General features: G+C 41.1%; 2 protein-coding genes across 2 annotated transcripts; both read left to right on the forward strand.

Moving 5' to 3' along the window:
• Window positions 1–16,673: 16,673 nt before the first annotated feature.
• LOC124276367 lies at window positions 16,674–18,152 on the forward strand. Its single transcript, XM_046712014.1, has 2 exons — window positions 16,674–16,680; window positions 16,855–18,152. The coding sequence occupies exons 1-2, from the start codon at window positions 16,674–16,676 to the stop codon at window positions 18,150–18,152; spliced, it is 1,305 nt and encodes a 434-aa protein (XP_046567970.1).
• A 519-nt stretch (window positions 18,153–18,671) lies between these two features.
• Window positions 18,672–19,712, forward strand: LOC124276368 (putative uncharacterized protein DDB_G0290521). Its single transcript, XM_046712015.1, has one exon. It carries the CDS (start codon window positions 18,672–18,674, stop codon window positions 19,710–19,712), a length of 1,041 nt encoding a protein of 346 aa, XP_046567971.1.
• The last annotated feature ends 47,971 nt before the right edge of the window (window positions 19,713–67,683 follow it).

The raw sequence follows: 67,683 nt of genomic DNA on the forward strand, positions 1-67,683 counted from the left end.
GACGTTCAGTATTCGTATATTGTTCTTGGATAATATGTCGAAATAAACGTTCAGGAATCAGTAACCGCTGGTCATTAACGACTTTTATCAGCCAAACGCATCCGTTTAAAACACCGGAATTGTGCCGTTCAAAGATCATATTTGCCGATTTCTGATAATATTTATCGTATCGCCAGAATATTCGTTGTCATACGCGTATCGGTCACGCAGAGAACCGGTTTTATGCGCGATTCCAGCCAAAAGCTTCAATCATTAGTTACCGTCATTGCGGTTCGTTCCACAAAGAGCGCAAAACATTCGAATTATCGGATTCAGCTTAGCATTCAGATATTGGTCACTTTGACAGTCAAATCATTGCCAGGATATACAACCAATGACGCAAAATTCGGAATTCATCGGTCCGTTCAAGATCTGGGAAGTTATTAATACTTTGATTAGTCGTCATCGCCAACGTCGTTCAGTTATCTGCTGATTAACACATAGATAAGCAAATCAATTAGTAGAAAGCTATCTCAGCAACAAAATATTCGGAATATCAATTTCGTTATCTGTGACAATTTTGGTTTAGAAAAAATAGCTATGACGCAAACATTCGAATTATCAATCCCTGCCGTCTAGTATTCAGATATTAACGACAAATCGTTTCGCCGTGATAGCAGCCAGTCCTTCAGATGCAAATGTTTTCGAATTCAGCCGTCTTCATTCAGACATTGGCCTCGAAGATTAGTCAACCGCCGAAATCACAAGATGCAAACACAGCCGTTCAGCATCTGTGACACTTTGGGATTGAAGCCAGTCCGTCGTTGTCAGGGTGAACGCCCTTATAGAAAGTCAACATTCATCTGTAAAATCTTAGCGATTCAGATAATATTAACACCTTTGATCAAAATAAAATCAATTTCGTTGTAAAGGAAATCCTTCATAGATGAAAACAGGCCTGAATCATCCTCCCGTCTTAGTATTCAGATTGTCAACACCTTTGATTAATGTTCAGCAAAGATCTGAAGAATTGAAGTCAAACCAATTTGTTAAAGCATTTGTTAACAAAAACATTTCGAACATCGATCCGATGCTGTGGTCGAAAAAATATTACTGCGATAACAAAGTTAAATTTCAATAGGGGAAATGAAACACCATAGAAGCAAACATAGCCGTTCAGTTATCTGTGACATTGGTTCATTTTGATTAGCCGCCAGGGGAAGGAAACGCTCAGTGGTGGATGCAAAACACTTGAACATCAATCCTCCCGTTCAGAATATTCTCTTTGATTAGCAAAACGGCTCAGTAGGCGTAATGATCGAAAGCCTTTGATTTCACAACGCTTTTCGTAGTTGTTAACATCACAGAAGTGTATCACTGCATCGGGTCATCATTGTTCACGTAGATCCGAACCCGTTTCATCAATAACGCTTCAACATAAGTTACTTCACCACGTGAAGTTAATAAACCGTGGTACGCAAAACATCGCCGTTCAGTATCAGACAATACACCTTTATCAGTCAAATCAATATGTAAGACTTCGCGATGCCAGTCGATTCGTTAACAACACAGAATACTGAATGGTCTTCACACAACATGTGTAGAAACATTGGGGTTGCCTTCAACCTCGATACGTCTTCTGCTATTAGTGCCCCGAACACGGTTCAACCGTTCTATTCAGACACTTTAAAACCAGGGGAAATAACCCGATATCTGCCAGATGCAAAACACGCGACCAGCAACCAAAGTCGTCTTGAATTCAGACACTTCGATTTGAGTACGATTAGCCACGAAAACAGTCTTCTGAAGAGTTAAAATCAATTTCACCGGGGAAACGAACTATATCTGATGATGAAAAGGAACATCGTTCAGCCGTCTTTGCGAATCTGTGATCAATGGTCATTCGATTTGTTTGATTATTCTGAGAAAACATCTTCAAAACAGCTGGACCACCCGAAACAGTATTCAGACAGCGACAGTCAAATCGGTTAGGTACCAGGGTCGACGATCGAAAGCTCGGCGCCTACTTTAAACACCACAATATCGAAACATCTTTATGCGACGAAGCCAAGCTTCATCATTATCACGCCACTGCGTTTAGTAACACAAGAGGCAAAACACTGAACATCGTTCAGCCGTTCCAGTTCAGATATTCTGATTAAAGTCAAATCAATTTCGCCAGGATATAATAAACCAATAGACGCAAAAATTCGAACATCGGTTCAGCGTCTTTAGCATCTGTAAGCGTCATCATCTTTGACAGTCAAACACTTGAGTTAGCGATCACGTAATTCATCGAATCGCTGTTCAGTTAATCTCCAATAATCATTAAGATGTTTCTAAACCGGGTTCAGTAGAGCTACTGAAATTCATCAATCGTCTTAAATTCAGACATTAACATCCTTGGTTAAAGAAAGACGCAAAACATCTGAACATCAATCTGCCGTCTTAGCATTCGTGATTATTAACACTTTGATTAATAAACCGTTTCAGAAATGAAACACTAATAAAGATGAAAACATCATCAACATCGTCTTAGTATTCAGACATTACCAATTTTGATTAGCCAAATCAAGAAATAGGGCACGCAGAAATATCCAGCCGTTCAGTTATTCAGATTAACACTTTGATCAGCCAAACTCAGAAAAGGAAACGCTCTAGCAGATGCAAAACATCTGAACATCATCTCCCGTGATATTAACGACTCGATTACCAAACCGCTTCAGCAGTTATCCATCGCCGTCTGTTACTGAATACGTCCAATTTCAGTAGCGACGCAAAATATCTGAACATCAATCCGCTTTCTGGTAACGGTATGATTAGCCGCGAAAGCCTACAGAAGCCAAACATTCGAACAAAATCCGAAGCCGTTCAGTTAATTCAGACTTCTTTGATACGCCAAATCAATTGTAGGAAATCTTCATAGATGCAAAAACACTCGAACACCGTTCTCCCGTTCAGTATATTCAGATCATTAACGACTTCGCGAAACCGGACCAGTAGGCGATCGACCGTTTTGACAATAACGCTTTTAATGATTCCTCAGGTCATCAATACTACGTAACCCGTTTCATATGACAACAATCTTCAAATCAGTTATCGCCCATGAAGTATATTACCGGCAGATGCAAAACACTGAACGAGTCACCGTCGTTCAGTTATCTGACATGCTGCCGACAAAGTCAAATGTAATCAGTATGGGTGACTCGTTTTACGCTTTAACATGCTCCGGTGCCAACATCGACAGGCGAGCATCAATTGAAATGGTTCATCGACAGTCAGTACGCATCTAAAGTTACTCGAACAATGCGGGTACAAACGTTCGAGATGAAAATCACCGGAATTCAATAAACGATTCAGACAATAACACTTCGATCAGCAAAATCGCCTTCACAGGAAACAACCATATTCAAACAGAACGGTAATCAGCCGCCCACTTCGATTATGCCAAGACGCAGATGCAAAAACATTCCGAACATCAATCACCTCGTTCAAGAGTTGGCAGATCACCGTTCTTCGATACCGATTCCATTCCGTACAGTATACGATTTCATACCAAACACTGAATATAGTTCACTGTTCGCCACGATCGCCGATTACCGTTCACCTTCAAAACAACTTCAGATTCGAACAGCTTCCAGTCCAGTCGTCTTAGCGTTCAGATACATCGACTTCGAATTGTCGTTCATTTGAACGGGGAATGAAACGATTGAAGAGATAAAAAGCCCATGAACATCGGTTCAGCCGTTCATGTTCAAAGACATCGACTTCAGATTACAAAATCAATTTCAGCCGTTATCCGTCAATTCACGTTCAAAGATTCAGGCTGATCAGCTAAAGTCAATTTCGTAATAGGGCATGGACAAACGATATTATAGACGCAGCCCGCATCAATCCAGCCGTTCTTATTCGCCGTCTCAAGATTAATAAAATCACTTTGCGTTCATTCATAAGATGGAATCATCGGGTCTGAAATGTTCAGCATCCGCCATCATCGACTTTGGGGATTAAAGGCGCCCATCATGTACGTTATCCGAAGAGAGCAAAACACCCGAACAGTCTGTGTCAAACCCAAAACATCTCATAGACGCAAAACATCTGAATCAATTCAGTCGTTCCCAGCATATTCACATCATCAATGACTTTCAGATTAGCAAACAAATACGTACCAGCCCATTTCGCCGCAAAACATTCGAACATCGGTTCAGCCGTTCAGTTCAGACATCGTTGTTATCCTCAAAGAGATACGCAAAACATCTGAACATCGTCCAGCCGTACAGCTTCGATTACTGCGATTCACTTGTACAGGATACAAACATCTTCATAGACGCAAAAATCTGATCGTTGTTCATTCGTTCAGCATCTCGACACACCAGACACAAACCGTAATTCGACAAACATCCAAGAAAGAGACGCCAAACATCCGAACATCGTCCGCCGTTCAGTATTCAGTATCGGTTACTTCAGATCAGCTAAAACCGTCAGCAAACATCTCAAAACACCAAAGCCGTTCAGTGCTGTGATCACAAACACTTCGGGATTGCCAAACAAAGTTTCGTTGGTAGTGAAATGTCTCTGACAGATTGCACAGCCGACGGTTCAACCGTCCGAACGCGTTAATTCTTCAAACGTTTCGAGAAAAGGTCTCAGCAGACGCAAAATGGACGCCGTTCAGCGTTCAGTATCATGCCTTGACAGTCAAACCAAAGCCTTCGGTGTATGCCCCAGACGTCGGTCAATGTCGTCTGCATCCGCATCACTTCATCTCGATCAAACAATATGTAATAAACATCTTCAGCAGATTTCCAAAAACACCCGAACATCAATCATTCAGCGTCAATAATTGGAATAGTTGCGAACAAAATGACGGGTTAGCGGCTAAAATGATATCTTCGCTGAAGAGGTAAAAACATCTGAACATCAATCATCTCGTCTTAGTATCTGGTATGTTATTCAGCCAAATCTTCTTCGTAGATGCAAAACATATCGAACATCAATACAGTTCAAGTATTCAGGGTATTAACAATTTTTTGATCAGCAAAGATGAATTTCTGCTGAAACATTTGATATAGATGCAAACATACCCGGAATTATCAACCAGCCGTCTTAGTTATCCAGATCAATCAATTCTTCACCGGGGAAACGAATCCATTACGATGCAAACATCCATCATCCAAACAGTTCCCGGAATCTGGTATCAACAATTTTGATTTGTTTCGCGATGAATTTCACAAACCATCTTCATAGATGCAAAGAAATCAATAATCCGCTATCTTAAAGTATCTGTATCATTAACATCAATAGCCAATTTCAGAAAAGGAACACTCCGAACATCAATCCAGTTGTTCGATTCAGATCATTAACACCCTTTGGGATTAAAGCCAAACTTCCAGTTAAGATTTAAAAACATTCCGAACATCAACCAGCCAACGTTCAGGATATTAACACTTCGCCAAATCGGTTCGAACAGCGGGAATGAACACTTCAGTCCAGCAGGATATTAACACTTTGGGATTACAGCCATCATCTCATAGATGCAAAACACTTTCGAACATCAATCCAGCCGTTCACATCTGTGACATCGACTTCAGATTAGCAAAACAGTAATAAGTGGCATTGAATGACCAGCAGACGTTCGAACATCAATCCAGCCGTTCAGTTATTCGACTGTTGCTATTCTCAGATTAAGAAAACCAATTAGCGGGCTGCGTTGTCTCATAGACGCAAAAATTGAACACAATTCAGCCGTTCATATCTGTGACATTAACATAGATTAAAGCAAACAAATACGTACAAACATCTCTGGCAGATGCAAAAACATCTGAACATCATCCAAAGCCGTCTTTAGCATTCAACATCATTACCGACTTTCAGATTAGCAAAACAACATGTAATAAAACATTTTGACGGTGATCAATCCAGCCGTCTTAGTATCTAGATACAACACTTTCAGATTAAGCAAACACAAAGAAACCCAAGAAAACATCTGAACCAAAGCCGTATCGATCAGATTGAAGTCATGTACAAACATCTTCGATGCAAAAATCATCTTTCGAACATCAACTACGTCTTAGCGTTCAGATTAATCGACTTCTGGGGATAAAACAATTTGGTACAGCGAAAAGAAACGTCTCCGAAGAGATGCAAAAACATCTGAACAATCATCACACTATTTCGATTAAAGTCAAACCAGTTTCACAGGACGACGGTGGCCGTCTTTAAATACTTCCAGACTACAACACTTGGGGATTAGTCAAAATCAATAGTAGCAGATTTGTGTCAATCTCGAACGATGAATTGAAAGCCTAGTATCTGTGCTAACACTTTGATTAAAGCCACTATATCATTCGGTATACAAACACCGCAGATGCAAACATTCGAACATCAATTCATCTGTCTTAGCATTCAGACATACCAGACAGTCAGCCTTCAACAAAAATCTTCGGCGCAAAACATCTTCGAACCAGCCGTTTAGCATTCAGATTATTTGACTTTGATCAGTTAAAACCGTTCTCAAACATCTCGTTCAGCCGTTCCGTTCAGATAATAACACTCTCAGATTGGGCAGTCCGGTTCCCCAGTAGCGGTATACAAAACATCTTCTTATAGACGCGTGCTGAACATCAATCCATTCGTTCAGTATCCGTGGTTGATTAACACTTTTTGATCAAGCAAGATGAATTATTAAAACATCCGTAGATGAAACATCGACCAGTTGTCGCGATATCAATCATTTTCATTTAAGCGTTAATTCAGAGCAGATGCATAAAACATTCGGCCAGTCAAACTTTAGTAACAACACTTTGATTAACAGATTATTCCAAATGAAGAGCAAACATAGGTGATTTCCAAAATCGATCTGAACAACCAGCCGTTCAGTATCCAAGACATCGACTATGATTAATGCCAGGAACAACTTCCAGACGCAAACATTCGAATCGTTTCAGGCCAGTTTGTTGACGGCAAAAACATTCGGAACTGTTTTCAGACGGTGACGATCATGATTAAATAAATCGTCTATGAAATGAAACGATTTCATAAGATGCAAAAAATCATTTCGTCATCCGAAAGTCGTTTCAGTTATCAGCAGATCATCAATCACTTTGATTCAACAGATGTTGCGGGTATAAAACTTTATAAACATTCGAACATCAATCCGCCGTCTTAGCATTCAGACATCAACACTTTTGGATTGTACAACCAATTGTATCGACGGCATACAAACTTCGCAGATTTTATCTGAACATCATCCAGCTGTCTAAGATCTAGATATTAACATCTTTGATATCAAATCTACTAGAAGATTCAACATCAATCAAGTTAGCATATCCAACATTAACATTTTGAATAGTGAGCTAATTTTACAGATGCAAACATTCCTGAACATCAATCCAGCTTAAGACTGTGACAAAGTGCTTTCATCAAATCATTTGCGCAAAGAATCTCCATAGACGCAGTATCTGAACAGTCAACTGTTGTCTTGTTGTTCAGACAATAACATTTTGCGTTTCAGTCAAACCGGTTCCAGCAAAGTTTCGAACATCTGAATCCGAAGCCAAATTCAGCATCACACTTTCGATAAATCAAGGTACAGTTGATATCTGAAACATGTCAACCTCTGAAGATATTCAGATCGACTTTGAATTAGTCAAAATCAATTTCAGTTATCTCATCATCGGTCCAGCCGTTAGCATCCAGAAGGTTGGATTACTTCGTGCTATTGAGTGAAAGCGAGCCATACGTCACATCAAAGTCATTATTCCAAAGTTATATATTACGTCCGTAACACCGAGTTCGAACGACGAGGAACCTATTACGTGTCAACCGTCAGTCAAAGCTCGATCAATTCCATCCTCATTATCTTCTGCAACGTTTTCATAAAGTTAACATGTCATTCATCTTCGTCCTCACAGGAAACATCAGCTGAACGATATCGATCCGTGCCGTTCAAAGATAGTATCGTAATGCCTTTGGTTTCAATAAACCAATTTCAGGCAAAGAGTCTTCATGCTGATTAAACACTGACCACGTTCCAGCACCAGATCGTCATCATTTTGTTTAACAAAATCAATTTCCAGCAGTTATCTTCATAAAGATGCAAAACATCTTTCGAACATCGATCCAGCTGTTCAAAGATTCAGATTACTCAGTCAAACACAGCAAAGCATCTCTACAGATGCAACATCTGAACCAGTTGTCTTATCCAGACATTGTTTCCAGTCAGCCAGCAAAGTTATCTTCATGATGCCGACACTTGAACATCATCCAGCCGTCTAAAGCATCCAGATCAATAACATTTTCGGGTTTCCAGCCAAAACCACCCAGCAGCATTCTTATACGCAAAACATTCAACATTGCCGCTATTCAGACATTAACACTTTGCCTGTCAAACCGGCGCAGCCATCTCCGAGCAGACGCAAAAACGATCTGAACATCAACGTCTTGATCTGTGCATTGGATTACCAGACCGGTGTCGGTGCGAAAGTCTCGATCGATCGATCGACGATATCGAATTCAAGTAGAAATGGGCTTTACGTGAATTCCATGATCGTCATCGCTTCTTTAACACCAGTTAACGCTCAATAAGAAAGCGGAAAACGATCTCTATATAGATCTGAACACTGGTTCAGCCGTCTAAAGATCCTATCATCAACGATCTTTGACAGCCGTTTCAGTCAGCTGATCTCATAGACGGAAAACATCCGAACGACAATCCACGCCTTCTGCATCTGTATTACCCGTGTCAGCGAAAGGAAACACTTGGCAGACGCAAAAACACTAAACATCTCGCATCTTCGATTTTACCCGACCAGTTCTCCCACGCGTTTAATGTCAGATCTCGGTTGGTCTTTCTCAATCACATGCTTCCATTCTTCAACCGCTTCGTCCACCGGTGCCATCGTAATAGTAACAACATCAATAACATAATTTAACGAAGCGTTCGAACAAACAAAAACATTTTACTGAATCATCCTCCACCGCCTTCCACTTAATATGCCAATATGACAACCAATCTTTTAAACAACCGTCAACGGAGGTGAAAGGCCAGCGCCCACGCCAAAGATGATCGCGTTTCAGATTGACCGTGATCAACCGACGAAGATTCACTATATCACATCACGAAGGTAAACAGATTTAATCCGAGACGCCAAAAGTCTTCGAATTTGCTCGACAAGTGCTGACCAAACCGGCGGCGATCAAGACTGGCCGACACACGTCAACCAATCATGCAGATGACCATGCCGACCACCGGATCGCCCGGTCCGAGACTCGACTACCAAATCACGCTACGGAATACGGCGAGCGCTGTCCTCGTTCATGGTTTACACGAAAAGATACTAAACACAACGTAGTCATTACGCCGGTTCCATATCAGAATAAGAATAACCTGTTTAATTGCCACCAGCTCCATTGCCAAGTTATGCGACTAGTTAGAGACGAACAATACTACGTAAATAAGGTCAGGAGAATCTTCAGCTCTTTGCGCTTGACAGAACGTGACAAAACAGAAAGGACAGATGAAATGCGAGCGTTCGTTATGAGATGTTGTCAGCCGTTACGCATAGATACTACTTTGTAAATTTATGAAAGTTGCTTTAAGAGGCCAATAACTTGAACTCGAGTGAAATTCCAGACTCGTTTCTTTATATTTCAGTTTCAGTTATCTATAGTAGGGCTTTACAAAATAATGTTCAGGACGCGACCGGGTTCCGAATTGCGTTCTTCACCCCGACGTCTCCAAAAGCTTACCTCATTCTTCTTCGCCGTTCTCTTCAGGGAAGCTTCGCGAATCTTCGCCCATCATCATCATCATCATCCTCCTCCTCGCTTAAGGTGTTCACCAGAAGCCGAAATCCACTCCAGACCATGACTCCAAAGTTTCTGCCGAAAGATCGATCGCGTACCAAATTCAGTCCGTGCGATGTGATATCATCGCGGGGATGATTCGTAAGACTGTTAATTTCGTGTCGTTTCTTCCAGATCACAAATAATACCATCATAGCTTAGATCGTCTCCCCATATGTTACATTACGTGGTCACATCTAACATTTAGTCTCTAACTAATCTTCATCGAAATCAATCAAACCCGCGTAGATGAATTGCGCACGCAGTCAAATTGTTTGAAAAGCACAACAACATGACGCATGTAATACCGCGCTTTGCGTAAAAGTTTACACGCCATTTTCTTCATCATTTATTAAATCGCCACTATCGTTACTTAATTTAATCATGTAGCAGCGTTCTTAAATCGTGTAGAATATTTTCAGTAAAATTGTTTAATTACGACAGGCGGTTATTTCACACCCCGCATTCAAACCCCTGACGGGGCATACAGATCCTCATTCTCCAGTATACTTCGTTTCGGTCAATAATAAAGATCAGGCCAAACAAATTATACATGTCACATACAGTCAAAGATGGTAAAACAAATCATCATTTTTCATTTCCAGCTCATCAACAGCATTCATCAACATAGTTACCCGGTATACCGTCAATGGTTTAAAGCACAGGGTGGTTTTGCACAATCAATACGTACGGTAGAGGTATCAGTTTTTCGGTTCGCACAATGACTCTCCATTGAATAGCAGTCATGGTGATCACGTACCAACAACATCAGCGTTATTTTGCACGTCATGCATAGATGTATGTTGCAACATATGATCTCCACAATAAGCTTTATAATCACAATTGTGTTCAAAGACAACGCGCTAGTGACGATAAAAGTCACAAACAAATCATTCAAAGAATAACGACGTCTACTACTGGTGAAAGACAACAGCTTTATCGTCGCTCGGGGACATGCATATTCTAGGTCATAACAAAAAGCTCGTTAATCTCTGGTCTTCAAAGAAGAAGAACATTGACAGCAGATCAACAGCCTTTACAAGAAATTGCGCTTTGAATGGTGTTCAGGCGAAGAGATAAACTCACGACCAGCAATACAGTAATAAGATTAATTGCAGTCACGCTCGCAGCAAAGTTTGCTGATCTGTTCTCTCATATTGAAAATATATCAGAGGGTAACTGTGCCTGTTCCGTCAGCGATGTCGGTCGGCTCAAAATCTATCACAACAACGAATATCATCAATGAATCTTCGCGCGAGAATTCTTCCCGGGTGTTTGCATGTTCAGCAGTTGGTAGATGCCATTTACCCCGACCAGCCAGTAAAGCGTACGTTGTTTGGCCGATGTTGGTTTAGTGGTTGCTCGTCCTTCGTGCTATCAATAATCTTCGATAAAGATAGCGGTCATTTCGATGTCGTTTTCATTATGTCACCGTAAGAAAACAAAAATCATGTTCATAAACACTAAAAAGATGCATAGCATCCGCCGCTTTCATATCAATACTATTTCGCAAAATCCTCTTTTCGATAATCGCATCGCATGCGATTGAGCGCAACAGAAATCGTTACCGATGTTCAGGTTCATCACATTGCCGCAACATTTGATAATAAAGTAAACAGCAATAATAAAACATCATGTTACCAGTTTCACCCGATCTGTGAGATCCCTTCAATACCATTGAAAATTATAACGAAAAAATCAGCTTCTCCTTCACAGCACCGCGACGTATCAGCTAAAGTAGTTAATGAATGATACAACAGTCTTCATCAACTTCAAAGAATACTATCAGCTGACTACGACAATATTATTGCAAAGTTATACTGCCGAGAAAATCACCAAAGTTCGCCATAACCATGTTTCATTAAATGTCCGAATGCCGATTCCGGACCTTCGTCGAAATTACCTTCAATCTTGTCAATAAAATGTTCCTTTTGGAAATATTAAATTCAAATATTTTAGACATTTAAACACTACCTTATCATTAAACGTCAGTTGACCTGACCTGTTATTACGCCGTTGGCGTAATGAACGGTGGTGAAAGGCGCATTTAGTCGTTCATATCTTCACCCACAAATTACGTCGCTGATTCGAATCGAGCATCAGCATTAACGCGCAGCCGTTGAAGTCGCGAACAAGTCAGAAGTTTCGACAAAAGCTTTCGATGTAGCACTTCCGTTGGAGCGTTCGCCTGGAGAGAGCCGTCGTCAAAACGCTTCAGTATTCCCGGGGACGTCGGTTTGCGCCGATGTTATTAAACGCCCAGGGAGACGGTCAGGAACGCTCAGTTCCACCAATCACCCGGTCGCTCTCGATTGGTGAATCAACCACCGTCTGAATCGACGCCAGTTGTGGAAGCCTGAAAACTCAATAGTGGCACCCAAAGTGCCTGTCGACTGCTGCAGCTCAGCAGCTGATGCACACTGCAGTCAACGTTGAGGTACCCGGGAATTCGGTTATCATGATCGTCGTTAGACTCGCCACCTATTGTTCATCAACGAGCGGAAGATGTAGGGCAAAAATCGCCCACGATGCGCGGGTATAACGCCTGTTTGGTATCAGTCCCATCTATGACGTTTTCGAAGTTACCCAGCCGCCGATAAACCGACCGGGTTCAGTTTGGTCAGTTTAATGATAAAGCGCCCAATGCAACAGAGTTATGCTCCGATAAACGCCAGACGCCCGTGTTTGTTCATGCTGATAACTATCCCGAAAGCCAGCCGCAAGAATGGTAAAGCGCATTGTCATGCACCGAGGAAATGAGGTGGTTACGCGACAGTCGCCTGGAGTAGTAATCCCAGTGAAACACGTCGGAAATCGGAAAGGCCTGGACCGCTGAAAAGAATTGCAGCCAGACGCCGCGGTAGTCGCAGCACAGGTAAAGCATCCTTCGTCAAATCATATTCTCGCCGCAGTCTACGAGGCGTTCTAAAGAGGTGCGGTTGAAAAATCAATCACGAATTTCTCGAGAACCGGTGAGCAGAACCGATCGTCAAGCCCAGCACCGTCTTCTGGCAGTGTTCGCTAAGCACAGAAAGGTTCGCCAGCAACCGTTGAAGTCTCGGAGCATACACAGCAGATCAACAGCGTTATCGTTATCGGGTTGTAATCGGCCCCGAGAACGATAACCCGGCTTCAGGGACCATCAGCTTCACGGAGTAGATTGGGTCGCCGGGGGCGGAAACCGCACAATTCCACCGCACGGTAAAATGACGTGGCATCAAGGGTCTCGTCTTCTGCCGACGCGAAAAAATAAGCTCCATCGCCACGCCTTCGCATGCCGGGCGCTTCACCTCTCCGTCACCTAAAGCTGTCGTAATAAAGCTTCTAACGACAAAGAGCCCCGCATTTCGCCGTTTCTTTGCCATCGAATACAAAGAAATTCAGACGTTTCCTTAAACTCTTCCTCGTCAGCCCGCTCTGCCAACATGCAGAGCCGAGAAAAGCGCCAGCGGGGATGCAACATCTGCCCCGTCATCAGGCGCGTGACGCATCCCAGCAGCAACAGTCCGATAACGTCAACATGCTTCGCATCACGGTCAACATCTGGATTCATCGGTGATGGTTTACGTTACTGAGGACGTTTACGGTATCGCCGATCGGCAAAATTCAACTATGAATTCAGGTCTTTCAGCGACGCAGGAGTTTTTATTCGCGGTATTGAGAAAGATCACGCCCAGTCAGCATGTCACCATCGGCGAACGAAGCCGCCGGCTCCGCCTAACTGAAACAGGGAGGCATCGTACCACGCGGGTTCAGCCTAACGTCAGCAGAGAAGGCGCGGAGAGCCTCATCATCATCATTCTTTCAACATTTCTCCCGCGCCAGTAACGCCCCGGTATCGCGTAGAGCAGTAACCGCCGGGTTATCGAGCCGTCAACGAGTAGCGCGACCGTGCATCGGTACGGGGACCGGATGCCGCGCTTAAAGGGCAATGAGGCATCTTTTATCTGACGTCATCATGCACGCCTTCCTGCCCTGAAGTAGCATTCCACCAGACCTGCATTTAGACGATGATGTTGCACGAGCTGGAACGCAGACGTGTCGGTAATAAACGCCGGGCCCGAGGGGAACTTCCGCGCCATCAAGAATAAAAGTTTTCCTGTGACAGCAGCGTCGAGTTACGCCGGCACAATGCTTCCATCTTCGGTAGCAGCCATGACCGATAATATTTTCAGCCACATTTTCGTATAGGTCATCTTTCCATTTTGTCCGCCATTGGGCGGCCTTTTTTCGGTTCAATCATGTGGGTTTCATTGTTTAATTCTCGAAGTTGTTGAGACTTTTGTCTTCAAACTTCATTACAGGCTCAGTTTTCAAACGTTATGGAGTCCTTCAATTGAGTCGCCAGGCCTCACTTTCGGCACGATTCGGCGAGCCAACTCAGCATTCGATTTCCGCATCAGTCTCCGGAAGTTTCAGAAGAAGGCAACCACATCTTCGTCGACGTGCCTGCCGTATCGCGACATATGAATAACCGCCTGTTCATTGCCCAAATCAAATACGCCGACGAGTTCAACAAAACCAGCCTTTCAGTTTAAGTTCCGCTGTTGTGCCACTAATCGTCGCCGCCGGTTGTTATCAACATGTGTGGTGAAAACACGAGTGCGATCACGTATATCGACCGTTCTTTCGTTTTCGAGCAGAGTCGAGCGAACGAACCAATGCGACAGAGTCCTCATTTCGTCCAGATATTGTTTGGAAACACTTTGCCATTAAGCGTCGTCTGCTCTTTTGGGATGCGTTCGATATTTCTTCAGTGACGTTTTAATAAATGCCCGCAGCCACAAGAAAGATAATGGTTACCGATTTAATACGCCGCGACTCATAGTAGTATAACACTTCAGCCGTGAACAATACTGGCAATTCTTCGAGAAAGCTTTCCGAGCTGGTTAATTCGTACCATATGATGGGTTATCTTGGTATAAATATTACGGCAAAATGTCACGCTTTATTAATAACGCGCATGACCGAAGAAACGTTTTGTTTGAAACCGTTGCCGGTAATACTGTAAGCACTCATCACCGTGATGAATTCCGGCTAATACATTCTTTTCAGAATCGCCGAAATCGTCAACTGGGGATATATCAAGATCTTTCATTCAGCGCTTCAGAATTATATAAAATAACAATATTCGGTAAAATGACATAGTGGTTGCCGGTCAATATCAACTCAGTCCGTTTACAGTCTTTCGAAGAAGGCAGATCTGCCGTAGCCGTTAAAGTCGTCGCTGGATGCCAACGCTTACTATCTTTACTGATTACGCGTTGATAATTTCTTTCAAAGTCCTTAATAAATTCGTACAATATGAACCGCAGAAGCGTACGCGCATTTATGCCATTACGTAGTGTAGATTGAAGTTGGCGATATCACGCTGGTCACATAAATCACCACGTATCGTCACCGACTGCAATTAAAGCCTGAAAGCAGATTGCCGATATCATGTCGAAATCAGTCAGCAATATATAACACGTTTTTCTTTTTCATCATCAGAATACCCAGTAAGCAGGAGCGTGAATTATGCGAGATAAAGCTGCCAGTCACGCTTGATAATTCACATAAACTTCATTATGTTACAGATTCACAAATTAAAGCCTGGTTAGGTGATCGCCGATATGTCACAACAAACACGCGTTATATAATCACGCTATTTTTCCAGGCATCACGTTGGTATCTATTTCCAAAGAGATAATGTTGGAAAAGATTACAACTCGAGAAGTATGTTAGTATCATCTTGTATCTTAATGTACAGTATTGTTCAAGATGATTTTGATTTTCACACTAAACTCCATCAACATTTGTTGATTTTGAGAGGAAAGCTGCAAATTTTTATCCTGTAAATGTACCTGAATTATTTCCTTGATGTCAAGAGATGATATGGTGAGAATATTTATTTGCTTCCATGTATTGATATTTCTCTGATTTTGGTGTGAAAAATGAGTTTAAGAATATGATGCTTTGTGGGATTTTTGTATATTATTTTCAGGTACTGTCACAAGTCTGAAGGTGGTGATGACAAAGTCATTCTTTCTGATAAGATGTAGTAGAATGTTTTGATTATCACAGCCTGATATCCTTTAAACCAGAATCCTTACACACAGTGCATCTAGTTAAGTGTGCATGATGATTAAAAAAATGATTAAAGACGTGATTGTCTCTTGCTGATGATTTGTTGTGACATATCAATGATCACCTAACCAGGCTAATTTGCAGTGTTTTGACGAATCAGTTATAACATAATGAAGTTTATGTGATTATCAAAGCGTGATATCCTCTTAACTGGAATCCTAACACACTGCATATGGATGCATAACCACTAACCTTACTTGTGTGTGCATGATGATTGAAAAAATGATTAAAGACGTGATTGTCTCTTGCTGATGATTTGTTGTGACATATCAATGATCACCTAACCAGGCTAATTTGCAGTGTTTTGACGAATCAGTTGTAACATAATGAAGTTTATGTGATTATCAAAACGTGATATCCTCTTAACTGGAATCCTACCACACTGCATATGGATACATAACCACTAACCTTACTTGCGTGTGCATGATGATTGAAAAAATGATTAAAGACGTGATTGTCTCTTGCTGATGATTTGTTATGACATATCAATGATCACCTAACCAGGCTAATTTGCAGTGTTTTGACGAATCGGTTGTAACATAGTGAAGTTTATGTGATTATCAAAACGTGATATCCTCTTAACTCGAATCCTACCACACTGCATATGGATGCATAAACACTAACCTTACTTGCGTGTGCAACATCTTCTGGACAGAAGTCCCATATTTATTTTAAAAAAGGTATTGTGTTATTAAGACTGAAAAGAAATTGTATCAAACCGCATGAATGGTAAGTAAAGATAAGTAAACGTTAGCATCCAACGTAACTATTGTAACAAGGTTTTGGCATAGATCTGCTATATTTCAAAGACAATATTGGTTTGAGTTAGTCTGTGTGTTATTGGTGTAGCAGGCCATGCACTATATGTCATTTTACTTATCAGATGTGATTTATTTTATATAGATTCTGAGCTGGATGAAAAAGATCACGAATATATCCCAGTTGATGATTCTGACGATTCTGAAGAATCTGAAGCCTTTGAAGATCCTGAATATGTGCCAGATTCATCTGGTGATGAGGGTGCTTCACAATTATTACCAGTAACAACGGACAAACCAAAACAGATTCTTGTGCAGTCATGCATAAAAATCAGTGGCAAACGTGAGGCCAAAATGCATTGTTGCCTGTTTTGCAGTAAATATTACTCTAAGATGCCCCGCCATATGGAGCAGATTCATGCCAATGAACCCAGAGTAGCGAGGGTGTTGTGTCTGGCTAAAAAATCAAGAGAAAGGAAAGAAGCTTTATCAGTTCTCCTCAGAGAAGGAGATTTTGCCCACAATTACGATGTGTTCCACAAAGAACAGGGTGTTGTACTACCAAAGTATAGGTCACGAGAAGGTGAAAACAAATCAATTAACCATTATCTGCCCTGTGAGTTTTGCAGGGCATTTGTTATTAAAACATCCCTGCGGAAACATCAAAAGACCTGCAGCCAGTCCAAAAAGGAGCACATTTTCGGGTCAACCCTTGAAAATTCTAGACAGCTGTTGCCCATGAAGAAGCAAAGTGATTTCCAAACAAATATCCTGGACAGAATGAGGGAGGACTCTGTCACTCACATTGTGAAGCAGGACCCCCTCATTCTGCTCTATGGACAAAGGCAATATGAGAAAGTTGGAGGTCAGCAACACAACTGGCAATATATTTCTCAAAAAATGAAAGAACTTGGCCGTTTTTTGATCTCTGTGTGTGAGGCCAACAATGATGTGAAATCACTTACTCAGTGTTTTTCACCACACATGTTTGATGCTGTAATAGCAGCAGTTAAAAATGTTGCTGGCTATGAAAGCAAGGGGCATACATTTGCCACGCCTTCGCTGGCCCTGAAGCTGGGATACAGCCTGCAGAAATGCTGCAGTATTTTAAGGAACTCAGCTATCAGAAATGAAGATGAAGATTTGAAGAAAAAGGCCACTGACTTCCTGGAGATTTACAAGGACGAATGGACAGAGCGAGTTTCTGTCCATGCTCATGGAACACTAAGTACGGCAAAGTACAACAGGCCACAAATGTTGCCATTAGTTGAAGATGTCGTTTGCCTTCACAAATATTTGGATAAGGCCCCTGAAATTTCCAAGGACTGGGATACCGAATCCAGATACTTGGAGTTCGGCAAAATCTGTCTCTGCCAGATCATTCTCTTCAACCGGGAAAAGAAGTGGGGAAGCACAACGGCTCAAATTGAAGGACTTCCATAACGGTTTGAAAGACGGGAACACCATAATGGAGACAGAGATAAAGAAAAGTCTCAACAACTTCGAAATTAAACTTTGTGAAACCCACAAGCGGATTGAGACCAGGGGGAAAAAAGGCAGAAAAGTGTCCTTAATATTAACGGACAAAATGGAAAAAAATCTGAAGGTAGATATGAACCATTTGAAAATGTAACATTTTTCAAAGCTAATTATCAGTCCTGTGAAAACACTGCCAAGAGATTAATTTTTAACCTACCTTTCCATAGGTCTTATGCATATTACCTCAAGCTCCGCTTAAAGAGATCAGACAGTCGTTGATTCGCCATTCTATAGAACGGCCACCTCGTGTATCGACGAGTGTACAGGCAACGGAAGTGACGTGATCTCCCCTCCCGCGCAAGCGCGGTCCATCCAAAATCACTTTTACTTCAAGCGTCTTGCTTGTCAGACGTTTTTGTTTCGCTAAGTTTTCAGACACTTACTAATAGATTTCAGATATTAAAGTTATTGCTTTTGGTGTGCATGACCCGGCAGTTTTGTTGCATCTGCAAGGTGCAGAAGTCTGCCAAGGACCCACACCCCTGGTGCCCAGACTGTGCAACTGTTGCCTGTTCCATTGACGAGCGCTGTCACTTTTGTACTCCGCTGTCCGTCGCAGATTTCAAGGCCTACCTCAGCGCTAAGAAGAAACGCTTGTCACAACGGAAGAGGAAAATGTCTTCCCCTGTTTCTTCTGTGGACTCCCGGTCTTCTCCCCCTCGTACGCCGGTCGGACGCTCTTCTCCTGTGATAGATCAGCCGTCCACCCCTGCGCCTCGTTTGCTGACGCCTGAAGCCAAGCGCTCGTCTGACGCCTTTGTTGACCTATCCCACCCGGACGCTTTGTCGCATCCGGAGGTTCAGAAGTTGCTTCGGACGCTCCTTTTGCCGGCAGCTGCCGGAGCCCAAGCTAGCACCGTTCCAGCGCCGTTGCCTAGCTTTGTCCCTGCGCCGACGCCTGTGGCACTTGATTCTCCAGTTGCTGACTTGTTGCTTCAACCAACGTCGATGCCTACGCCGACGCCCATGCGGACGCCGGCGCCTATGCCGACGCCTATGCCTATGCCGACGCCTATGCCTATGCCGACGCCTATGCCTATGCCAACGCCGACGCCCATGCTGACGCCGACGCCTGTACCGACGCCAGCGCCAGCGCCAACTCCGACGCCTTTGGCAGACTACCGTATCCCCAGGAAGGCTACAGTGTCTAGAGAGGAGAACCTACAACGTCAGTTAATGGAAGAGCGTTCCCGACGTCAGGACGCCGAGCGTTCCCATCGTTCTCGACGATCTCGTTCCAGGTCTCCTCGGCAGCATCATCGGTCTAGGAGTCCTCGTCTTAGTTCGGATACTTCTCTTCGCGTCGTCGGTCTGACTCAAGGTCTCGCTCTCCCGTACGTTCCAAGGATAGGGAGAGGCGCTCACGGTCACCGATGCGTGGTAGGCGATACCGTCGGTCCCGTTCAAGGTCACCTCCTGTTCGCCGCTCGCCGCGACGTCCACGTTCCCCGACAGTTACTTTGAGTGCTGCTTCTCAGTTGTCATCGGTGCGCCCACCGAAGCCTGCTGCTTCGGGTCAACGATTTACTGCTCCTACCGTGTCCTGGGAGGACACTGAGGAGCGCTATTTTTCTCCCGATTATAATGAGGAAATGTTGCAAGAGGATGATGATGATGGGGGCACCTACCTCCCTCTCTCTGCTGTGTTCGACTGGATTGCCGACAGACTGCCGGATTGTCCTTCTCCCTCTTCAGGTTCGGCCGACCCGAAGGCTATTCGGTCTTCTCCGGAGTTACTCCTCCCGCCTCACCCGATGGTGGCCGATGCTGTGGCTTCTTTGGACGCTGATTTTGCTACTTTGTCTCTCAATACCACGATAAAGGCTCCTAAGTCACGCAAAGGGGATTACAAGATTCATAGTTTGGATTTTGCCGATGGAGGCGCGGCTCATGACGAGTCCCTCAAGCGCTTATCGGCTTCCCCACAGGCATCCTACCGAGTGCAGGACTCCAAGATGTTGGCCATTGATGCAGAACTCAAGCGGATGTTGAAGCCGGTATCAGCGTTGGCCTCGGCAACTTCGGCTGCTGCTTGGGATCTGACGGAAGACAACACGTCAAGGTTAGAACATCTTACCACCCTGTTTCAATGGCAGGGCAAGGTGTTGCATGATTTGCTGGCGCACCTCCGGGCGGCTCTGGCCATGACAACGGTTGTTCGGCGGATGGGTTTCCTGGAGCCCTGTTCTTGGCAGGAAGAGTTTAAAAGGAAACTGTTAAGAGCCCCTTTTGCGTCTCGTTTCCTCTTTAATGACGGCATTCCGGAGGTGTATAAGGAACACGCAGAGCTTACCAATACGGAGGTTTCTTTGTCTACGTTCGAAGCTTTGAGTTCGGCCTTTCGTGGCAGATCATCTGCAAGGGGTAGAGGGAAGCGCCGTTACGTCCCGAGAAGAGACTCCGTCCGCGACGCCTCTGGCAGAGGACGTGGCCGTGGCAGATCCGAACCTGTTTTTCAGCGCCGTCAGCAGGATCGTCCCCGGGACCCCCCTTCGACGCCCGGCAGGGGTAGGGGGAGGCGCCCTTACTTCGGTCGCTGAAGTTGCGACCCAACACGACTGGGACCTCCCGCCCCCAGTCGTGCCGGTTCGTCCTACTCCAGTAGGCGGGAGACTGGGGATCTTCTGGCCCAATTGGACAATCCTGGAAGACCCGTTTATCACCAACATTCTCAGGACCGGTTACAAGCTGCCAATCGCCGTGTCGCCGCCTCTGACTTCAACGCCCCAGTCACGTGTGTATGCTCCAGACCAACAGTTACTGCTAGCAGACAGCATCCACACTCTGTTACGCAAACAAGCTATAGAGACAGTGCTAGACCCCCGACAGTCCCCCGGGGTTCTACTCACCAATCTTCCTGGTTCCCAAGAAGGACTCAGGGGAACTACGCATGATTCACAACATGGCAGTTTTCAACCACCTTTATCTTTCGGAACCGCCTCACTTCCGCATGGTGTCCCTGGAACAGCTACGAGCCAAGCTTGCGCCCAGGGTCTGGTTGGCCAGCCTCGACCTTCAGGATGCCTACCTGCATGTGCCCATTTACCACCGTCACAGAAAGTACCTGAGGTTCTTTTTCAACGGGTCCCACTACCAGTGGAAAGTGCTTCCATTTGGAATTTCCACGGCCCCGTGGCTTTTTACTCGGATTACCTCGCCGATCACCCGGTTCCTCCATCTCAGGGGCATCGACTTCGACCCTTATATAGACGACTGTCTCATGAACCACCTCGACCCTCAGTTGCTTCGCAAACAGATGCACTTTGCCATTCATCTCTTGCAGCAACTGGGATGGATTATCAACATAGACAAATCCCACCTGGAGCCGTCCCAGGAACTGACGTTTATAGGAGGCCTCTTCCTGACACATTGCGACCTTGTCAGGATTCCGCTAGATCGCTGGAGAAAGATTGTCAGTTTCGCCAACCGAGGTCTATCCCAGCCGCTCGTGCTCAGGGAGTGGCAGTCCCTCTTAGGTCTCCTCACCTCAGCCCAGGACTTGACGCTCAGAGGTCGCTTGATGCTTCGGCCGTTACAGCGCTTCCTGTTGCCTTACATCCAGGCGGACGACCTTCAGTTGAGGTTCCTTTTGCCCCTGCATCTCCACGCTTACCTCCGTTGGTGGACTGTCGAGTCGAACGTCTGCGCAGGAGTCTCCTTGACAGAGTTTGTTCACGATCACGAACTGTTCGTAGATGCGTCTCTTCAAGGTTGGGGTGCTCACCTCAACGACCAGACCACCTCGGGGCTGTGGTCAGGCACCGAGCTAGGATGGCACATCAACAACTTGGAGCTGCAAGCAGTCATTTTAGCGGTTCGACACTGGGTGCCTCTGTTGCGGAACACCAGGCTCCTGATAGCGTCGGACAATTCCACGGTGGTGTGGTTGATTCACAATCAGGGAACGACCAGGTCCAAACAGTTGTTGGAGCAGACGTTCCAGCTGGCCAGTCTCCTGGACGACAATGGCATCAGCGCCAGAGCCCGACACATCCCAGGGTGCAAGAACGTTTTGGCAGACGCTCTCTCAAGGCCGGGCAAACCGTCTCCAACAGAGTGGATGCTACATCCAGAAGCGTTCAAACTTCTTTGTCACAGTCACGGCCGCCCTCTGATCGACCTGTTTGCGACTCGCTTCAACACACAGCTGCCGTTGTACGTGTCTCCGATTCCAGATCCAGCGGCATGGGCGGTCGACGCCATGTCCTTGTCGTGGGAGGGTCTGGACGTGTACGCCTTTCCACCACCAGTTCTGTTGCCAGCGGTAATAGCAAAGGTCAAGGTCAAAGCTTGAGGTAATATGCATAAGACCTATGGTAAGGTAAGTATTTAAATATCTAAAATATTTAGATTTTAATAATTCTTCCAAAATGATCAAAGGAACCATTTTTGTAGTAACTAAAAGGTGAAAGACAATTTCAACAGAGAGAAAGGTCAAGGTCAGCATTCTAGACATTTGTAAACATAGTTATAGCAGGCATCAGCTTTTGAGGCATGATTTTCTCAACAGTATAAAATCTTTACAATATCTTAATCATGAAATGCCTGCCAAGTGTCTCAAATGTGAAAGTATTCTTTGAAGTTGTGAAAGATTGTTGTATCATTCAGTGCTTACTTAGCTGATACAGTGCGGATGCCCGTTGGGAGGAGAGCTATGATTTTTTTCATTATGAAATTTTCATAATAAGTGTATAGCTCTGAAGTTGGGGATCTCACAATGAAATTGGTTCTGAATCAAGATTAAGCACAGTATTTGTTAACATATATTCTTTGTGTATGACACTTGTATCAAATGTACAGCAATGCTGTTATTTATACCCCCATAAGACCTGAACATGTATTATTTGTAATTTCTGTTACCACACTCAATATGTCCACAAGCACAGGTATGATGAAGGTTATGTGCATGCATTATCAGAAAAAGTTTTGCAGAAAACAAAGTATTGATATGAGAAACGAATTTAAAGCGCGGAGTTCAATATATACATCTTTTAGTGTTTATGAACATGATTTTGTTTCTTACAGTTGCTGGTTGACATGCGCCAAAAACTAAACATCGAAAATGACCACCTTTTCGCTAAACCAAGGAGCATCTTTCCTATCAGAGGGTGTGATGCCCTGAGGGATATGGCCAAGAAGAGTGGCGCCAAACAGCCCTCTAGAATAACATCAACCAAACTGCGCATGCAACTTGCAACACTATCGCAAGTACTTGGTCTGACCCCGAGCAACCAAGATCTCCTGGCAAAGTTCATGGGTCATGATATCAGGGTGCATCGCAACATCTACCAACTTCATGAGAAGACACTGGAGCTTGCTAAAGTTACTAAAGTGCTCCATGCCTTAAACACCGGAAAGTTGTCTCTCCACGCAGGGAAAGACATTGAGTCGATGATGGCTGACCCTTCAGGTTAGTAGTTATATTCAGGTAATTATTGTCAGGTTTTGAGGCCATTTATGACATCAGCACATCTCTGGAATAGGTAACAAGTTACCCTCTGATTATATTTTCCAAAATATGTTGAAGGGACCAGATATGAGTGGAGATTAGATCTTAAACTGGTACCCGCTACTCCAGGCCATGGCTTCTGAATGAAATCTGTGGGAACATGTACACAAAATACAATGAAAGATAGATATTGCTTTTTGGGTCAGCTTTAGCAGGTTTATCTCTTCACCTGGAGGCACCATTCAAAAACATAATTTCATTTGTAAAGAAAGGCTGTTGATCTGCTGTGTCTCAAGTGTTTCTATTTCACTCTTTGAGGATAGGATGCTTTGGGCTTTTGTGTTATAATTTCAGGTAATGTCACATGTCCCAGGCAGGTGATAAAACATTGTCTTTCACCTAATTGCTTTTGTGAAAATGATTAAAGACGTGATTGTCTCTTACAGATGATTTGTTTGTGACTTATAAATGATCACCTAACCATGCTTTTGCGTTATGTCTTTACAAGACCTGAATTTGATGTGATTATCAAAGCCTAATATTGTTTTAACCGGAATCCTTACACACACTGCATGTGGTTACATAAACACTAACCTTACATCTATGCATGATGATTGCAAAAATGATTAAAAACGTGATTGTCTCTTGCTGATGATTTGTTGTGACACATGGATGATCACCATGATAACTTCAGCCAATGCTGCTAATTAATGGAAAGTCATTGTGTAATTCGAAAAACTGTTCATACCTCTACCATTACAGTAACCCTTGGTCATAGTGTGTGAGTTATTACAAAACCCACCCTGTTGCTTTTAGAGAACCATTGACCCAGGCTATGCCTGAGGCCCAGCTTAACAATATTTGATGAATGCTGTTGAGTGAACTGGAAATGAAAAAATGATGAATTTGAACTACTGCATGCTGACTGTATATTGTTTATGTATAATTTGTTTGTATGATGCTTGAATTAGCTGTATTGATTATTCAGAAACAGGGAAATATACTGGAGATGAGGGATCTGCTTATATACTCCCCATCAAAAGTTTAGACTCACAAGTGTAAATGTAGCCACCTAATTCAGTCAGCTGAATTAAACCAGATTTTGCAAAATATTCTACACAGTTTAAGGGTACTGCTTTACACATGAACTGATGTATTGTAAAACAAATTCGTAACATTGAAAAGTTTATTGTCATGAGTTCAATAAATGATGAAACTCCGTGAAAATTGGCTAATTCTTAATAAAACTTTACACCAAAACGCAGCTATTCACATGCATCATATTTGAACATGCTTTTCATCAATTTGATGCATGATCCTCATGCAATTCATCTACATAAGGTTTACAGTTGGTTCCGCAAGTTAGTTAGAAATTCATCTTCGATGTAACCACATGTATAACATATAGGAAGTGTTTTAGGTGAGTCTAAACTTATGATGGGTAGTATATTTGTGACATCCTCGATGAAAACATTTTAATTGCTGAATCTTTCGCCTGAGATCATAGATCCACCGTGGTATCACATCACACAGTTTGTTTAATTTTGCAATCAATCTTTCAACAGAAACTTTGGAATCCTTTTATAGTCTAAATTATGCTTGCTTAATTGTTTCCTTCCCCTTGGTAGACACCTTAGAAGACCTAAGAGGAGGAGGATGATGATGATGATGATGAAGATGATGATGATGAAGATGATGTTGAAGTGGAGGCTGCGATGTTGAAGATTCACCCAGAAGAAGCTCCAGATAGAAAGAGGAAACAACAGAAGAAGAATGAAGGTAAAACACAGGGCAAAATCAGGGCATTGAAGAGAAATTTCTGGTATAAGGTTAGTCTGTCTCACAGTCCCTGAACCACATTATTTTCCCTACTGCCAAGCCCTCTCTGCAGTGCTAAAGCCCTAAATAAAGCAAGTCTAGATTTCCTCAGGTTCAGGGTCTGTTAACATCTGCAAGAAAACTAACTCACTTTGGGAGTCGGGTTACAAAGTAAACATATCTAACTACCATGGCTGGCTGGACCAACATCCTCACCAGTGGTCTTGAACCTTGCCTCACATTTTCATCTGTCAACTCTTAATTAACAAGCACATTGGGTGACATGAAGCTATAGTGGAGGCCTTGTGCACAGTTTCTGGTCTTGAAGAGACAGATCAAGCAAAATCTTGGGGAAAGGTTCCTCCTGAATGTTATTTTGTAAAAAGTATTGTTTCATTGTCTAACTTGGGTCCACACATAGCAGCCCAATTGTAAATTCGGTTAAGGATTTAATTGTAATTAAAACAAGGGTTATTCTTCTTATTCCTGATATAAGATTATTGTGTGAAACTCTGGTGTGTTTTGAGTATCTCTTTTATGTAATTGCTCAACAGTAAACCATGACAGGGACCTAGCACTCATATATTCCATATATGGCGCAAGCGGTCTGTAAATAAGTCAAGTCTGGACCAGACGATCCAGTGGTCAACAGCATGATCATCTACGCAATTGGGATACGATGACATGTGTCAACCAAGTCAGCAAGTCTGACCACCCGACCCCGTTAGTCGCCTTCTCGTGAAGAACCAAATTCAAAAGGCACAGCATCTCGAATTAAATCTGTTTACCTTCATTGATGTGATTGAGGCATGCAAGGTGAAATCTCGTGAGGATGATCTAGTATCTAGAAATACCCAGAACATCTTTAAGCGTAGACGCTGGCCTTTTCACCTCCATTGAGCAGTTTGTTTAAAAAGGTGGTTATCTATATCCTCTTCGTGCATATTATACAAATGGAAACTTTGAATTTGGAGATAAGTTCAAATTCATAAATAATTTTGTTTGTGTTCCAGACAGATCTTGTGCCTTGGTTATCTAGCATTATTATATTTATTAGTAGTATTACTATTATTCTTTTCAGAATTGGCCAAATCTCAAAAAGAGGCGGATGACATCTCCTCGAACTTGGACCGAAAGAGAAGAGGGCGGTTAACTGTCATATGACCGAAGTTCTTCACCAAACAGAGAATTCCAGGAAAACTTGCATGTGAAAATGTATTAAGGAAAGAACCAACCCTTAAAAGCAGATCCTGGCAACAAGTTAAACACTTTGTGAGAAACAAGATCAAAAAGGTTAAAAAATATAAACAATCCAAAGGTGTCCTAGATGTTCAAGATGTTTAAGATGTTTTGCATCTATAGAGATGTTTCCTTTCACTTGTACAGATTGCTCTGGCTAATCCAAAGTGTTATTGTCCTAGATACTAAGAGAGCATGGATTGATGTTCAAGATGTTTTCCATCTATAGAGATGCTTGAACAAATTGGTTTGGCTAATCCAAAAGTGTTAATGTCCTGGATGCTAAGACAGCTGGATTGATGTTCAAGATGTTTTGCATCTATAGAGATGTTTCCTTTCACCTGTGGGCTGTGGGGTAGCCTAGTGGTTAAAACGATGGCTCGTCACCAACGAACCCGGTTCGATTCCCCACATGGGCACAATGTGTTAAGCCCATTTCTGGTGTCCCCTGCCGTGATATTGCTGGAATATTGCTAAAAGCGGCGTGAAAAATAAACTCAGTCAGTCAGTCAGTCAGTCAGGCTTTCACCTGTACAAATTGATCTGGCTAATCCAAAGTGTTATTGTCCTAGATACTAAGACAGCTGGATTGATGTTCAAGATGTTTTGCATCTATAGAGATGCTTGCACAAATTGGTTTGGCTAAACCAAAAATGTTAATGTCCTAGATGCTAAGACAGCTGGATTGATGTTCAAGATGTTTTGCATCTATAGAGATGCTTGCACAAATTGGTTTGGCTAAACCAAAAAAATGTTAATGTCCTAGATGCTAAGACAGCTGGATTGATGTTCAAGATGTTTTGCATCTATAGAGATGCTTGCACAAATTGGTTTGGCTAAACCAAAAGTGTTAATGTCCTAGATGCTAAGACAGCTGGATTGATGTTCAAGATGTTTTGCATCTATAGAGATGCTTGCACAAATTGGTTTGGCTAAACCAAAATGTTAATGTCCTAGATGCTAAGACAGCTGGATTGATGTTCAAGATGTTTTGCATCTATAGAGATGCTTGCACAAATTGGTTTGGCTAAACCAAAAATGTTATTGTCCTAGATGCTAAGACAGCTGGATTGATGTTCAAGATGTTTTGCATCTATAGAGATGCTTGCACAAATTGGTTTGGCTAAACCAAAAATGTTATTGTCCTAGATGCTAAGACAGCTGGATTGATGTTCAAGATGTTTTACATCTATAGAGATGTTTCATTTCCCCTGTAGAAATTGAGACCCGTGAAGATGCCGGGATAGAATAGGTCTTCAGCAACCCATGTGCTTGCCATAAAAGGCGATTTTGCTTGTCGTAAGAGGCGACTAATGGGATCGGGTGGTCAGGCTGGCTGACTTGGTTGACACATGTCATCGGTTCCCAATTGCGCAGATCGATGCTCATGCTGTTGATCACGGATTGTCTGGTCCAGACTCAATTATTTACAGACCGCCGCCATATAGCTGGAATATGGCTGAGTGCGGCGTAAAACTAAACTCACTCACTCAATTACTTTAGAAATTAATTTGGCTAATCCAATGTGTCAATGTTCTAGATACTAAGACAGCTGGATTGATGGTCGAGATGCTTGTACAAATTGGTTTGGCTAATTCAAAAGTGTTAATGTCCTAGATGCTAAGAAAGCTGGATTGATGTTTGCGATGCTTGTACAAATTGATTTGGCTAATCCAAAAGTGTTAATATCCTAGATGCTAAGACAGCTGGATTGATGTTCAAGATGTTTTGCATCTATAGAGATGCTTGCACAAATTGGTTTGGCTAAACCAAAAATGTTAATGTCCTAGATGCTAAGACAGCTGGATTGATGTTCAAGATGTTTTGCATCTATAGAGATGCTTGCACAAATTGGTTCGGCTAAACCAAAAGTGTTACTGTCCTAGATGCTAAGACAGCTGGATTGATGTTCAAGATGTTTTGCATCTATAGAGATGCTTCTACTAATTGGTTTCGCTTATCCAAATGTGTTAATGTCTTAGATGCTAAGATAGCTTGATTGATGTTCGCGATGCTTACACAAATTGATTTGGCTAATCCAAAAGTGTTAATATCCTAGATGCTAAGACAGCTGGATTGATGTTCAAGATTTTGCATCTACAGAGATGTTTGTATACCCGTGTACAAATTGATTTGGCTAATCCAAAAGTGTTAATGTCCTAGATACTAAGACAGCTGGATTGATGTTCAAGATGTGTTGCATCTATAGGGATGTTTGTATACCCTGTACAAATTTATCTGACTGATCCAAAAGTGTTAATGTCCTATATGCTAAGACAGCTGGATTGATGTAGAAGATGTTTTGCATCTATAGAGATGTTTCATTTCCCTGTAGAAATTGATTTGGCTAATCCGCAAGTGATAATGTCCTCGATACCAAGAAAGCATGGATTGATGTTCAAGATGTTTTGCATCTATAGAGATGCTTTGTACAAATTGGTTTGGCTGATCCAAAAGTGTTAATATCCTAGATGCTAAGACAGCTGGATTGATGTTCAAGATGTTTTGCATCTATAGAGTTGTTTCATTTCCCCTGTAGAAATTGCTTTGGCTAATCCAAGAAGTGATAATGTCTTAGATACTAAGACAGCTGGATTGTTGTTCAAGATGTTTTGCATCTATAGAGATGTTTGTATGCCCCTGTACAAATTAATCTGGCTAATCCAAAAGTGTTGATGACCTAGATACTAAGACAGCTGGATTGATGTTCAAGATGTTTTGTATCTATATAGATGCTTGCACAAATTGGTTTGGCTAAACCAAAAATGTTAATGTCCTAGATGCTAAGACAGCTGGATTGATGTTGTTCAAGATGTTTTGCATCTACAGAGATGTTTGTAGAAATTCATCTTGCTGATCAAAAGTGTTAATGCCCTAGATACTAAGACAGATGGATTGATGTTCAAGATTTTTTGCATCTATAGAGATCTTTGTATACCCTTGTACAAATTGATTTTGCTAATCCCAAAGTGTTAATATCCTAGACACTAAGACAGCTGGATTGATGTTCAAGATGTGTTGCATCTGTAGAGATGTTTGTAGAAATTGATTTTGCTAATCCAAAAGTGTTAATATCCTAGATACTAAGACAGCTAGTTTGATGTTCAAGATGTTTTGCATCTACAGAGATTTTTGTTGAAATTGATTTGGCTAATCTGAAAGTGCTTATGTCCTAGATACTAAGACAGATGAATTGATGTTCAAGATGTTTTGCATCTATAGAGATGTTTGTATACCGTGTACAAATTGATCTGGCTAATCCAAAGTGTTATTGCCCTAGATACTAAGACAGCTGGATTCATGTTCAAGTTATTTTGCATCTATAGAGACGTTTCCTTTCCCCTGTAGAAACTGATTTGGCTAATCCCAAAGTGTTTATGTCCTAGATACTAAGACAGCTGGATTGATGTTCAAGTTATTTTGCATCTATAGAGACGTTTCCTTTCCCCTGTAGAAACTGATTTGGCTAATCCAAAAGTATTTATGTCCTAGATACTAAGACAGGTGGATTGATGTTGTTCAAGATGTTTTGCATCTCTTGGGACGTTTCTTTTCCCTTGTACAAATTGATTTTGCTAATCCCAAAGTGTTAATATCCTAGACACTAAGACAGCTGGATTGATGTTCAAGATGTTTTGCATCAAAAGAGATGTTTGTACATATTGGTTTTGCTAATCCCAAAGTGTTAATGTCCTAGATACTAAGACAGCTGGATTGATGTTCAAGATGTTTTGCATCTCTTGGGATGTTTCTTTTCCCTTGTAGAAATTGATTTTGCTAATCCCAAAGTGTTAATATCCTAGATACTAAGACAGCTGGATTGATGTTCAAGATGTTTTGCATCAAAAGAGATGTTTGTACATATTTGTTTTGCTAATCCCAAAGTGTTAATGTCTTAGATACTAAGACAGCTGGATTGATGTTCAAGATGTTTTGCATCTATAGAGATGTTTGTACATATTTGTTTTGCTAATCCCAAAGTGTTAATGTCCTAGATGCTAAGACAGCTGGATTGATGTTCAAGATGTTTTGCATCTATAGAGATGCCTGTACTAATTGGTTTTGCTAATCTGAAAGTGCTAATGTCCAAGATAATAAGACAGCTGGATTGATGTTCAAGATTTTTGCATCTATACAGATGTTTGTATACCCTTGTACAAATTGATTTTGCTAATCCCAAAGTGTTAATATCCTAGATACTAAGACAGCTGGATTGATGTTCAAGATGTTTTGCATCTATAGAGATGTCTGTACTAATTGGTTTTGCTAATCCAAAAGTGTTAATATCCTAGATACTAAGACAGCTGGATTGATGTTCAAGATGTTTTGCATCTCTTGAGATGTTTCATTTCCCTTGTTCAAATTGATTTGGCTAATTCCGAAGTGTTAATATCCTAGACACTAAGACAGCTGGATTGATGTTCAAGATGTTTTGCATCTATAGAGATGTTTGTATTTCCCTGTAGAAATTGATTTGGCTAATCCAAAAGTGTTAATGTCCTAGATGCTAAGACAGCTGGATTGATGTTCAAGGTATTTTGCATCTATAGAGACGTTTCCTTTCCCCTGTAGAAATTGATTTGGCTAATCCAAAGTGTTAATGTCCTAGATACTAAGATAGGTGGATTGATGTTCAAGATGTCTTGCATCTATAGAGATGTTTGTAGAAATTCATCTGGCTCATCCAAAATTGTTATTGTCCTAGATTCTAAGACAGCTGGATTGATGTTCAAGATGTTTTGCATATGTAGATATCGTTCATTTCCCAGTAGAAATTGATTTTGCTAATCCAAAAGTGTTAATGTCCTAGATACTAAGACAGCTGGATTGATGTTCAAGATGTTTTGCATCTATAGAGATGTTTGTAGAAATTCATCTTGCTGATCAAAAATTGTTAATGCCCTAGATACTTAGACAGCTGTATTGATGTTCAAGATGTTTTGCATCTACAGAGATTTTTGTAGAAATTGATTTGGCTAATCTGAAAGTGCTTATGTCCTAGATACTAAGACAGATGAATTGATGTTCAAGATGTTTTGCATCTGTAGAGATGTTTGTATACCCGTGTACAATTTGATCTGGCTAATCCAAAGTGTTATTGCCCTAGATACTAAGACAGCTGGATTGATGTTCAAGATGTTTTGCATCTATAGAGATGTTTGTACATATTGGTTTTCCTGATCCGAAAGTGTAAATGTCCTAGATACTAAGACAGCTGGATTGATGTTCTAGTTATTTTGCATCTATAGAGACGCGTTTCCTTTCCCCTGTAGAAACTGATTTGGCTAATCCAAAAGTGTTTATGTCCTAGATACTAAGACAGCTGGATTGATGTTCAAGTTATTTTGCATCTATAGAGACGTTTCCTTCCCCTGTAGAAACTGATTTGGCCAATCCAAAGTGTTTATGTCCTAGATACTAAGACAGCTGGATTGATGTTCAACTTATTTTGTATCTATAGAGACATTTTCCTTTCCCCTGTAGAAACTGATTTGGCTAATCCAAAAGTGTTTATGTCCTAGACACTAAGACAGCTGGATTGATATTCAAGATGTTTTGCATCAAAAGAGATGTTTGTACATATTGGTTTTGCTAATCCCAAAGTGTTAATGTCCTAGATACTAAGACAGCTGGATTGATGTTCAAGATGTTTAGCATCTCTTGGGATGTTTGTAAAAATTGATTTGGCTAATCTGAAAGTGCTAATGTCCAAGATACTAAGACAGATGGATTGCTGTTCAAGATTTTTTTGCATCTATAGAGATGTTTGTATCCCCTGTACAAATTGATCTGGCTAATCCAAAGTGTTATTGGCCTAGATACTAAGACAGCTGGATTGATGTTCAAGATGTTTTGCATCTCTTGGGATGTTTCTTTTCCCTTGTACAAATTGATTTTGCTAATCCCAAAGTGTTAATATCCTAGACACTAAGACAGCTGGATTGATGTTCAAGATGTTTTGCAGCAAAAGAGATGTTTGTACATATTTGTTTTGCTAATCCCAAAGTGTTAATGTCTTAGATACTAAGACAACTGGATTGGTGTTCAAGATGTTTTGCATCTATAGAGATGTTTGTAAAAATTGATTTGGCTAATCCAAAGTGTTATTGCCCTAGATACTAAGACAGCTGGATTGATGTTCAAGATGTTTTGCATCTCTTGAGATGCTTGTACATAATTGTTTTGCTAATCCCAAAGTGTTAATGTCTTAGATACTAAGACAACTGGATTGGTGTTCAAGATGTTTTACATCTATAGAGATGTTTGTAAAAATTGATTTGGCTAATCTGAAAGTGCTAATGTCCAAGATACTAAGACAGCTGGATTGATGTTCAAGATTTTTGCATCTATAGATATGTTTGTATACCCTGTACAAATTGACTTTGCTAATCCAAAGTGTTATTGCCCTAGATACTAAGACAGCTGGATTGATGTTCAAGATGTTTTGCATCTCTTGAGATGCTTGTACAAATTGATTTTGCTAATCCCAAAGTGTTAATATCCTAGACACTAAGACAGCTGGATTGATGTTCAAGATGTTTTGTATCTCTTGAGATGTTTCATTTCCTTGTTCAAATTGATTTGGCTAATTCCGAAGTGTTAATATCCTAGACACTAAGACAGCTGGATTGATGTTCAAGATGTTTTGCATCTATAGAGATGTTTTAGAAATTGTTTTGGCTAATCTGAAAATGCTAACGTCCTAGGTAGTAAGACAGATGGATTCATGTTCAAGATGTTTTGAATCTATAGAGATGTTTGTATACCCCTGTACAAATTGATCTGGCTAATCCAAAAGTGTTAGTGTCCTATATGCTAAGACAGGTGGATTGATGTTCAAGATGTTTTGCATCTATAGAGATGTTTGTAGAAATTCATCTGGCTCATCCAAAATTGTTATTGTCCTAGATTCTAAGACAGCTGGATTGCTGTTCAAGATGTTTTGCATCTGTAGATATCGTTCATTTCCCCTGTAGAAATTGATTTTGCTAATCCAAAAGTGTTAATATCCTAGATACGAAGACAGTTGGATTGATGTTCAGGATGTTTTTCATCTATAGAGACGTTTGTATAGCCCTGTGGGGCGGTGGGGTAGCCTAATGGTTAAAGCGTTGGCTCGTCACACCAAAGACCCGGGTTCGGATCCCCACATGGGCACAATGTGTGAAGACCATTTCTAGTGTCTCCTTCTGTGATGTTGCTGGAATATTCCTAAAAGCGGCATAAAACCAAAAGTCACCCATATACTAATTGATTTGGCTAATCGAAAAGTGCTTATGTCCTAGATACTAAGACAGCTTGATTGATGTTCAAGATGTTTTGCATCTATACAGACGTTTGTATACTCCTGTGGGCGGTGGGGGTAACCTAATGGTTAAAGCGTTGGCTTGTCACACTTGAAACCTGGGTTAGGGATCCCCACATGGGTACAATGTGTGAAGCCCATTTCTGGTGTCCCCTTCTGTGATGTTGCTGGAATATTCCTAAAAGCTGTGTAAATCAAAACTCAGTCAGTCAGTACACCCTATACCAATTGATTTGCCTAATCCAAAGTGTTAATGTCCTAGATACTAAGACAGGAGGATTGATGTTCAAGATGTTTTGCATCTATAGAGACGCTTCCTTTCCCCTGTAGAAATTGATTTGGCTAATCCAAAAGTGTTAATATCCTAGATGCTAAGACAGCTGGATTGCTGTTCAAGATGTTTTGCTTCTATAGAGCTGTTTCCATTTCCCTGTAGAAATTGCTTTGGCTAATCCGCAAGTGATAATGTCCTCGATACCAAGAAAGCATGGATTGATGTTCAAGATGTTTTGCATCTATAGAGATGCTTGTACAAATTGGTTTGGCTAATTCAAAAGTGTTACTGTCTTAGATGCTAAGACAGCTTGATTGATGTTCAAGATGCTTGCACAAATTGGTTTAGTTTAATCCAAAAGTGTTAATATCCTAGATACTAAGACAGGAGGATTGATGTTCAAGATGTTTTGCATCTATAGAGACGTTTCTTTCCCTGTAGAAATTGATTTGGCTGATCCAAAAGTGTTAATATCCTAGATGCTAAGACAGCTGGATGGATGTTCAAGATGTTTTGCTTCTATAGAGACGTTTGTATACCCCTGTACATATTGATTTGGCTAATCCAAAAGTGTTAATGTCCTAGATACTCAAGACAGCTGGATTGATGTTGATGATGTTTCCATCTGTAGAGATGTTTCATTTCCCTGTAGGAATTGATTTGGCTAATCCAAAGTGTTAATATCCTAGATACTAAGACAGCAGGATTGATGTTCAAGATGTTTTGCATCTATAGAGATGCTTGCAAAAATTTTTTTCCTAAACCAAAAGTGTTAATGTCCTAGATGCTAAGACAGCAGGATTGATGTTCAAGATGTTTTGCATCTATAGAGATGCTTCTACTAATTGGTTTCGCTTTATCTTAATGTGTTACCATGTCTTAGATGCTAAGACAGCTTGATTGATGTTCAATGATGCTTGCTCAAATTGGATTTGACTAATCCAAAAGTGTTAATAGCCTAGATGCTAAGGCAGCTGGATTGATGTTCAAGATTTTTGCATCTATTGAGAAGTTTGTATATCCCTGTAGAAATTGATTTGGCTAATCCAAAAGTGTTAATATCCTAGATACTAAGACAGCTGGATTGATGTTCAAAGATGTTTTGCATCTGTGGAGACGTTTTTATAGCCCTGTGGCGGTGGGAGTAGCCTAATGGTTAAAGCTTTTAGCTCGCCACGCCAAAGACCCGGTTCAGATCCCCACATGGGCACAATGTGTGAAGCCCATTTCTGGTGTCCCTTTCTGTGATATTGCTGGAATATTCCTAAAAGCAGCGTAAAACCAAAACTCAGTCAGTCAGTACACCCCTGTACTAATTGATTTGGCTAATCCGAAAGTGTTAATATCCTAGATACTAAGACAGGTGGATTGATGTTCAAGATGTTTTTGCATCTATAGAGATGTTTGTAGAAATTCATCTGGCTCATCCAAAATTGTTATTGTCCTAGATTCTAAGACAGCTGGATTGATGTTCAAGATGTTTTGCATATGTAGATATCGTTCATTTCCCAGTAGAAATTTGAATTTGGTAATCCAAAAGTGTTAATGTCCTAGATACTAAGACAGCTGGATTGATGTTCAAGATGTTTTGCATCTATAGAGATGTTTGTAGAAATTCATCTGGCTCATCCAAAATTGTTATTGTCCTAGATTCTAAGACAGCTGGATTGCTGTTCAAGATGTTTTGCATCTGTAGATATCGCTCATTTCCTGTAGAAATTGATTTTGCTAATCCAAAAGTGTTAATATCCTAGATAACGAAGACAGTTGGATTGATGTTCAGGATGTTTTTCATCTATAGAGATCGTTTGTATAGCCCTGTGGGCGCTGGGGTAGCCTAATGGTTAAAGCGCTGGCTCGTCACACCAAAGACCCGGTTCGATCCCCACATGGGCACAATGTGTGAAGACCATTTCTAGTGTCTCCTTCTGTGATGTTGCTGGAATATTCTAAAAAGCGGCATAAAACCAAAAGTCACCCATATACCAATTGATTTGGCTAATCGAAAAGTGCTAATGTCCTAGATACTCAAGACAGCTTGATTGATGTTCAAGATGTTTTGCATCTATACAGACGCTTGTATACTCCTGTGGGCGGTGGGGTAACCTAATGGTTAAAGCGTTGGCTTGTCACGCCTGAAACCTGGTTTGGATCCCCACATGGGTACAATGTGTGAAAGCCCATTTCTGGTGTCCCCTTCTGTGATGTTGCTGGAATATTCCTAAAAGCGGTGTAAATCAAAACTCAGTCAGTCAGTACACCCCTATACTAATTGATTTGCCTAATCCAAAAGTGTTAATGTCCTAGATACTTAAGACAGGAGGATTGATGTTCAAGATGTTTTGCATCTATAGAGACGCTTTCCTTTCCCCTGTAGAAATTGATTTGGCTAATCCAAAAGTGTTAATATCCTAGATGCTAAGACAGCTGGATTGCTGTTCAAGATGTTTTGCTTCTATAGAGCTGTTTCATTTCTGTAGAAATTGCTTTGGCTAATCCGCAAGTGATAATGTCCTCGCATACCAAGAAAGCATGGATTGATGTTCAAGATGTTTTGCATCTATAGAGATGCTTGTACAAATTGGTTTGGCTAATTCAAAGTGTTACTGTCTTAGATGCTAAGACAGCTTGATTGATGTTCAAGATGCTTGCACAAATTGGTTTGGCTAATCCAAAGTGTTAATATCCTAGATACTAAGACAGGAGGATTGATGTTCAAGATGTTTTGCATCTATAGAGACGCTTCCTTTCCCCTGTAGAAATTCGATTTGGCTGATCCAAAAGTGTTAATATCCTAGATGCTAAGACAGCTGGGATGGATGTTCAAGATGTTTCGGCTTCTATAGAGACGCTTGTATACTCCTTCTGTACTTATTGATTTGGCTAATCCAAAAAGTGTTAATGTCCTAGATACCAAGACAGCTGGATTGATGTTGATGATCAAGCTTCCATCTGTAGAGATGTTTCATTTCCCCCTGTAGGAATTGATTTGGCTAATCTGAAATTGTTAATGTCCTAGATGCTAAGACAGCTGGATTGATGTTCAAGACATTTTTTGCATCTATTGAGAAGTTTGTATATCCCTGTAGAAAATGATTTGGCTGGCTAATCCAAAAGTGTTAATATCCTAGATACCAAGACAGCAGGATTGATGTTCAAGATGTTTTGCATCTATAGAGATGCTTGGCAAAAATTTTTTCCCTAAACCAAAAGTGTTAATGTCCTAGATGCTAAGACAGCAGGATTGATGTTCAAGATGTTTTGCATTTATAGAGATGTTTCTACCAATTGGTTTCGCTTATCCAAATGTGTTAATGTCTTAGATGCTAAGACAGCTTGATTGATGTTCAGCGATGCTTGCTCAAATTGGATTTGACTAATCCAAAAGTGTTAATAGCCTAGATGCTAAGACAGCTGGATTGATGTTCAAGATTTTGCATCTATTGAGAAGTTTGTATATCCCTGTAGAAATTGATTTGGCTAATCCAAAAGTGTTAATATCCTAGATACTCAAGACAGCTGGATTGATGTTCAAGATGTTTTGCATCTGTGGAGACGTTTTTATAGCCCTGTGGCGCCGGGTGGGTAGCCTAATGGTTAAAGCTTTTAGCTCGTCACTAAAGACCCGGTTCAGATCCCCACATGGGCAACAATGTGAAGCCCATTTCTGGTGTCCCTTTCTGTGATATTGCTGGAATATTCCTAAAAGCAGCGCAGACAACCAAAACTCAGTCAGTCAGTACACCCTGTACTAATTGATTTGGCTAATCCGAAAAGTGTTAATATCCTAGATACCAAGACAGCTGGATTGATGTTCAAGATGTTTTGCATCTATAGAGACGCTTCCTTTCCCCTGTAGAAATTGATTTGGCTAATCCAAAAGTGTTAATGTCCAAGATACTAAGACAGCTGGATTGCTGTTCAAGATATTTTGCATCTATAGAGACGTTTGTATACCCCTGTACTAATTGATTTGGCTAATCCAAAAGTGTTAATGTCCTAGATACTAAGACAGCTGGATTGATGTTTTCCATCTGTAGAGATGTTTCATTTCCCCTGTAGGAATTGATTTAGCTAATCTCAAAGTGTTAATGTCCTAGATGCTAAGACAGCTGGATTGATGTTCAAGACATTTTGCATCTATTGAGACGTTTGTATATCCCTGTAGAAATTGATTTTGCTAATCCAAAAGTGTTAATATCCTAGATACTTAGACAGCTGGATTGATGTTTTCCATCTGTAGAGATGTTTCATTTCCCCTGTAGGAATTGATTTGGCTAATCCAAAAGTGTTAATATCCTAGATACTTAGACAGCTGGATTGATGTTCAAGATGTTTTGCATCTATAGAGACGCTTTGTATAGCCCTGTGGGCGTGGGGTAGCCTAATAGTTAAAGCTTTGGCCTCGTCACACCAAAGACCCCGGTTCAGATCCTCGCATGGGCACAATGTGTGAAGCCCATTTCTAGTGTCCCCTCTGTGATGTAGCTGGTGTGATGTAGCTGAATATTCCTAAAAGCGGCATTAAACCAAACCTCACCCCTATACTAATTGATTTGGCTAATCCAAAAGTGTCAATGTCCTAGATACTAAGACAGGTGGATTGATGTTCAAGATGTTCTGCATCTATAGAGACGCTTGTATACAGCTGGTACCTAATTGATTTGGCTAAACCAAAAGTGTTAATATCCTATATACTAAGACAGTTGGATTGATGTTCAAGATGTTTTGCATCTAGAGACGCTTTCCTTTCCCTTGTACAAATTGATTTGGCTAATCCGAAAAGTGTTAATATCCAAGATACTCAAGACAGGTGGATTGATGTTCAAAACATGTTGCATCTATTGAGAAGTTTGTATATCCCCTGTAGAAATTGTTTTGGCTAATCCAAAAGTGTTAATGTCCTAGTTACTAAGACAGCTGATTGATGTTGCTGATGTTTTCCATCTGTAGAGATGTTTCACTTCCCCTGTAGGAATTGATTTGGCTAATTCGGAAATTGTTAAAAGTGTTAATGTCCTAGATACTCAAGACAGCAGGATTGCTGTTCAAGATGTTTTGCATCTATAGGGACGCTTTCTTTCCTTTCCCCTGTAGAAATTGATTTGGCTTATCCAAAAGTGTTAATGTCCCAACTACTAAGACTGCTGGATTGATGTTCAAGATGTTTTGCATCTATAGAGACATTTGTATACTCCTGTTGGGCGTGGGGTAGCCTAATGCTTAAAGTGTTGCCTCATCACCAAAGACCCGGTTCGGATCCCCACATGGGTACAATGTGCGAAAGCCCACTTCTGGTGTCCACTTCTGTGATGTTGCTGGAATATTCCTAAACCGCATAAAACCGTAAAACTCAGTCAGTCAGTATACCCTATACTAATTGATTTGGCTAATCCAAAAGTGTTAATGTCCTAGATACTCAAGACAGGAGGATTGATGTTCAAGATGTTTTGCATCTATAGAGACCTTTCCTTTCCCTGTAGAAATTGATTTGGCTGATCCAAAAGTGTTAATATCCTAGATGCTAAGACAGCTGGATGGATGTTCAAGATGTTTTGCTTCTATAGAGACGTTTGTATACCCCCTGTACTTATTGATTTGGCTAATCCAAAAGTGTTAATGTCCTAGATACTAAGACAGCTGGATTGATGTTGATGATGTTTTCCATCTGTAGAGATGTTTCACTTCCCCCTGTAGGAATTGATTTGGCTAATCCGAAATTGTTAATGTCCTAGATGCTAAGACAGCAGGATTGATGTTCAAGACATTTTGCATCTATTGAGAAGTTTGTATATCCCTGTAGAATTTTTTTGGCTAAACCCAAAGTGTTAATGTCCTAGATGCTAAGACAGCAGGATTGATGTTCAAGATGTTTTGCATCTATAGAGATGCTTCTACTAATTGGTTTCGCTTATCCAAATGTGTTAATGTCTTAGATGCTAAGACAGCTGGATTGATGTTCGCGATGCTTGCACAAATTGATTTGACTAATCCAAAAGTGTTAATAGCCTAGATGCTAAGACAGCTGGATTGATGTTCAAGATTTTTGCATCTATTGAGAAGTTTGTATATCCCTGTAGAAATTGATTTGGCTAATCCAAAAGTGTTAATATCCTAGATACTAAGACAGCTGGATTGATGTTCAAGATGTTTTGCATCTATAGAGACGTTTGTATACCCCCTATACTAATTGATTTTTCTAATCCAAAAGTGTTAATATCCTAGATACTAAGACAGCTGGATTGATGTTGATGATGTTTTCCATCTGTAGAGATGTTTCACTTCCCTGTAGGAATTGATTTGGCTAATCCAAAAGTGTTAATTATCCTAGATACTAAGACAGCTGGATTGATGTTCAAGATGTTTTGCATCTGTGGAGACGTTTTTATAGCCCTGTGGCGTCATGGGGGTAGCCTAATGGTTAAAGCTTTAGCTCGTCACGCGTAAAGACCCGGTTCAGATCCCCACATGGGCACAATGTGTGAAGCCCATTTCTGGTGTCCCTTTCTGTGATATTGCTGGAATATTCCTAAAAGCAGCCGTAAAACCAAAACTCAGTCAGTCAGTACACCCCTGTACTAATTGATTTGGCTAATCCGAAGTGTTAATATCCTAGATACTAAGACAGGTGGATTGATGTTCAAGATGTTTTTGCATCTATAGAGATGTTTGCATATCCCTGTAGAAATTGATATGGCTAATCCAAAAGTGTTAATGTCCTAGATACTAAGACAGGTGGATGGATGTTCAAGATGTTTTGCATCTATAGACGTTTCCTTTCCCTTGTACAAATTGGATTTGGCTAATTCGAACGTGTTAATGTCCTAGATACTAAGACAGCAGGATTGCTGTTCAAGATGTTTTGCATCTATAGAGACGTTTCTTTTCCCCTGTAGAAATTGATTTGGCTAATCCAAAAGTGTTAATGTCCAAGATACTAAGACAGCTGGATTGCTGTTCAAGATATTTTGCATCTATTGAGACGTTTGTATATCCCTGTAGAAATTGATTTGGCTAATCCAAAAGTGTTAATGTCCTAGATACTAAGACAGCTGGATTGATGTTTTCCATCTGTAGAGATGTTTCATTTCCCTGTAGGAATTGATTTAGCTAATTCGAAAGTGTTAATGTCCTAGATGCTAAGACAGCTGGATTGATGTTCAAGACATTTTGCATCTATTGAGACGTTTGTATATCCCTGTAGAAATTGATTTTGCTAATCCAAAGTGTTAATATCCTAGATACTTAGACAGCTGGATTGATGTTCAAGATGTTTTGCATCTATAGAGACGTTTGTATAGCCCTGTGGCTGTGGGGTAGCCTAATAGTTAAAGCTTTGGCTCGTCACACCAAAGACCCGGGTTCAGATCCCCACATGGGCACAATGTGTGAAGCCCATTTCTAGTGTCCCCTTCTGTGATGTAGCTGGAATATTCCTAAAAGCGGCGTGAAACCAAACCTCACCCTCTATACTAATTGATTTGGCTAATCCAAATGTGTCAATGTCCTAGATACTAAGACAGGTGGATTGATGTTCAAGATGTTCTGCATCTATAGAGACGTTTGTATACCCCTGTACGAATTGATTTGGCTAAACCAAAAGTGTTAATATCCTATATACTAAGACAGCTGGATTGATGTTCAAGATGTTTTGCATCTAGAGACGTTTCCTTTCCCTTGTACAAATTGATTTGGCTAATCCGAAAGTGTTAATATCCAAGATACTAAGACAGGTGGATTGATGTTCAAGACATGTTGCATCTATTGAGAAGTTTGTATATCCCTGTAGAAATTGATTTGGCTGATCCAAAAGTGTTAATATCCTAGATGCTAAGACAGCTGGATTGATGTTCAAGATGTTTTGCTTCTATAGAGACGTTTGTATACCCCCTGTACAAATTGATCTGGCTAATCCAAAGTGTTATTGCCCTAGATACTAAGACAGCTGGATTGATGTTGATGATGTTTTCCATCTGTAGAGATGTTTCACTTCCCCTGTAGAAATTGATTTGGCTAATCCAAAAGTGTGAATATCCTAGATACTAAGACAGCAGGATTGATGTTCAAGATGTTTTGCATCTATAGAGATGCTTGCAAAAAAATTTTTGGGCTAAACCAAAAGTGTTCATGTCCTAGATGCTAAGACAGCTGGATTGATGTTCAAGATGTTTTGCATCTGTAGAGATGCTTCTACTAATTGGTTTCGCTTATCCAAATGTGTTAATGTCTTAGATGCTAAGACAGCTTGATTGATGTTCGCGATGCTTGCACAAATTGATTTGACTAATCTAAAAGTGTTAATAGCCTAGATGCTAAGACAGCTGGATTGATGTTCAAGATTTTGCATCTATTGAGAAGTTTGTATATCCCTGTAGAAATTGATTTGGCTAATCCAAAAGTGTTAATATCCTAGATACTAAGACAGCTGGATTGATGTTCAAAATGTTTTGCATCTGTGGAGACGCTTTTATAGCCCTGTGGCGCGGTGGGTAGCCTAATGGTTAAAGCTTTAGCTCGTCACGCCAAAGACCCGGGTTCAGATCCCCACATGGGCACAATGTGTGAAGCCCATTTCTGGTGTCCCTTTCTGTGATATTGCTGGAATATTCCTAAAGCAGCGTAAAACCAAAACTCAGTCAGTCAGTACCCCTGTACTAATTGATTTGGCTAATCCGAAAGTGTTAATATCCTAGATACTAAGACAGGTGGATTGATGTTCAAGATGTTTTGCATCTATAGAGATGTTTGCATATCCCTGTAGAAATTGATATGGCTAATCCAAAAGTGTTAATGTCCTAGATACTAAGACAGGTGGATGGATGTTCAAGATGTTTTGCATCTATAGACGTTTCCTTTCCCTTGTACAAATTGATTTGGCTAATTCGAACGTGTTAATGTCCTAGATACTAAGACAGCAGGATTGCTGTTCAAGATGTTTTGCATCTATAGAGACGTTTCTTTTCCCCTGTAGAAATTGATTTGGCTAATCCAAAAGTGTTAATGTCCAAGATACTAAGACAGCTGGATTGCTGTTCAAGATATTTTGCATCTATTGAGACGTTTGTATATCCCTGTAGAAATTGATTTGGCTAATCCAAAAGTGTTAATGTCCTAGATACTAAGACAGCTGGATTGATGTTTTCCATCTGTAGAGATGTTTCATTTCCCCTGTAGGAATTGATTTAGCTAATTCGAAAGTGTTAATGTCCTAGATGCTAAGACAGCTGGATTGATGTTCAAGACATTTTGCATCTATTGAGACGTTTGTATATCCCTGTAGAAATTGATTTTGCTAATCCAAAAGTGTTAATATCCTAGATACTTAGACAGCTGGATTGATGTTCAAGATGTTTTGCATCTATAGAGACGTTTGTATAGCCCTGTGGCGCGGTGGGGTAGCCTAATAGTTAAAGCTTTGGCTCGTCACACCAAAGACCCGGGTTCAGATCCCCACATGGGCACAATGTGTGAAGCCCATTTCTAGTGTCCCCTTCTGTGATGTAGCTGGAATATTCCTAAAAGCGGCGTAAAACCAAACCTCACCCCTATACTAATTGATTTGGCTAATCCAAATGTGTCAATGTCCTAGATACTAAGACAGGTGGATTGATGTTCAAGATGTTCTGCATCTATAGAGACGTTTGTATACCCCTGTACGAATTGATTTGGCTAAACCAAAAGTGTTAATATCCTATATACTAAGACAGCTGGATTGATGTTCAAGATGTTTTGCATCTAGAGACGTTTCCTTTCCCTTGTACAAATTGATTTGGCTAATCCGAAAGTGTTAATATCCAAGATACTAAGACAGGTGGATTGATGTTCAAGACATGTTGCATCTATTGAGAAGTTTGTATATCCCTGTAGAAATTGATTTGGCTGATCCAAAAGTGTTAATATCCTAGATGCTAAGACAGCTGGATTGATGTTCAAGATGTTTTGCTTCTATAGAGACGTTTGTATACCCCTGTACAAATTGATCTGGCTAATCCAAAGTGTTATTGCCCTAGATACTAAGACAGCTGGATTGATGTTGATGATGTTTTCCATCTGTAGAGATGTTTCACTTCCCCTGTAGAAATTGATTTGGCTAATCCAAAAGTGTTAATATCCTAGATACTAAGACAGCAGGATTGATGTTCAAGATGTTTTGCATCTATAGAGATGCTTGCAAAAAATTTTTTGGGCTAAACCAAAAGTGTTCATGTCCTAGATGCTAAGACAGCTGGATTGATGTTCAAGATGTTTTGCATCTGTAGAGATGCTTCTACTAATTGGTTTCGCTTATCCAAATGTGTTAATGTCTTAGATGCTAAGACAGCTTGATTGATGTTCGCGATGCTTGCACAAATTGATTTGACTAATCTAAAAGTGTTAATGGCCTAGATGCTAAGACAGCTGGATTGATGTTCAAGATTTTTGCATCTATTGAGAAGTTTGTATATCCCTGTAGAAATTGATTTGGCTAATCCAAAAGTGTTAATATCCTAGATACTAAGACAGCTGGATTGATGTTCAAAATGTTTTGCATCTGTGGAGACGTTTTTATAGCCCTGTGGCGCGGTGGGGTAGCCTAATGGTTAAAGCTTTAGCTCGTCACGCCAAAGACCGGGTTCAGATCCCACATGGGCACAATGTGTGAAGCCCATTTCTGGTGTCCCTTTCTGTGATATTGCTGGAATATTCCTAAAAGCAGCGTAAAACCAAAACTCAGTCAGTCAGTACACCCCTGTACTAATTGATTTGGCTAATCCGAAAGTGTTAATATCCTAGATACTAAGACAGGTGGATTGATGTTCAAGATGTTTTGCATCTATAGAGATGTTTGCATATCCCTGTAGAAATTGATATGGCTAATCCAAAAGTGTTAATGTCCTAGATACTAAGACAGGTGGATGGATGTTCAAGATGTTTTGCATCTATAGACGTTTCCTTTCCCTTGTACAAATTGATTTGGCTAATTTGAACGTGTTAATGTCCTAGATACTAAGACAGCAGGATTGCTGTTCAAGATGTTTTGCATCTATAGAGACGTTTCTTTTCCCTGTAGAAATTGATTTGGCTAATCCAAAAGTGTTAATGTCCAAGATACTAAGACAGCTGGATTGCTGTTCAAGATATTTTGCATCTATTGAGACGTTTGTATATCCCTGTAGAAATTGATTTGGCTAATCCAAAAGTGTTAATGTCCTAGATACTAAGACAGCTGGATTGATGTTTTCCATCTGTAGAGATGTTTCATTTCCCCTGTAGGAATTGATTTAGCTAATTCAAAAAGTGTTAATGTCCTAGATGCTAAGACAGCTGGATTGATGTTCAAGACATTTTGCATCTATTGAGACGTTTGTATATCCCTGTAGAAATTGATTTTGCTAATCCAAAAGTGTTAATATCCTAGATACTTAGACAGCTGGATTGATGTTCAAGATGTTTTGCATCTATAGAGACGTTTGTATAGCCCTGTGGCGCGGTGGGGTAACCTAATAGTTAAAGCTTTGGCTCGTCACACCAAAGACCCGGGTTCCAGATCCCCACATGGGCATAATGTGTGAAGCCCATTTCTAGTGTCCCCTTCTGTGATGTGGCTGGAATATTCTAAAAGCGGCGTAAAACCAAACCTCACCCCTATACTAATTGATTTGGCTAATCCAAAAGTGTCAATGTCCTAGATACTAAGACAGGTGGATTGATGTTCAAGATGTTCTGCATCTATAGAGACGTTTGTATACCTAACTGTACGAATTCGATTTGGCTCAAACCAAAAGTGTTAATATCCTATATACTAAGACAGCTGGATTGATGTTCAAGATGTTTTGCATCTAGAGACGTTTCCTTTCCTTGTACAAATTGATTTGGCTAATCCGAAAGTGTTAATATCCAAGATACTAAGACAGGTGGATTGATGTTCAAGACATGTTGCATCTATTGGAGAAGTTTGTATATCCCTGTAGAAATTGGTTTAGCTTCCAAAAGTGTTACCATCCTGATCCAATGTTCAAGTGTTGCATCTATCTAGTTAATATCCTAGCTAAGACAGCTGGATTGATGTTGATGATGTTTTCCATCCTGTAGAGATGTTTCACTTCCCCTGTAGGAATTCGATTTGGCTAATCCAAAAGTGTTAATATCCTAGATACTAAGACAGCTGGATTGATGTTCAAGATGTTTTGCATCTGTGGAGACGCTTTTATAGCCCCTGTGGCCATGGGGTAGCCTAATGGTTAAAGCTTTAGCTCAATACCAAAGACCCGGTTCAGATCCCCATTACGGGCACAATGTGTGAAGCCCATTTCTGGTGTCCCTTCAGATATTGCTGGAATATTCCTAAAAGCAGAAACCAAAACTCAGCCAGTCAGCAATAACTCTGTACTAATTGATTTTGGGCTAATCCGAAGTGTTAATATCCTAGATTAAAGGACAGGTGGATTGATGTTCAAGATGTTTTTGCATCTATAGAGATGTTTGCATATCCCTGTAGAAATTGGATATGGCTAATCCAAAAGTGTTAATGTCCTAGATACTCAAGACAGTGGATTGATGTTCAAGATGTTTTGCATCTATAGACGCCCTTTCCCTTGTACAAATTGATTTGGCTAATTCGAACGTGTGTTAATGTCCTAGATACTAAGACAGCAGGATTGCTGTTCAAGATGTTTTGCATCTATAGAGACGTTTCTTTTCCCCGTAGAAATTCGATTTTATTAATCCAAAGTGTTAATGTCCAAAGATACTAAGACAGCTGATTGCTGTTCAAGATATTTTGCATCTATTGAGACGTTTGTATATCTCTGTAGAAATTGGATTTGGCTAATCCAAAAAGTGTTAATGTCCTAGATACCAAGACAGCTGGATTGATGTTTCATTTCCTGCAGGAATTCGCTGATTTAGCTAATTCGAAGTGTTAATGTGCATTGAGACGTTTGTATATCCCTCTTTGTAGAAATTCGATTTTGCTAATCCAAAAGTAAAGCCTAATATCCGATACTTAGACAGCTGGATTATGCCCAAGATGTTTTTGCATCTATAGAGACGCTTTGTATAGCCCTCTGTGGCGCTGGGTGGGTAGCTCTTAATAGTTAAAGCTTTGGCTCGTCACACCAAAGACCCGGTTCAGATCCCCACATGGGCACAATGTGTGAAGCCCATTTCTAGTGTCCCCTTCTGTGATGTAGTTGAATATTCCTAAAAGCGCGTAAAACCAAACCTCACCCCCTAATTGATTTGGCTAATCCAAATGTGTCAATGTCTAGATACTAAGACAGTTCAAGATGTTCTGCATCTATAGAGACGTTTGTATACCCTCTGTACGAATTAGATGGCTAAACCAAAAGTGCGTTAATATCCACTAAGAAATTGATGTTCAAGATGTTTTGCATCTAGAGACGTTTCCTTTCCCTTGTACAAATCCGAAATGGATACTAAGACAGGTGGATTGATGTTCAAGACATGTTGCATCTATTGAGAAGCTAGATGCCAAGACACTGGATTGATGTTCAAGATGTTTTTGGTTTCATAGAGACGTTTGTATCTCCCTGTACAAATTGATCTGGCTAATCCAAAGTGTGTTAGCTGGATTGATGTTGATGATGTTTTCCATCTGTTTCACTTCCCTGTAGAAATTGATTCCAAAAGTGTTAAATTATCCTAGATGCATCTATAGATGTTTGCAAAAATTTCGCTAAAACCAAAAGTGTTCATGTCCTAGATGCTCTCAAAGAGATGCTTTCTACCAATTGGTTTCATTATCCAAATGTGTTAGTCTTAGATTAAGACAGCTTGATTGATGTTCTATGCTTGCACATTTGACTAATCTAAAAGTGTTAATGGCCTAGATCTGGATTGATGTTCAAGATTTTGCATCTATTGAGAAGTTTGTATCCCCTGTAGAAATTGAGATCCTAGATACTAAGACAGCTGGATTGATGTTCAAATTCTTGCATCTGTGGAGACGTTTTATAGCCCTGTGGCGCCGGGTGGGTAGCCTAATGGTTAAAGCTTTAGTCACACCAAAGACCCGGTTAGATCCCCACATGGGCACAATGTGAAGCCCATTTCTGGTGTCCCTTTCTGTGATATTGCTGGAATATTCCTAAAAAGCAGCTGCAGAAAACCAAAACTCAGTCAGTCAGTACACCCCCCTGTACTAATTGATTTGGCTAATCCCAAAGTGTTAATATCCTGCATACTAAGACAGGTGGATTGATGTTCAAGATGTTTTGCATCTATAGAGATGTTTGATCCCTTGAAATTGATAAGGCTAATCCAAAAGTGTTAATGTCCTAGATACTCGCTAAGACAGTGGATGGATGTTCAAGATGTTTTGCATCTATAGACGTTCCTTCCCTTTGTACAAATTGATTTGGCTAATTTGAACGTGATGTCCTAGATACTCAAGACAGCAGGATTAAGCTGTTCAAGATGTTTTTTGTGAGACGTTTGTATATCCCCAGAAATTGATTTCATTAATCCAAAAGTGATGTCCTGATACTAAGACAGCTGGATTGATGTTTTCCATCTGTAGAGATGTTTCATTTCCCCGTAGGAATCTGATTTAGCTAATTCGGAGTGTGTTAGATGCTAAGACAGCTGGATTGATGTCACATTTTGCATCTATTGAGACGTTTGTATATCCCTTGTAGAAATTGATTTTGCTAATCCAAAAGTGTTAATATCCCCCAGCTGGATTGATGTTCAAGATGTTTTGCATCTATAGAGACGTTTGTGCTAGCCCTGTATGTGGGTAGCTCATGAAGCGCTTTGGCCTGCCACACCAAAGACCCGGTTCAGATCTCCACATGGGCACAATGTGTGAAGCCCATTTCTAGTGTCCCCTTTCTGTGATGTATGAAAAACCAAACTCCTCACCCTCTATACTAATTGATTTGGCTAACTAAAAGTGTCAATGTCCTATACTAAGACAGGTGGATTGATGTTCAAGATGTTCTGCATTCATAGAGACGTTTGTATACCCCTCTGTACGAATTGATTTTCAAAAGTGTTAATATCCTATATACTAAGACAGCTGGATGATGTTCAAGATGTTTTGCATCTACGTTTCCCTTTCCCTTTGTACAAATTCAGATTTGGCTAATCCGAAAGTGTTAATATCCAAGATACTAAGACAGGTGGATTGAACGTTGCATCTATTGAGAAGTTTTGTATATCTCGTAGAAATTGATTTGGCTGATCCAAAAGTGTTAATATTTGGCTAATCCTATAAAGTGTTAATTGGATTTTTTCTAATCCAAAAGTGTTAATATCCTAGATACCAAGACAGCCTGGATTGATGTTCCTGTAGGAATTGATTTGGCTAATCCAAAAGTGTTAATATCCTAGATACTCTGTAAGACAGCTTTACTGATATCTGTGGAGACGTTTTTATAGCCCTGTGGCGTCATGGGGCAGTAATGGTTAAAGCTTTAGCTCGTCACGCCAAAATAATCCGGTTCAGATCCCCACATGGGCACACAATGTGTGAAGCCCATTTCTGGGTTATTGCTGAATATTCCTAGCAAGCAAAACCAAAAACTCAGTGGCTCGAAAGTGTTAATATCCTAGATACTAAGACAGGTGGATTGATGTTCAAGACGTTTTGCATCTATAGAGATGTTTGCATATCCCTGCAGAAATCCGATATGGCTAATCCAAAAAGTGTTAATGTCCTAGATACTCAAGACAGGTGGATGGATGTTCAAGATGTTTTGCATCTATAGACGTTTCTTCCCTTTGTACAAATTGATTTGGCTAATCTGAACGTGTTACGTCCTAGGATACTAAGACAGCAGGATTGCTGTTCAAGATGTTTTGATAGAGACGTTTCTTTTCTGTAGAAATTCGATTTGCTAATCCAAAAGTGTTAATGTCCAAGATACTCAAGACAGCAGGATTGATGTTCAAGATGTTTTGCATCTGTAGATGTTTCTAATAATTGGTTCGGCTAAAACCAAAAGTGTTATGCTAAGACAGCTGGACATGTTCAAGATGTTTTTGCATCTATAGAGACGCTTCCTTTCCCTGTGGTAGAAATTGATTTGGCTAATCCAAAGTGTTAATGTCCAAGATACTAAGACAGCTGGATTGCTGTTCAAGATATTTTGCATCTATAGAGACGTTTGTATACCCCTGTAGAAATTGATTTGGCTAATCCATCCTAGATACTAAGACAGCTGATTGATGCGTTCAAGATGTTTTGCATGTATAGAGACGTTTGTATAGCCCTGTGGGGGCGGTGGGGTAACCTAATAGTTAAAAGCTTTGGCTCAGTCACACCAAAGACCCGGGTTCAGATCCCCACATGGGCACAATGTGAAACCCATTTCTAGTGTCCCCTTCAGATGTTGCTGGAATATTTCTAAAAGCTACGCGAAACCAAACCCTACCCCTATACTAATTGATTTGGCTAATCCAAAGTGTCACTGTCCCAGATACTAAGACAGGTGGATTGATGTTCAAGATGTTCTATCTATAGATTTATTAACTAAAGTGTTAATATCCAAGATACCAAGACAGGTGGATTGATGTTCAAGATGCTTTCCATCTATAAAGACGTTTGTATGAATTGGGATTTGGCTAATCCAAAGTGTTAATGTCCTAGATACTAAGACAGGTGGATTGATGTTCAAGACGTTTTTGCATCTAGAGACGTTTCTTTCCTTCTACAAATTGATTGGCTAATCCAAAAGTAAGTGTTATTAGATACTAAGACAGCAGGATTGTTCAAGATGTTTTGCATCTATATAGATGTTTGTATATCCCTGTAGAAATTCGATTTCCATTTATCCAAAAGTAAGTTAATGTCCCAATTCATTTCAAGACTACTGGATTGATGTTCAAGATATTTAATCTATATATTTGCATACTCCCGTGGGGCGTGGGGTAGCCTAATGGTTAAAGTGTTGCTCACCACGCCAAAGACCCTGGTTCGATCCCCACATGGGTACAATGTTCAGAAACCTAAACTCATTCAGTCAGTATAATTCCTATACTAATTGATTTGGCTAATCCAAAGTGTTAATGTCCTAGATACTAAGACAGCAGGATTGCTATTCAAGATGTTTTGCATCTATAGAGACGTTTATACTAATTGATTTCGTCATCCAAAACTGTTATTGTCCAGATTCTAAGACAGCTGATTGATGTTCAAGATTTTGCATCTATGGAGACGTTGAGTATAGGCCCCGTAGGGCAATTGAGGGTAGCCTAATGGATTTAAAGCTTTGGCTAGATCACGCCAAAGACTCGAGGTTCGCGATCCCACATGCACATTGTTGAAAGCCCACTCTGTTATGTTGCTGGAATACAAAAAGCGTAATGTAAAACCAAAACTCACCCTCATACTCAATTGATTTTGCTAATCCAAAAGTGTTACTGTCCTAGATACTTCAAGACAGCAGGATTGCTGTTCAAGATGTTTTGCACTATAGAGATGCTTGTATATCCCTGTGGTGCGGTAGGGTAGCTCAATTGTTAAAGCTTTGGCTCGTCACGCCTGAAGACCCGTTCGATCCTCACATGGGCACAATGTGTGAAGCCCAATGTGTGTAGAAGTCAGTCAGTATACCCCTCTATACTAATTCGATTTGGCTAATCCAAAAGTGTTAATATCCTAGATGCTAAGACAACTGGATTGATGTTCAAGATGTTTGCATCTATAGGGACGTTTCCTTTCCCCTGTAGAATCGATTTGGCTCATCAAAAGTGTTAAAGTCCTAGATACTAAGGACAGCTGGATTGATGTTCAAGATGTTTTGCATCTATAGAGAGACGTTTACGCACCACCCTGTACGAATTGGTTTGGCTAATCCAAAGAAGTGTTACCGTCCTAGATACTAAGACAACTGGATTGATGTTCAAGATATTTTGGGGGCGGTGGGGTAGCCTAGTGGTTAAGGTGTTCGCTCGTCACGCCGAAGATCCGGGTTCGATTCCCACACGGTTACAATGCGTTAAGCCCATTTCTGGGTGCTCCCGCCGTGATATTACTGGAATATTGCTAAAAGCGGTGTAAAACCAAACTCACTTTCCTCAAGATGTTTTGCATCCAGAGAGATGTTTCTTTTCCCCTGTAGAAATTGATTTGGCTGATCGACAAGTGTTAATGTCCTGGAGGCGCACTGACATGGTTTTGTTTAACATTACAGATGTGTTTTCTAAGCAAGATCACTATCTTCTTTGAGAGGCATTAGAATTTAAAAGTACTTTGTAAGGATGACCAAGTTTTCTTATTACAATTAGGGTGATGTTTTGATGTAGGTTCTAAAAGTTACCCAGCAAGTCATGTACTGTTGTCAACTTCTACACATAATATTCATATGTATGATAGTTCCTTCTAACAACTTTTTTCCAGTGATGGGTATAAAATAACAAAGAATATTCATTACCATCTAGCGTTTTGACATTTAATGGCGATAAGTTATTTTTCAATTCATCATTCTAATTTGGTGACAAACGGTTGTACTTTTGTTGATATTTTAAATTTTTTGATTATCTATAGTGGCACAAATTTGGTTTTCAAAGGTGTAATACTGACAATCTTTTAAGAAATCATATCAAGGTTAACTTGTGGCCCGTGAAGATCCGGGGTAAAGAATAAGTCTTTAGCAACCCTGCTTGCCATAAAGGCGACTGTGCTTGTCGTAAGAGACGACAAACGGAATTAGGCACGGTGGACAGGCATCAATATCTAATTACGTTGATCATCACTGTATTGTCTGGTTCAGACTCGATTATTAACAGAATCGCTGTCACATAGCTGGAATATTGCTGGGGTGCTGCGTTAAACAACAAAACAAGAATAGCTTTTTTGTTTTATCTATATATTTAATGGAATAAGTAGAATACATGAGCAGTTGAATATTATAAATAATTGTGTTCAGCTTGGACGTTAAATGTTCTTGTTGAAAATTAAATTAATTGTTTTTGAAAAAGATGGCATTGTTTAAACAATGTGAGAACATGTAAGTATTATCATAATGAAATTGTAGAAGATAGAGTCATCATTAGTCTAATGTGCTTATTATATTTACACACGTCTTTAAATTTAACTAAAACAGTGTCACTTTTGGCTTTTAATAGGAAAAGGTCACAAATAAATGTTTCCAAATCCTACTCGAAACATTTGTGAAAATATTTGATTCAAAAGAATTATGATCTGTTATTTGTCGAATATGCCTTTAAGACCAAAATGTACAGAAATGAGGCATAAGATTCCACCTATCTGCAAAATGATCCTCCACTGTGTTTAATACACTTAATGTATTTTGACCTCTTCAACTATAAGGGATCGGGTGGTCAGACCACCACCATATTGTTGGAATATTGTTGAATGCAGCGTAAAACTAAACAGTAATTACTCACTCACCTATGACTTTTCATGCAATAAAATTTGAAATCATACTCTAATTGTTTCTTCAAACATTTATAGACATTTTCCTTATTACAGAATTACCGGCAGTCGTAAGTATCAAAATCAGACACATTCATATTCAGAAATGAATCAGGCATACCAAGCGTTACACACAAGAACGGGAATATCCCGACTGGCTGTAAATCACCCGTATTTAGATACTATTAAGACCATACAAACCGAATACCTGTATTGGAGCTCACGAATATTCAGGAATCATCAGGCATGTACTAGCATTACACAAAGGAAACAGTACCATATCAACTGGCAATAAATCAGCTTTTATAGATAATATTGGGCGAGATAAACACAGCCGTCGAATACCAGATTCGGAGCACGTACATATTCAGAAATCGTCGGGCATACCTTAGCATTACACACGAGAACGGAAATATTCCTATTGGATCGATATGGGGTGTGTTCAGATGGGATTTGAGCTTTGAAACACTGTCAAAGAAACCCTCTTGTTTGACAAGAACACGGGAATAATCCGACTTCTTCCAAGTGGGTCCCTTCTCCAGATGAAAATCTATCTACAAATATGAACACAGGCTGTGTCGGAACCTTTTTATCTGATGGACATGTCTTTAACCCACACATGTGACATGAAATACGAGTCAACGGCACTAGGAGTAGGCAAAGTCGAGAGCAGAAAAGGATATTGTGTTGTATGTATCCCTTGTAGATTACAGGAAGGCTTGTTGTAACCCTGGGCGCGGTGAAGAGAAGCTATAATTCCGACTGCCTCTTTTCGAGGCTATATTTTGTCTATATACTACATACAGCACAGCCATGGGCGTTCCTCTGTTCTGAGGTGTATGTATAGTACATGCACGTTTATGGGCTTTGAACTCTGGAATAGCTATGTTGCGTCCTTAGTTGGAAGTGGATACATCAAGTCCTCACTTGGAAGGAATTGTATGACAAATGAGCTTGAGTGTGTATCAAGTCCTCAGTTGCATGTGTGTATTCACACCCATCACTTGATTGGAAATGCAAAGTCCCTTACATGTCGAGTGGAGATCCTATGCTATTTTGGGAGTTGAATAGTCAAAGCATGGACCCATGTTTATTCCCAAATTATCACGTATTGCCTGGTATGACACAGAAAAGGCAGGGAAATCCCGACTGGCTGTATAAAATCGGCTGAATTTAGATACTATTACGACCATACAATACAACCGAATACCTGTATTGGAGCTCACGAATATTCAGGAATCATCAGGCATGTACTAGCATTACACAAAGGAAACAGGACCATATCGACTGGCAATAAATCAGCTTTTATAGATAATATTGGGCAGAGATAAACACAGCCAAATCGAATACCAGATTCAGAGCACGTACATATTCAGAAATCGTCGGGCATACCTTAGCATTACACACGAGAACGGAAATATTCCTATTGGATCGATATGAGGTGTGTTCAGATGGGATTTAGGCTTTTAAACACTGTCAAAGAAACCCTCTTGTTTGACAAGAACACGGGAATAATCCCGACTTCTTCCAAGTGGGTCCTTCTCCAGATGAAAATCTATCTACAAATATGAACACAGGCTGTGTCGGAACCTTTTATCTGATGGACATGTCTTTAACCCACACATGTGACATGAAATACGAGTCAACGGCACTAGGAGTAGAAGGCAAAGTCGAGAGCAGAAAAGGAGATTGTGTTGTATGTATCCCTTGTAGATTACAGGAAGGCTTGTTGTAACCCTGGGCGCGGTAAGAGAAAGCTATAATTCCGACTGCCTCTTTTCGAGGCTATATTTTGTCTATTTACTACATACAGCACAGCCATGGGCGTTCATTTGTTCTGAGGTGTATGTATAGTACATGCACGTTTATGGGCTTTGAACTCTGGAATAGCTATGTTGCGTCCTTAGTTGGAAGTGGATACATCAAGTCCTCACTTGGAAGGAATTGTATGACAAATGAGCTTGAGTGTGTATCAAGTCCTCAGTTGCATGTGTGTATTCACACCCATCACTTGATTGGAAATGCAAGTCCCTTACATGTCGAGTGGAGATCCTATGCTATTTTGGGAGTTGAATAGTCAAAGCATGGACCCATGTTTATTCCCAAATTATCACGTATTGCCTGGTATGACACAGAAAAACGGGGGAAATCCCGACTGGCTGTAAATCGGCTGAATTTAGATACTATTACGACCATACAATACAACCGAATACCTGTATTGGAGCTCACGAATATTCAGGAATCATCAGGCATGTACTAGCATTACACAAGGAAACAGGACCATATCGACTGGCAATAAATCAGCTTTTATAGATAATATTGGGCGAGATAAACACAGCCGTCGAATACCAGATTCAGAGCACGTACATATTCAGAAATCGTCGGGCATACCTTAGCATTACACACGAGAACGGAAATATTCCTATTGGATCGATATGAGGGGTGTGTTCAGATGGGATTTAGGCTTTGAAACACTGTCAAAGAAACCCTCTTGTTTGACAAGAACACGGAATAATCCCGACTTCTTCCAAGTGGGTCCTTCTCCAGATGAAAATCTATCTACAAATATGAACACAGGCTGTGTCGGAACCTTTTACCTGATGGACATGTCTTTAACCCACATGTGACATGAAATACGAGTCAACGGCACTAGGAGTAGGCAAAGTCGAGAGCAGAAAAGGATATTGTGTTGTATGTATCCCTTGTAGATTACAGGAAGGCTTGTTGTAACCCTGGGCGCGGGAAGAGAAAGCTATAATTCCGACTGCCTCTTTTTCGAGGCTATATTTTGTCTATATACTACATACAGCACAGCCATGGGCGTTCATCTGTTCTGAGGTGTATGTATAGTACATGCACGTTTATGGGCTTTGAACTCTGGAATAGCTATGTTGCGTCCTTAGTTGGAAGTGGATACATCAAGTCCTCACTTGGAAGGAATTGTATGACAAATGAGCTTGAGTGTGTATCAAGTCCTCAGTTGCCTGTGTGTATTCACACCCATCACTTGATTGGAAATGCAAAGTCCCTTACATGTCGAGTGGAGATCCTATGCTATTTTGGGAGTTGAATAGTCAAAGCATGGACCCATGTTTATTCCCAAATTATCACGTATTGCCTGGTATGACACAGAAAAACGGGGAAATCCCGACTGGCTGTAAATCGGCTGAATTTAGATACTATTACGACCATACAATACAACCGAATACCTGTATTGGAGCTCACGAATATTCAGGAATCATCAGGCATGTACTAGCATTACACAAGGAAACAGGACCATATCGACTGGCAATAAATCAGCTTTTATAGATAATATTGGGCGAGATAAACACAGCCGTCGAATACCAGATTCGGAGCACACGTACATATTCAGAAATCGTCGGGCATACCTTAGCATTACACACGAGAACGGAAATATTCCTATTGGATCGATATGAGGTGTGTTCAGATGGGATTTAGGCTTTGAAACACTGTCAAAAGAAACCCTCTTGTTTGACAAGAACACGGTAATAATCCCGACTTCTTCCAAGTGGGTCCTTCTCCAGATGAAAATCTATCTACAAATATGAACACAGGCTGTGTCGGAACCTTTTATCTGATGGACATGTCTTTAACCCACACATGTGACATGAAATACGAGTCAACGGCACTAGGAGTAGGCAAAGTCGAGAGCAGAAAAGGATATTGTGTTGTATGTATCCCTTGTAGATTACAGGAAGGCTTGTTGTAACCCTGGGCGCGGGAAGAGAAAGCTATAATTCCGACTGCCTCTTTTCGAGGCTATATTTTGTCTATTTACTACATACAGCACAGCCATGGGCGTTCATTTGTTCTGAGGTGTATGTATAGTACATGCACGTTTATGGGCTTTGAACTCTGGAATAGCTATGTTGCGTCCTTAGTTGGAAGTGGATACATCAAGTCCTCACTTGGAAGGAATTGTATGACAAATGAGCTTGAGTGTGTATCAAGTCCTCAGTTGCCTGTGTGTATTCACACCCATCACTTGATTGGAAATGCAAAGTCCCTTACATGTCGAGTGGAGATCCTATGCTATTTTGGGAGTTGAATAGTCAAAGCATGGACCCATGTTTATTCCCAAATTATCACGTATTGCCTGGTATGACAATAGAAAAAGCATGGGGAAATTCCGACTGGCTGTAAATCGGCTGAATTTAGATACTATTACGACCATACAATACAACCGAATACCTGTATTGGAGCTCACGAATATTCAGAATCATCAGGCATGTACTAGCATTACACAAGGAAACAGGACCATATCGACTGGCAATAAATCAGCTTTCATAGATAATATATTGGGCGAGATAAACACAGCCGTCGAATACCAGATTCTGAGCTAGCATTACACACATATTCAGAAATCGTCGGGCATACCTTTAGCATTACACACGAGAACGGAAATATTCCTATTGGATCGATATGAGGTGTGTTCAGATGGGATTTAGGCTTTTGAAACACTGTCAAAAAAGAAACCCTCTTGTTTGACAAGAACACGTGAATAATCCCGACTTCTTCCAAGTGGGTCCCTCTCCAGATGAAAATCTATCTACAAATATGAACACAGGCTGTGTCGGAACCTTTTATCTGATGGACATGTCTTTAACCCACACATGTGACATGAAATACGAGTCAACGGCACTAGGAGTAGGCAAAAGTCGAGAGCAGAAAAGGATATTGTGTTGTATGTATCCCTTTGTAGATTACAGGAAGGCTTTGTTGTAACCCTGGGCGCGGTAAGAGAAAGCTATAATTCCGACTGCCTCTTTTCGAGGCTATATTTTGTCTATTTACTACATACAGCACAGCCATGGGCGTTCATCTGTTCTGAGGTGTATGCATATAGTACATGCACGTTTATGGGCTTTGAACTCTGGAATAGCTATGTTGCGTCCTTAGTTGGAAGTGGATACATCAAGTCCTCACTTGGGAAGGAATTGTATGACAAATGAGCTTGAGTGTATCAAGTCTCCTCAGTTGCATGTGTGTATTCACACCCATCACTTGATTGGAAATGCAAAGTCCCTTACATGTCGAGTGGAGATCCTATGCTATTTTGGGAGTTGAATAGTCAAAAGCATGGACCCATGTTTATTCCCAAATTATCACGCATTGCCTGGTATGACATTGGCAGAAAAAACGGGAAATCCCGACTGGCTGTAAATAGGCTGTATTTAGATACTATTATTTAGACCATACAAATACAAACCGAATACCTGTATTGGAGCTCACGAATATTCAGGAATCATCAGGCATGTACTAGCATAACACAAGGAAACAGGACCATATCGACTGGCAATAAATCAGCTTTTTATAGATAATATTGGGCGAGATAAACACAGCCGTCGAATACCAGATTCGAGCACGTACATATTCAGAAGTCGTCGGGATACCTTAGCATTACACACGAGAACGGAAATATTCCTATTGGATCGATATGAGGTGTGTTCAGATGGGATTTAGGGTTTTGAAACACTGTCAAAGAAACCCTCTTTGTTTGACAAGAACACGGTAATAATCCCGACTTCTTCCAAGTGGGTCCTTCTCCAGATGAAAATCTATCTACAAATATGAACACAGGCTGCGTATCAACGCTTTTATCAGATGGACATGTCTTTAACCCACACATGTGACATGAAATACGAGTCAACGGCACTAGGGAGGGCAAAGTGAGAGCAGAAAAGGAGATTGTGTTGTATGTATCCCTTGTAAGATTACAGGAAGGCTTGTTGTAACCCTGGCGCGGTAAGAAAGCAATAATTCCGACTGCATACTTTCGAGGCTATATTTTTGTCTATTTACTGCATGGCTTTGACAAGCCATGGGCGTTCATCTGTTCTGAGGTGTATGTATAGTACATGCACGTTTATGGGCTTTGAACTCTGGAATAGCTTATGTTGCGTCCTTAGTTGGAAGTGGATACATCAAGTCCTCACTTGGAAGGAATTCAGTATGACAAATGAGCTTGAGTGTGTATCAAGTCCTCAGTTGCATGTGTGTATTCACACTCCATCATTTGATTGGAAATGCAAAGTCCCTTACATGTCGAGTGGAGATCCTATGCTATTTTGGGAGTTGAATAGTCAAGAAGCATGGACCCATGTTTATTCCCTAAATTATCACGTATTGCCTGGTATGACACAGAAAAGCGGCAAATCCCGACTGGCTGTAAATAGGCTGAATTTGGATACTATTACGACCATACAATACAACCGAATACCTGTATTGGAGCTCACGAATATTCAGGAATCATCAGGCATGTACTAGCATTACACAAAGGAAACAGGACCATATCGACTGGCAATAAATCAACTTTATAGATAATATTGGGCGAGATAAACACAGCCGTCGAATACCAGATTCGAGAGCACGTACATATTCAGAAATCGTCGGGCATACCTTGGCATTACACACGAGAACGGAAATATTCCTATTGGATCGATATGAGGTGTGTTCAGATGGGATTTAGGCTTTGACACACTGTCAAAGAAACCCTCTTGTTTGACAAGAACACGGGAATAATCCCGACTTCTTCCAAGTGGGTTCTTCTCCAGATGAAAATCTATCTACAAATATGAACACAGGCTGTGTCGGAACCTTTTTATCTGATGGACATGTCTTTAACCCACACATGTGACATGAAATACGAGTCAACGGCACTAGGAGTAAGGCAACGTCGAGAGCAGAAAAGGAGATTGTGTTGTATGTATCCCTTGTAGATTACAGGAAGGCTTGCTGTAAGCCTGGGCAAGCGGGAAGAGCTATAAATTCCGACTGCCTCTTTTCGAGGGCTATATTTTTAATCTATTTCCATACATACAGCTCACAGCCATGGGCGTTCATCTGTTCTGAGGTGTATGTATAGTACATGCACGTTTATGGGCTTTGAACTCTGGAATAGCTATGTTGCGTCCTTAGTTGGGAAGTGGATACATCAAGAGTCCCTCACTTAGGAAGGAATTGTATGACAAATGCCGAGAAACTTTGAGTGTGTATCAGAGTCCTCAGTTGCATGTGTGTGTATTCCACACCCATCACTTGATTGGAAATGCAAAGTCCCTGAGCATGTCAGTGGAGATCCTATGCTATTTTGGGAGTTGAATAGTCAGAAGCATGGACCCATGTTTATTCCTAAATTATCACGTATTGCCTGGTATGACACAGAAAAACAGGGAAATCCCGACTGGCTGTGAAATCAGCTGAAATTTACAGATACCTATTACGACCATACAATACAACCGAATACCTGTATTGGAGCTCACACGAATATTCAGGAATCATCAGGCCTATTGCTAGCATTACACAGGGAAACAGGACCATATCGACTGGCAATAAATCAGCTTTTATAGATAATATTGGGCGAGAGATAAACACAGCCGTCGAATACCAGATTCGAGCTACGTACATATTCAGAAATCGTCGGGCATACCTTAGCATTACACACCACGGAACGGAAATATTCCTATTTAATCGATATGAGGTGTGTTCAGATGGGGAGGCGGTGGGGGGAGCCTTGTGGTTAAAGCGTTGGCTCTGTCGTCGCCGAAGGCCCGCGTTCGATTCCCCACATGGGTACAGTAATGACTGTAGCCCATTTCTGGTGTCCCCGCCGTGATATTGCTGGAATATTGCTAAAAGCGGCGTAAAACTAAAAGTCAGTCAGTCAGTCAGTGTTCATATGGGATTTAGGCTTTGAAATACTTGTCAAAGAAACCCTCTTGCTTTTGACAAGAACACGGGAATAATCCCGACTTCTTTCCAAGTTGGTCCTTCTCCAGATGAAATTCTATCTACAAATATATGAACAAAGTAGGCAAAGATCGAGAGAAAGAAAGGATATTGTGTTGTATGTATCCCTTGTAGATTACAGGAAGGCTTGTTGTAACCCTGGGTGCGGTAAAGAGAGAAGCTATAATTCTGACTGGCTCTTTTCGAGGCTATATTTTGTCTATATACTACATACAGTACAGCCATGGGCGTTCATTTTGTTCCTGAGGTGTATGTATAGTGCATGCACGTTTATGGGTTTTGAACTCTGGAATAGCTATATTTGCGTCCTTAGTTGGAAGTGGATACATCAAGTCCTCACTTCAGTATGCATCTTTATATATAATATGAAGTTAACTTCTGTTATTAATGCATTTGAATTTCTGTTGTTCGCCTTGACACTTTAGTTGAGTACCTCTATTAAAACTCTTGTTTGGTTGTTTGGTACTTGTGTATGTAAAATCTTTAGTGGGCATTGTATATCATTTGGCTGTAAGTTCCTCTGGGTCCCTCAATTGGCAGTGTGTACTCCAAGTCCTCAATTGGCTGTGTGTACTCCAAGTCCTCACTTGGCAGTGTGTACTCCAAGTCCTCAATTGGCAGTGTGTACTCCTAAGTCCTCACTTGGCAGTGTGTGCTCTAAGTCCCTCAATTGGCAGTGTGTACTCCAAGTCCTCAATTGGCAGTGTGTACTCCAAGTCCTCTGTGCGCATGCGTGCCTCAGGTCCTCAGTTGCATGCATTTTGTCAGTAATTTCAAAGTGTTTCTTTTAAGTTCCAGCATCATAAATACATATCACAGCTATTTTGAAGTAGAAATCTGTAAAATAATTCAGAAATTGCTTTTGGAAAGTCGAGTCCCCATTTGGCATGGTTTTGTCACAGGTCCTCAGTTGACAGTCCTTACACGTATGTGTGTGTGTGTGTGTGTGTGTGTGTGTGTGTGTGTGTGTGTGTGTGTGTGTGTGTGTGTGTGTGTGTGTTGTGTGTGTTATATTCCTATTTGAAATCTATGGCAATAACACATTCTCTAAATAAAACAACTATTTGACACAATCCAGCTTGATCATAGAACATTGATAAGAAAGGTTACTGTCATAAAACATTAGCCCTCTCAAAAGTAGCACATATTTTAAGCTCATTGCCTAATCCTCCAGATGGTTTTAGCAAGTTTCTTGAAAGATATTTTTCAAATTCATTTGGAATGGTAATAATGATATAATAAAAGAATCACAATGAAAAAAGATTAAAGGCTGAAGGGGACTGGGTATGGTTGATATAAAAACATTTATTGAAGCTCTAAAATTATCCACTCTTAGACAATAATTACTGTAAAAATCATCCGACAATAATCCTTTCAATATACCTTATAATGATATCTTCAAAGTATGGAGCAAATTTAACATTGAAAACCCTTATTGGAAAGATGTTTAAAAGCATGGAACAATTATTGCAAAAGGTTAATGCCAATTCTATGACAATACTTCGATCACATCTCTTGCACTTAAACCATTATGGCTCAATCATAATCATAAAAACACTTATATTAGACACTGGGCGTATACGGGTTTTTATTGACAGTAAAAGATGTATGTGATGAGCATGGATTTATGCCTTTTGATAAGTTAAAGATACAATACAAAATAAGAGGGACACAATTAGACTATAACTATCTACTTCTAAATCTGACCTGATATTTGGAAAAATGTTATTAAAAATACAGTTATCATTCCTTCCTACAATTCATACATCAATGTTTACCAAAGAATTGAAAATTTTATAATAAATTGTATATTTATATTCTTATCCTATCTCACGGTATGCACCATCTCTCTCTCTTCTACGACCATGTGTGGAAACGTGCTGTCAGCTGTTGAGTCTAAATCTAACTGGCCTCTGATCCGCTTCTGACCTCTGCTTTGCACCCCGACATCAATGCCTGTCAATCATCCATCAAAGCGTGCAGCTCACCTAAACGATCACATGACCACCTCTACTTGTCATTCCTCGTCTTGGAGCTTCCAGTAATCTGTGATGTGGGGGCAGGTCAGGTCGGGAGTCCAACATGTGAGATAGGACAAGTATATAAATATACAATTTATTATAAAATTTTTCAGGAATTTTAAACTTATCCTATCTCACGGTATGCATAATCCCACGGTTGGTAGGCGGGTTGCAGATTACCCGGTTACTACTACCACCGGGAAAACGCATAACTCAAGGAGGCCAGGAGAAAGCACCAACTCCCGATATGCAAACTCCAAACTTGAGATGTTTTTTTGTTGTTTTTTTTTTTTTTTCAGGTAACCCCTTGGCTTATACAGCACAAAAACTCTAAGGAGTGGGCGCTCCCGACTTAATGTGGTTTTCAGCCGCAACTTTTGACAAGCAAAAGGACGCAGTTTGGCAAGGAGGCCCCGCCACCCCACGCGATTTATCAGGTGACCCCAGTGAATTAAAGTCCAGGACCTTAATCTGACAGTCCCTGCTTCGAAAGTATCCCCACAGACACGCTGGAAGGCGGTGAAAGAAGGAATAGCCTGGTTGCTCAACTAGTTTAACGTTCAGTACCAATCTCCCTAACTTACCAAAGGTGTGAAAGGACTTAGGAGCAGAACGCTTTGAAAACCATACAGGGTAATCGGGATCAACACTTCACTGACGGATTGCTCAAAGAGTAGAGGTCAGTAAGCGGAATGTCAACCTTCTACATGTAGTACAGGACTTGCCTCATAGTCTTCTGAGCCGACATCAAGAGGCCTAGGAGTTCCTGCCATTGACGGAGCGCCCTGGCTTGCGCTTAGAGCTAGGAGACCAACCGCTGTATCTGCAGAAACGATCCCTCGACAAACATTCTGTTGACCTGTGTGTCGAAAACAGCTCCGATGAATTGAAGTCGGCACATTGGGACTAGTTCCGATTTCTGCAGATTGATAAACCATCCTAATTGGCAAAGAAGAAGCTGTATCGCGAAACCGCATGTGACGAACCAGAAGGGCATGATCGTTCTGTGCCTGAATGCGGTCAGTCGATGTAGGCTTCAACACTGTCCTCTTGGCGATGAAGAAAACTGGTGATAGGCTTCGCCGTTACCCGTGTAAACAGCCACGGGCCGAAGAAATTCCAAACTGGAGAACACGCCATTGATAGTGGATGTCCTCGAAGATGAACTGAAAGGAATTTGCGATGCGCCAGGAATATCGGGATGTGGAGGTAGGCATCCTGAAGATCCAAACTGACCATGCAGTCTCCTTGGCTTGATAATTGTCTTGAGGAGTGCCACCGATATCATGTGAAAATGAGGCGGGGCTGCAGAAATTTCTCGTTGAAAGTCTTCATGTTGAAGATTAATCTCAGTTTGTCCGAATCCTTCTTGGGCACCAGAAAGATTGGAGAATAGAACCCTGGATTGGTCGGGGCCGGACCCAGGGATTCGATCGCAAAGTTTCTTGAGTAAAGTGTTTATCGCTGATCACAGAACAGCCGATTGTTGTTTGGGATACGCTCTATGCGATCCGAAGTATTGTGAGCGGAGGTTTCCTGATGACTGGTAACTGGAATCCCTTTGGTTAACATGGACAGGACGTAAGGGTCTCCCAAAATTGTCCAATTGGGGAGCAAGTCAGTCTCCTACTGGGGAAATCTGAATGGGTACGACTGGAGGTGGAAGTTCCCAGTGGCCTTTCAATGTCAACAAGTCATTGCCTATGACGCCCTCTGTGAGGTGGGCTGGTTGGTAGTGGAAGTTGATCGTGGAGCAGTGGCAGTTCTTCGTTGGGCGACTCGATCGCCCTCTTCCGTAGGAACCCCTCCCACAAAAAGAAGCCGAGAACCCAAGCGAAGGTCCGGATTAGTCGGGACATAGTGAGCTGGTCGTCGCTGTCTCATTGATTGCTCCACTTGTAGTTGCTGGAACCTCAACAATTGACCGAGACTTCAGATGGGCATCCTTCCCTACTCTTTCCGCTACTCCCTAATCGTCCCGCTGAACAGAGAATTGCCCGACCAGGGTGGGTGAAACAGGTCCGTTCTGAATCTGTCTTCCCAGGATGATAATTGTAACGGTCCTCTACGCCCTCATAGCCGTGACATAGAAGAAGAAATGAGCCAAGAGATCTAGGACGGTTTGGAATTGTTCCTGTAACTCGGATGTATGCTTGCTGATGGGCAAGTGCATGCGCACACAGACATGGCCACCGCTTCAGTAGTTGTCAACATTAAGTTCAATGGAGCCATAATCTTCCTTATGGACGATCTAAATGTATCAGTTCACGGTCTTCACCAGAAAGGGCGAATAATCTCTCTGTTTCGTCCCCAAACAGCGTGATATCATCATCTACTGGAGGAGAGGCAATCATAGATGATAATCCATGTACATGAGCCGATGCCAAGTTGAAGCGAAGCAGCAAAACCATCTTTAATCTTCCTCAAACTAGCAAAAGCCTCATCCAGGGACGAGTCATTGAGTGATGCACGGTCGGGGAGGGAACATGATAGAACCAAAGTCTCCAGTCTTCATATCAAAACTGATAAAATGTCATCCTTCGAAGTACTACGCTGTAACGTGAGGTCATCAGCAATCCAGATAAGTAGCTGAGGTGAGTCAACAGCATCCACACTCACATCCGAAGCTGAGACATACTCCTGAAGACATAGACGGCGTTGTTGAACGTAGAATCTCTTTGCACAGGCACCGCTGGCGAAATCGAAATCCCTGATGACTGAGTAACAGGAGATGACACTGGCTCCCTGATGCTACCGCCAACACACAAAGGCATCAAAGTCCATAGGTTGAGACGTTGCCCCCTCAGACACTGGATTCCAGGAAAACAGGCAAAACAGATTCTCTCGCCGTCGAAACTGTAGCAGAAGGAACTGATGAAATTGTAGCAGCCCCAGAGGGAAGATGAGGTATGTCACGCAGCGAGGATGAACATACATCTGATTGAGTCACTTCACATTGAGATGATGGCACTTGTGTGGTAAACGCTTGAAACCTGAGGAAGCGCTGAACCATGAACCACTCCAGTAGCTTGAGATCGCACCGCACCAGGAACACCATAAGTAAGCATTGAGCCTAGTGGCCAATGAGTGAAACTCGCAATAGGAATCCCTGGAGTGAGCGCTGATCCAATAATACTATGAGTAAGCTGAACCAGGACGGCTGCCGAGCTTAGCAGCTGAATTAAAAAAGCAGCATGATGAAGCGCCGAACTAGTAGGGAGGCGCCAAACCGACACGCTGAGCAAACGCCGCACCAGGAGGAAGCGCTAAACCCTGAACACCGGAAGCAAGCGCCGAACCGGTGGAAGCGCCTAACCAGGATGAAGCTACCGGACCAGGAGTGAGTGCCGCCGCCAGGAGTCCCAGGAAGGTGCCAAACCCGCATACCATGAGCAAGCCGAGCCAAGACCAACATTAGTGAGTGCCAAACCGAATCCTGGGAGGAAGCGCCAACTGGGAGCACCATAAGGAAGCCGGCCGAACCAGATGCAAGCGCCAAACCAGGACCATTGGGAGGAAACGCACGAAAACCATGAAGCCAACCCGAGTAAACACTCAACCAGGAATACCAGGGTTAAGCTACCGAACCAGAAGGAAGCGCCAACTGGTAGTAAGCTACGAATCCATCCAAAGCCACACTGGAAGAGAGCGGCGCCTGAGTAGCCACGCGGGATCCGGACAAGCCGGGCGCCTGCCCGTGATATAATTGTCCTAATGAGAGCGTCACTCCCGAGGTACCGCTACCGCCTGGTTGAAAGCGTACCGCGACTACCTGTAACCGGGCTACTTGTGATGTAATAGTATGAGTAGTCGCAACCTCTGACCCATTAGGGCGCTGGAGTCACATTTACCAACAAGGATGGCCGTGGTTGCATGTCAGATGTGGACAAAACAACAATACGCGGAGGTGACGAATCTTCCAAAGTAATAGAACTAGACCGAATGGGGTCAGAACAGTTGAAGCACAGAAAATCTTCTTTAGGAGATTTGGATTTAGAACGATACCCAGATTTTATATCTCGGGCGATCTAATTTAGAACACTTCGGCTCCGGATGGACCTTCCGATGGATTCCTCCGATCTCTATCTGCCTTGCACCTGCTACTAGCCGACGATGCGATACTCTGAGAATGCATCACGTCTGCAGGTTAGCACATAAACTACAACGCTTAGAC

Source organism: Haliotis rubra, unplaced genomic scaffold, assembly GCF_003918875.1.
Source record: "Haliotis rubra isolate DU_JTF1 unplaced genomic scaffold, ASM391887v1 Scf2080, whole genome shotgun sequence".
Classification (NCBI taxonomy): Eukaryota; Metazoa; Mollusca; class Gastropoda; order Lepetellida; family Haliotidae; genus Haliotis; species Haliotis rubra.

Coding starts and splice junctions, on each gene's coding strand:
- LOC124276368 (XM_046712015.1), top strand. CDS start 18,672: ATGACCCGGCAGTTTTGTTGCATCTGCAAGGTGCAGAAGTCTGCCAAG.